Below are 65485 nucleotides of genomic sequence, written 5' to 3'. Positions count from 1 at the left end.
GTAGAAAAGTAATATCTAAAATGTTATCTGTGAACTTGTGCTGCCATCTGTGATGGTTTAGTTAACGTCAAAACTACTTTAAATAAAAACGTTAGTTCTGTTCTGCACTAAATAGCGTTGTTTTATTATACATTCAATATTACTACCACTCAAGTAATATTTAGAGAGTACTCGTAAATATATTTAGCAATAAATGTGGGAATATTCGTAGAAAGTTAACTAATATTATAAAAGCGAGTGCTTTTGTGGATGTAGTGAGAAAATAAAATTACGGAAATAGTTTATAAAAAACCGACCACCAGTTTTTAAACAAATAAAATTAGCTCTTTGTCATTTTTAAATGTATAATGTATATATGAAATTTATATTGCTTTGCTTATAAGAAGTTCAACGTTGTTTCAGAAATTATTGCTGTGTTTTTTGGGCATAAACTTCTATGCAATATGATTTCACCTTTTACAGTTGTGTGAAAGAAATGTCACACGTAAAGTGTCAGGGTGATATTTAAAAAAATTAAACCGGAGTGTACCATATTCAACTGTAAGCTAAGTAGCGTTATAATGTGGAAAAAAGGAACCATGTATAGCAGTGCGAGGATATTCTTCAGTCCTCTTTTATTTAGTGACTCTCAATTATTAAATCTTGGTGGGAAAATAAAAAAAAAAATCAGTTTGTTGGTAAACACACAAAATTCATTTTTACTAGAATTACAACTAAATTACTGTTCAGTTAATAAAGACACTTTTTCCAAAATGCCTCGAAAACATATAAACTTTCCTTTTATGAATCTTAAATAAAATGTAGATTATAAAGGGGAATCAGTAATAAGTAATTAGCTATAATTATATTGAAACCCATCACTAAACTTCTTGACGTAAAGGAAAGGGATGAAGCGTCCTCGCAGTGAAACACAACTGAAATTTGCTTCAAACAAAAGTGTTTGAAGGAAATTTCAATTATTTTCTGCTTTAAGTGATAGATATCAACAGATAATACAGGATATTTTAAATATTAATTAATCAGCACGTTAGCAAAGCAAAAATTTTTACATAGAAATTAAAAGAAGCAAATTGATATTACTTTCCACAACTGTAACGGCAAACAAGAAAAAATAAGGACTCCTTCGCACTTACAATCTGCTTTCACCTCTTCTTACACTTTGATGCTTTGGTACCCAGTTTCATTTTTCATGCAGTTTGAAGAATAACAATAACACAGATTAGTATCGAAACATTCGTTAAAAGGTATATCAGATTTCGGAATGCAGATTGCTTAAAGTAAGTACTACATGATGTCCTCTGTGATACAAAGGAGCTCTCTAACAGCAAAGCAATTGAAATGCGTAAATTCTTACAATTGAATCTTAATCTGAGAACTTATAGGGCAATACAAGAGAAATAATTAAATAGATCAGTAACTTTTCAAACGCCAGTCCCCAAAATAGGAATCGATAGATACCTTAGAAATGTAGAAACGAGTATTTAGGCTTTATAAATCTATTAATTTTATTAAGTGACAGTGTCAGTTTTTGTTAGTTTTGTGAGTTCAATTTTTTATTCGTGTTAATGTTTTTGATAATATCATATATGTTTTTTTATTAAAAATGAGATATCTTTTTTATATAATTCAATATTTTTAGATCTTCATTTCAATTGAAAAATAATTTATTTATCCTTTTGATTTCAAAGTTTTACTGTATGGTTATGTAATATTGATAAAAATCTGTGTGTAATGATTGATATAATTAATTACATAATTTACGGTAGGAACAAAATGGCGAGAACAAATTAATCACCTTAGAATCCGCGGCAAAACAATTTGCGTTGAGAAGTGTCTACTTCTCTCGTTCTGCAACTAACATACCTATGGGAGTTATTAAAATTTGCACTAGGCTTACACTATAAATATAAAAGTGACTTTGTTTGTTCGTAAAAATTTTATAGTTTAGTTACCAAAAGAATATCTAATGTCACAATATGACTGACTACAAGAATAAAAAGAAAAATGTAGAATTTTTGTTACCAACAAAAGAAACAAACGTAATCGCGGGTACGCGTAAGATCTGATACTATAATATGCAACAGAAGTAATGTATGGCCCTGTTTCTCCACATATTTATACTATGATTAAATAATAAAACAAATCACTGCTTTACCTAATCACCAAGGTGAACATTTATTATAGTTCGTAAACTTTTTAGAATCCAAATAATTAAAATAAATAAACTAAATAATTTGTACACTCAGAACCAAGAGCAGAGTAACGGTAAACCCATTTGCAAAGTTATATACTTTTCATTCACATATCCTTCAGGAAGGAAATTATATCTGTCCTCCTATTTTTGCTAATCAAAATCATCAAAACAACTTCTAATTTATTATGTTTGCAATTTTATAATTATGGCAGTTTTATAAAATCTTATAATTTTAAAATTTTAGCAAATACCGTATATTAAACAATTCTTCCTTTATACCTAATGGCAAAGTATACATTGTACATGCTAACGTTGGAATTGAAATTTAATTTTCAAATTTTCGTCATAATATTTTCGTGTAAATATAAAAAAATTAAAAAAAGGAATTATAATAAAAACACAAAAAAATTACCACAATTTTTATTTTATTTATCTAACATTATCATAATATTATGCAGTGACAATATAACTTATTAACAAAAATATTAAAAAGAACACGTTTTTCAAATTAATTATGAGTTTTCATAGGATTATTATAATATTTATTATCATTCATTTATCGAAGTAAAATATATTAATATTTTGTCGATACTGTTAAAATGTTTAAGTTATTTCTAGATACAATTATTTTACTTTCCCTACTTCATTGAAGCGAATCGAGTTATTAAAGCATAAATAACGATTGATGCGCTACAATTTAACAAGGGTTTTAATTACTTATTTACATTTCTCGGTTCGCTGGAGGTACCGAACTGGAAAAAATGGTTAATCCTTATGTTTTGGGAAGCATTAACTCAGAATCACATTTAGCGCCTCGCAACGAAATATATCACGTTCATTTATCGCTTATAAAACTTTTTTTCTTATAAAATTAAAATATAACAAAAAAGGAATACGAATGGGAATTAAATTTATATATACCTTTGAATATTACTTGACGATTTCGGTGGAAAGAAATGATTTAACATCTTTTATATCTTCTTATCAGCGACGTTAAATAATTTACCTTTAAAAAATATAAAAAAACATTTTACGTGATAAACTCTGATGGAACCAAAAATAATGTCCTGTATTCGTTCCACTATCAGATTGCAATTCTGAAAATACTTCGTTTGGATGAAAAGGAAATTTCTATGAATTCTGTTTCGATATTATAAGAACTCTGACTGATAAGCAGTTAAACCGTTACGCGTCCAAGGAATATTTAAATTATAGATGTTTCGTAGTTTGACTTTTTCAAATGATACAGTTTTTTGTATAATTTTCAGTACAAGTGTAATTTTTTTAACTATTGGAATCTTTTGCAAATGAATAATAACCCAATTAGCACAAAAAATACGCCATCAATCTTCTTTCTCGTGTAATTTAATATTGCTTTTTTCATATCAATATCGCAATAATTTATCCGTTAAGAATACTTGTACAATGAATAAATTAAGATAAGCGTGTGTCTATTTATAGTGTTGAAAACGATAAAATAAATTTTACTTTGTATTTAAGTTTAAAATTTATTTATTACAATAATATTAATACATATTTGTTTAAACATGAATCTTTATTTGTATATTTCCTTAAACCTATTTCTATGTTTTATCAACAATAAGGAAAACATATTTATAATTAAATTATAATATTTTTTTCCAACACAATATTCAATTTTACTAATAAATAAATATCGCAATTGTCACGAGGCACTTTTGTCCAAATGAAATCAATGTTTCATGCTTATCGGCTACATCTCTTAGTACTATATTTATTATATGTACATGAAAATTATACCATTTAAAATATAAAAAAAAAAAAAACATTAACTACAGTTTATACAAATATTGTAATGAAAGTAAAAAAAAAATACAAGCAAAATATTTTTCTTTTAATTATAAAAAAAAAACCTAAAGAACATTAAAACAGAATGTTTTCTTTATTTATAAGTCAATATCAATCTATGAAATCGACTGATGTTAAGACAAATTTACATAAGATTACGACAAGGGGATACAGACAAACAACGCGGGGAGAAACGATCTAGTTGTAGATATTTTAATTAAAAACACAGCCTCATATTACTTACAAAAACATTGAATGCTCACATTTTATAACTAACGACATTTGACATGAATTAATATTACGTTTTAACATGCGATGGACGTGTTTATTATATATAACAATGGGGTTATTATTTGAGTATTTTATAATTATTATGACCGAAACATTATAGGTAACTTATTTTAAATACAAGGGAAAATTCTAATCAGTATTTTTGCAACATTTCACGTAGAATGTAATCGTTCGTAGCCCAATAAAAAGAAAACGTTTAAGACCTTTAGGAAAGAATATTTTTACATTATCAAAAGAAAGGATGAATTATAACTGGAGAGTATTTCTGCTTGACCCGATGAAAGAATAAAACCTCTGTTGTGAAGGGCTTCTTAAAGTTTAAGAGCACTGAAGGGTTGCTTAGAAGCCTCGAGTCTTAGCAGCTTTTACAGGTCGAATAGGGTTACTCATTTAAATAGATTTAAATATAGTACCATTATATTTCACGTATATGAATACAAGGTATATACCGAAACATAATGTAACAGGAATCATTATATACATGTAATTTTTTTTTTCCTAAAATTAAATTATATTGCAAGCAATTTCATTTATAATTGTGACAGATATAGAATACTTACAAGAATTTTATTACAACACTGTTTGTTAACCTTAACGATACATTACAATATATTTAAAAATACAGTTAAAACGCCAGCTAAATTTAATAGGAATATAAAGTTACTTGACACTAACTATTAATTTAACTTTAATTATATATGTACATAGTAAATTAATTTACAATTCATTAATCAGTCTATTTTAATAATCATTATAGTTGCTACATAATCGAATTATAAAATCAGTTAAGCTCTTTTTCTAATCCAATTGAAACAAAGAAAGATTTAAAGGTCACTATTAAATGAATGAGTAAGTTACATATTTAGGCCCAATTATTTCATTTAAGCTTAAAAAATTATATGTTTGTAATATTTTGTATTTAACATATTAATCACTTGTTATATTTAAAACTGTATATGTTACACGATAGGTAGTTCAACAATTTACTTATAAAATGAACTACGGAAACTCAAAAAGTATTGTCCTTAACTTACTAGAACAATAGTTAAAACCCTGCCTCACTACATTTAAAACATATAACATGGTAGTCAAAATTCAGCTATCTTATTGAAGTCTCTGTGAAGTTATTTAATAAGAATTGCAAGATTACTTGAAGCAGTAGAACCAGAATAGTAGGTATACAAGTTTCTGTTGCAGCACCTGTAAAGAAACCTTAATCATAATCTGCTTAGCTTGTGCCGACGAAGTTATGCAACACTGTTATTAATGTTGTTATTTTTTATTGGTAGTTTAAGGTGGTTATTTATATTATTTTCATAATTTCTCTTACATAGATGGAAATACATTTCCATACATATACACATATATACACAACATAAAAGTAGTGAAATTTTCTAGGTTTGGTAAAGACAGAAATAAGCTACTCGCTTCGCTCCGCCAAATTCACCATACTGTGCTAACATACTATACATTAAATGTAAACAATATTTTTACCTGTAAAACTCCTGCCCAAAGCGGAAGCTGGGTTCGCGCTTCGCTCTCGTAAAACTATTGTGTGGCTGGTTGCTTTCCACACGTCGAATATAGATGCTTCACAGCTGTAACAATTACAAACATTGTTTTAAAAGGCACATTTACCACTCGTGTGAAGAACTGTTATGTATTTTCTGTTAAGGTTAATCTCTTAACAAAATATTCAAGCCGTTTCTTTACTGCATATTTGCTAGTATTTATTTTCGGTAAGTTTTAGAGAATTCAAATTTTTGAAATACAATTAATATATATATATATATAACATTAAAAAAAATGAATGTAAAAGACTTAAACCCTAAATATGTATTTTTTTAACGAAATAATTAAAGTTAAGAACATAAGATTATACAGTACCAAGCTTTTATCTTATATGACTAAAGTTCATGTATTATAATCTGTACAGTTTAAAGTTCTCAGTCATTAATTATTAATGTGTGCATATTGTAAGTATTAACTTAATGTACATTTTGGATTTAGAAAGTTAAAGAAGTAATTTGAACTTAGTATTTAGGAGTTTTTGTGTACCAGTAGCTGCAACTAAATTATTTTTTTAGAAGTTTACGTATTTTATATACAAACTTAAAACTATTTTTGAAATAAAAGACTATGTTATTAATAAATTTATATGTATTTTTACGAAAACAATTCTACCGAACCCACCCCATAAAAGCTTGAATATAATATTATGTATGAGACATATCCTTTTATAGCTCCCTAGTAAGAGATTCAGACGTGAGTAAAATCCCTTTCTATAACAATAGTAGAAGCCTAAAACAAATCCTTTAAAAGGTTTAATGTTATAAGCCTAAAATGTGAACACTATTAGCTACTTAATACATTAGTCTTAATACATCAAACAAATCTTCTTATCTAATCATATAATATTTTTTTTTCAAAATACATTTAAATGAAACTATGATTTCCGAAATACTGTGTAATTTATTATATTATTTTATGTGACTTTCTGCTTACTTAATAGGACTCAGTATCACGGGCAGAGGTGATGAAAGTGTCTGTCAGTTAATCTTGTTATTTGTCATCTACCACTAAAAATGTATTTGTTTTCTTGCGTACTGCTCTGGGTGGACGCAAAATGCGCTAACTTTATTTAATCAGATTTTAATGGTTTTGATAAGGGTATCTCAATTGTTGGAAAATTGCCATCTTCTGTACTGAAATTAGGATGTGTTTAATTTTAAAAGGCTCACGGAATATTTTTGAATATACCTGTCTTTACGAGCAAGGATCTGTGGATTATCAAACCGGATGTAATGGCTAGGCTTGTCCACTGAGTGTTCACACACTGCTGTCTTTGACGCACGCCTACTTTTAATATCCGAGATATAATATAAAACATATCTGAGTTAAAATATAAAATCCCACGTCTATGACCACGCTGCTAGATACGTTTTTATACTTATGTTATAGTTTATGAAGATATTTGTATGGATGTTTGTTGCAAAAACTATTAAGAAGGTTTTGATTAAAATTAATCTTATTGTAACTAAGACAACAGAAAAAGACAAGCTACAATTAGTCACGCGATACAGACAATAGATGGCGCTGGCGGTTGGTTTAACATATCTATTGTTTTATCACCATTTGTGTATTTTTCTCTACATTTCTCTACATCGATGTTTATGCAGACGAAGTCACAGTCAATAATTAGTTAGTAAAATAAATTGGAATAGTGTATATTGTTTTTTTTTTGGAAAATATTATTAGGGAATTAAAAGTGAACCGCAAAACTTCGCCACTGTCCTAAGAAAATTTAAAACATGTGTTATGTTGCAGAACAAGTTGTTTGAAAAAATAATGGGAATAAATTATAAATGACATTAAATAATTTAAGTTAAATGTAACTTATGCAATGTTGAACGAGCGGTACGTTTACAAACTTGATAAATATCCGATGTGACAAACAGGAGGTTTGCTTAACACTTGTGACTTGTTTAATATAAATGAGCAGGTCGCATGTTTGGAAAACATATAATTTTATTTTTATTATAAAATGGAATTAACTTAAAGGATTAAAATTAATTAACCAGACGCAAACAAGCAACATTAAACATAAATAATAAACATATATTTAACAAATTGCTTACAAAAATTTTCCCTCCCTTTTCATTCACAGAGAATTCATTATAAAACAAAAACCGGCGATATTTATTTACGATTTCACAATGCTAATTAATGTGACTTCCAAATACAGTTATGTTTAACCGAACTGACAAATTAATACATTTTTTATGTTCATAAAGCAACTAGATTGACGTACAAAGTAGTACGTAAATAATATTCAATAAAATGTGTACATTTTATTCATATGTATTAAATTATGCAAAAAAATTGGTGTGACATCATTAAATGTATATGTAATGTAATATTTTTTTAATAAATTAACTGTTGATATTTTAAAAGGAACTTGTTTTTTTGTAAGTTTAACTTTTGTTAACTTTAACTTTAACTTTTGTTAACTTTAACTTTAACTTTTGTTAACTTTAACTTTAACTTTTGTTAACTTTAACTTTAACTTTTGTTAACTTTAACTTTAACTTTTGTTAACTTTAACTTTAACTTTTGTTAACTTTAACTTTAACTTTTGTTAACTTTAACTTTAACTTTTGTTAACTTTAACTTTAACTTTTGTTAACTTTAACTTTAACTTTTGTTAACTTTAACTTTAACTTTTGTTAACTTTAACTTTAACTTTTGTTTTTTGTTTAACTTTAACTTTTGTTTTGTAAACTTTGTTGTTTTTGGTTGATTTTTTTTTTCTTTTATTTTATATTATTTGTTTTTATCTTTCTTATTAACTTTGAAATTATGTATATGAGTTTTGATATAAAAGGACAAGGAGTCGGGATCAGATGAGAATTCAACAAAAACAACACTTTCCCCCAGAATATCTTGGAATCAATAAAGAAAATTAAAAAACAATATAAAAAAAATCATTACTGAAATGTTACATGAGTAAAACACGTATTTTAATGTATAACACAACCAAAATTACTAATTCCTGTTCTTGCAATATCTATTGCTGATGTCTGACACATTAGGTTAGGTAAAAATTAAATATACAAAGTTTTAAATGAATACTCGCGAAACTCTTAGATCTCATTATACAATGTTTTGTTTATTTCATAAATTCTAATATTACCTTTTTATCTCTTTATAATTTTAAATTATATCGATACATTAAACGAAAATCAGGCAGTTGATTTTTGAACTAATTTTTTAAGATAAAATATCTGAATGATTACAGGTATAGTTATTTATTGAGACGAAACTTCCATGGATTTACCGTGCGAGTACCGGGTTCATTGCGTTGTAGGGAGAGGAGCTTTAAAAGTGCCTGGGACTTGTATCCCAGGTGTAGGTTTGAAGGGCTATCTATCTAACGCGCGTTAAACGTTCACCTCCACCGTCCCAGCTCCTCTCGTTACCTAACCAAATTTGAAAAGAACGTACTAGGGCTGCCTTTGAAGTACTTTCCAAGAATGAATTGATATTAGTTCTGGACAAGCCCAAGTCTTTTAGTAGGGTGTAGAGAGATTTAGCTTTTATACCTCCAGCTCCCACTTCTACCGCGTACAAATTTACGACGAACTTATTCCTAGTTCCTTATTCCTAATAATTAGAACGAACGAACTTAGGAATACCTAAGTTCGTTACTGTGATCGTAATACTTTTAATTTAATTCTAAAAGTGAATAAAACTGATAATAAACTTTTAATAAATGTTTTCAAGCACAGAATGTCAATAAAAATCTTCTATTGGACTTAAAAGGCTTACCGTATCATAAGTGTAGGCACGGGTGACAGTGCTGCTGCCTCCAATTCCAAAGTGGACAGACTTGATGCATATCCATTGCTAAAATTCAGCACATGGTTTGCCGTAAAACTTGGAACCTGGAATAATTCTATTTATTACCTCATAGCTTATTAATTAATTTTACTTTTGACATAACATGTAGACCGTATAAACATCATAAAGTATAATGAAACAGTTTTAACTGTGAGTCGTACGTTTTAATTGCTTTATATAATATATACGTAAATCAAATTAGAAATTGAAAATTTAATTGAAAATCTCACCCAGAACACATGACCAAAATGTTCATAGTTACGGTATCGGGCAACTGTTCCTGCTTAAACCTAATCTCCCATATATTACTGCGGGGCTAATATGTTTGGCTCTTTCAGATTTCGTTACCAGATAAGACCGAAGTTATTGAACGAAAAGTAAATAAATTTATGTTTAAAGCTTAAATTCCTTTTTCGGTTACTGATAATGATTTGCGAAATGCTTTGTACTACAAATTTTTATACTTATTACTTTTTATTTACTTTCATTGCCACGTTCTGGGTTGTTTTAATTAAATTCCGTATAATTCAAGATAAAGACTTATTAACGAATTCCTATGATAATACGAGTGACAGTAGTAGTCTAATTTTTTGAAAATTTCAAATAGCACTTGAAGATTAAATGGTTCATGCTACATGTCTACGCCACAGAACTTACCATTTGTTCATTGACGTACCACGTGATATTAGCTGCTGGTAGTGAAGGTGGCGAGGTACAGTTTGCTCTTATGTGATCTCCACCGATGTATGTCATTCTATCAGATGTAACATTGGGGCTTAAAAGCGGCGGTTCTGCAAAAAGTGTCGTCTATAGTATAATCTTTATTAAATAATTAAGAATATTAGTTTACCGTATAGGAGTCGTAGAAATAATTGTTTATTTAACTGAACACTAACAGTTTAAAACCAACCATCAAAAAGAATATGATCTGTATAAGGTTTAGAAAAGGAAATACAATAACAAGTTAAAGAATAAATTTTAATGCAGGCAATTGCATTTTTGGTTCTCAACAGGACTTAAGTCGGCCGACAATTGTTATTAAGAGTTAAATTGTTATGGTTCATTATAATAAGTTTAATTGCGTTTTAATATAAACAAGAGTGAAAATACACGCTGCTCTTTTTAATTAATTCCACAAAGTTCATCCGATTCACTTTGTATTTAAATTAAATATACATACACGTGTAATGATATTAAAAATCAAATGTAGAGGTTTAACAGACATTTCAATTAAATTAATTTAAAGATACTACGGGGTTAATTTAAATCCTTATTAATGAAAATATTATTTATGTAACGATTATTGAAATTCTCATTACGTATTTTATTACGATAGCCTGTTAACGATGGTATGGAATAATGACGTAGTAATAATGATTTATTTTATGCGTATTTAGGTAATGGGGATGTTTATCAACCTTAACAGCAATATTATGTATCACTTTGTTTTAATGGTATATGTATATGGGAAATAATTTATCATTTCTTATAATAAAATAGCGTTCTTTCAGAGCGAAACGTAATTCTTTTTGTTCATTTTAAAATCAGTGACAACGTGTTATAGGGAAAAGAAAAACCAATCTTTAATCGAGCTACATTACAAACAAATATTAAAAAAATTATTTAACCTTCTTGGCTTCAATTTTTTTCTATGGACAAACAAAAGGTGACATTTTTATTTCTCGAAATGAAATGAATTTTCATCCAGTCCAGTGTGAATCAGAGGTAAGTAACCTTAGACCTTTTTCCAAATCGTAAATACACAAACAATATAAGCTTAACATTTTTATATTACTAGAATAAAATTCTGAAATTCCTTTTCCTTTTAAAAGTAATATATGAGTAAAAAAATAAACTAAACATTTTTCTTAATATATTTTTGATATTTAAAATAATAACAAAGAGTACATCTGTGGCTTAGGGATTGGATGAAATTAATATCAGTGTTTCAAAGCATTTAAGAGAGGTATAGTTTGATAATATTTTTCATATATGATTCAGTATTAAAAAGTAAATATAATATATGTATATATAATTATATATATCGGCGCTATCAGCATTAACGATGAATGCAACATAACAATAACGCGAGTCATCAATTATAATAAAATATTATTGGTATTATTGTCTGAAGTAAAACGAAATTAAAGACTGTTTAAAAGGAGAATAGAACTATGTTTGAAGTTTTGTATAAATACGACCTCTGGAGGCACGACAGGACAGTTCAGTGAGTGCGGACCGTTGAAGAATATAGAAGCTTCAAGAAATACAAGGACATTCATAAGAATTGAAGTTTCATTTTAAAGTAACATGGATCGTGCTGAAAGAAGTGACATTGCAAGTGGCGTCAGTGAGGCTGGCGTGTCTCTTTGCAAAAACAACGAATTTGTAATAAATCAGATATATATATTTCAAAGACGTTTTATTCTACTATTAGAAAATATGTGCAAAAAAGGTCGTCATTATAACTACCGAGAATTTAAATACTTCTTAATTGAATATAAAATTGAATACTATTATGTGATACTGAGATCGGATTGAATCCGATTTTGAATTGAATTCCAGTTTGTTTTTATCAATTTAATTTACAAAAATCCATTTGCGTTGTGAGTATGCAATATTTCAGAAATCCTAACAAAGGTTCCTTTATGATAGAATTTTTTGAGAAATAGGTGGTTCAAGTGAAATGATAAAGCTAACGGATAATACACGGGAATATATATATGAGTTTTAATTCATGAGTGCTGTAAAAGACCATGAAAACTGTCGTAATACTATTTACGTAAGGCATTAAAGTGGCAGACTGGTTTCCAGATTCGAGATGCCTGACACGTGGTTGAGTTATACTGTCCAAGAGCACTAAACGATTACTTGTGATAAAAAGTTTAAATAAACCTTTACAAACAAAGTAATACTGCTCTCGATGACATTATTTTGTTGACAAGAATTTTTACATATTTGGTTCAAACAAAGATGGTAAATAGGTGATGACAACATCTAATTTCTGACTGGTATCATATGTAGTGAATTACTACATACTTTATACATTTTGTAGGCCTTTTCGATAACGAAGAATATAAACACTTTCGTTACACATAAGCATCATTAAGCCAACGGTAAGGATGATGGGGAAACAACAATATAAGCTGGCAATGTCTCATTTTATTTCTCGTCATGCTTTTGCAATTTTTTACCTAACTAGGACATCACAGTATAACCGTTGTAGCCAAGTATGGCTTAATAAGAAAAACAGTTTGGATTTTATTTATATTCTGGTATGGGTCAATAAACAGTAACTGTTTAACCGACTTTAAAAAAGGAGGAGGTTATCAATTCGTCTGTATTTTTTTTATCAGTTCTAGATGGTAATTATAAGGCGCTTCTAAATATTAAATAAATTTTATATAAGCCTAGATTTGTTGAAGATTTTAATAACATTTCTAATAGAAATAAATGACAAATATATAATAATAACAAAAAAAAAACTCTATAAAGCACTCAATGATTGTAAATTTATTAATGTTTGTAATATCGTTATATATTAAGACGCATTTATTTGCAAATGTTTTAATCTAATCTGTCTCAGAATCTAAATCACGAATGGGGCATTAGTTGGAATAGAAATAGATTTCATATAGAGCTGCAGTAATTTAATCCTGGTGGAGCTTATTGAATTGCTTGCATCCGTTCTAGATTCTATTAATTTAAACATTTTCCGCTGGTTTACAAAATTGTACTTGGTAACATATAACAATACTAGTTTATACCCGTGACTTCATTTGTGTGGATGTCAGCAATTGGCTCAGAATGAAATACCTAGTGCGTTAAAACAATGGATGTGGTAACCCACCGGCAGGGACATCTATATAATGTGTGTTGCGTGAGTTCTGGCAAAATACAATTGCTATACCGTGTACTCGCGGCAATAACGTGGAATTATGAGATACATTATTGTGAAGTGCAATCGAAATCTGTTAAGTAGTTTTAGAGTGAAAGTGAAACAAGCAACCATTCATACGAACCATTGATGTTTATAGTATAAGTAGGATTTAATGTTAACTAAGAAGTGACATCATCATCATCAGCCTGTCGAAGCCCACTGCTGAGCAAAGGCCTCTTCTCACATGGAGAAGGTTAGAGCATTAATCGCCACGCTTGCTCAAGACGGGTTGGCGATTTCAATCTTATAATTAGAAATTATAAGACCAGGTTTCCTCACGATGTTTTCCTTCACCGTTTGTCAGTGGTGTCTAAATACTCTTAGAAAGTACATATGATTCGGAAAAGATCACATTGGTACTTGCCAGGTTTCGAACCCGCGCCCTCACGTGTGAAAGGCGGGCCTTTTAACCTCCAGGCCACCACGACTTTAGAGTGCCAATCATACATAAAATTTCAATATAGATTTGTATTTATTCAAATTCGCTATGACCATTTCTCACTTACATATATTTAAAAATCTATAACTAATTAATCAAATCCAAGGCGTGTCAGTGTGTGTGTAAAATAATCTAAAAGCATGTTTAAAAAAGTTTGAATTTTTGTGAGTTTATAACATCTCAAAAATATTGCACCAATAAAGCTCAGGTTCAGTGATTACAATACAGTACGGTTAATAATATTCTTACCAACTACAACCATTTTAGCTGACTTTATGTCTGTATGAAACAAGGGTGCATCAGCTGATACTTCACATTGGTATTCTCCTGTCAACGTTCTGTCTACTTCTGTAAGTACAACACGATTTTGATCTGACGCTGCTACCTATGGAAAGAAAGAATAAATATTTAATTTCACGACATATATATGATTGCGTAATAATTATAAATTGATTGGATTCAATAAGATAAATTTTATAGATCTCTATGGACACGATAAAGTTTTTGTATAATAAATTGCCATATCGATGACTTTAGACCTGTGTGTACATTATAAAAAATTTTCAAAGATTGTTTGTAACCAATGAAAAACCGTTACCCCGCTGTGTTGGGATAAACTCTGAATCGGTTTTATGTCTCACAAAATGCTTTTGTTCTTCCATGCTATTAACATCACTTACCATTTTTAGCAGATATGTTAAAAAGAAATCATCTTAAGTATATGTAACTATTTATAAAGTATTAAACCAATATTATGTTATTTTCCATTTCGAACCCAATTGGTCTTAATATCATTTCAAATAAATTGAACTACGTTCAGTATACTTACGTCGACTTTAATCTCTGCCACTGGAAAAACCTTGGTAGCGGGCGACTCCTTTGGTACATATCGGTAGAACTCAATCATATTTCTATACCAGCGTATCGAATATAGCTGGGCTCCTTCCAATTCGTATGTACACATTAGTTCCGCGTCTAGACCTGTGAGAACGGCTTTGGGGACGTGGATTTGAAGAGATTTGAGTGTATTCACGATACCTGTAAACAAGTACTCAAACTATTAATAACGTCGTATGTAACAGTCCCCTTGTGGGTTAGTTTATTTGCAGAGAAACTCATTTATTGGTTTGCTATTGAAATTGAGCTCTGTGCTGTAATACAAATAACAGTATTTGAAGTTATTTCATGGTTCAAAGTGAAAATAAAATACAAGGAAATGAAAATTATGATTGGTAACTATTGAAATACTTAAAGCATTATTTTATAATCTAACAATTTATTACGACCTAATTTTTAAATCTGTGATAAAATTTAAGCCTTTAAATATCAACATATAATTTTTATGTTGTATTTCGTTTTATATAGTTAAAAACCATTATAAACCCCTTTTAGAAATAAAGTTAAATTAAAGCACATTTCTGTCACTTCTCTATTTTAATCTCTCGTTAAAATTACTAAACGAATTTTGTTGCATTTTACGGTTGAGGAAACTTGGAGATTAGTATCTATATAAGCAGGTTCTATATTTTTTTTATGTTGTCTCCTACTGACTGTGTGGTTATATTTCAAATTATAAGGATTATCAACAAACTCTGTCTGATGAAATCGTTAAAAACAAATAATATTATTACAACAAAAAAACATCCCCAAATTATTTCTGAGAAAGACTGAATGAAATATATTATTTTACTTATAAGTCTTATTATCTTCTAAGTCCAGTTTTAAAAATAAAGTGAAAAAATAAAACATTTAAATAATTCATGACCTAATCATGTTACCCTCAAGTATTCTGTTTTATATTTAACTCCCCAAGGTTTTCCGGTAATAAAAAAATGAGAGGAAAAAAGAAATATAGTGAACATGCAGGTAAAAAACAAAGACATCATTTGCGCAATCCACAACTTATAATACAAAATAGGACATACCAAAATCCACTTTATTGTGTATAGCTAAACATCAAATTTCTATAACGAGTCTGTAGCTTGTTACCGCTGTAAAGTTCTTGTGTCATAAGATTTTACGATAGCCACAGTATATTTCTACCTTTCTCTAAGGTGAAGAAAGTAAATATCCAGTTTACGGCAGCTCGTTAGAAGTTCGGCCATAACGTTAAACGACAGGCGCTGTTATCGCTGCTCTTTGCTCAAATCTCGAAAATGCTTTGACAGATTTATGATTGCCTAGTACAATAGAAAACCTGGTTGAAGCCTTAAAAACTAATCTGTATAATATCACTATCCCCTATTTTTGTTATAAAAATATCAGATCGCTTCTATACATTCAATAATTTTACTTCTTTAATTTCCATAACAGTCTGTATCTTAAATTAAGACTGTTCTTGTGTCTGGTCATTTAGATAAAATTGAAACCAAAATGTTTATAAACGTTGTAATGTATTGAAAGGACTCACTTTATTGGTTGTGATATTAATTAAAAAGAATTGCTTTCAGAATTTCATGCTCAAATCATACAGTACAGGCCTACTCTGGAGATATCTTTTGAGATTTTAACAATTGCTTCCTCTAAAATCTTCGAAAATACACACGCATCATTGAACCCGCTAGATATAGCTTTGTTTCACGATCAGTGATACGAACTGCACAATGCTGAAACTATTCTCGAAAACTTGCAGCGCTGGGACTTTATTTTCTTCTTTATTTTAAGTTAAAATCATTCCTTTTTTGGCTTAAAAATTTAAAATCTTCAAATAATATCAAAATAATTCTTTGGTCTTAAAGTTTAAAACACAGTATTAATCTAATTCTAATATTTAAATCTAATTATTTTAAAAAGAAGGGAGTAAAATTATTATAAAATACGGTGTCATGCCTGAGCTAAGATTTTTAAATTATACGATGTGGAAAAGACTAGAAATGAGAAAGAAAAAAAAAATCTCTACTGATAAATCTAAATTAACTTCAGTCAGGAACAGTCCTTTTTCTAACTCAGGTTGTGAGTTAAAATATAACCCATTTTATCTTTTTAAAACGTTCCCGTTGGCATATTAATTATTCTCGGAGAATTAGGGTTTACGTGATAAAATGTATGCTTGCGGAAAGATCTGAAAATCGAGATAGAATATAAAACTTAAAATATTCAATTTATCATTTTCAAGAATTATTTCATTCCGTAATATAAATTTTATCAAATTACGTAATTTAATTCCAAAAAGTCGCTGTTTGTTATTTGGTACTGTAATTTTTATAATTGTATAAGCCTAATTGCTATAATTGCTTCATATTAATAAGTAAAATGACGACACTAATGTCAACCTAACAATTTTTTACAAACAATGTAAATGTTTAAATTCATATCGATCTGTAATTTTCGCATTTATTCAGCTGTATTGCGCCAGACAACGGCAAACAAAGAGATAAAAGCTTTTTAAATCTCCAAATTTATGGTTTGTTTGTTCAAACGGAATACTATTTGGAATATCCTAGAGTTTGCGGCCCGATATTATTTAATACGGCCGAGTGAAGCATGTTTTATGCAAACTCACGCGCGTGATTGCCGACCGAAAGTTGAATAAAAGTCTATGTACATAGTTTCTATGTCAATTTTCATATTACAAATAAACTCGACTTAATCAAAGCATGTTGTTATCAAAATTTCGCTTATAAAGTTAACAATTTGTAAACGTCCCTTGCATAATGTTTGAAGTTTCTATATCTTGTGATGACAGATTTTAAAGAATATGTTGCGCACTTGTCGTTTTGAATGTGACGGGACAATTATAGTTCTAGGATGTTGCTTATAATGAATACGTATTGGAACCCACACATTGAATTAAAAAACAAATAGAAAACATATATACAAATTCATCAACATGAGTGGGATTCGAATCTGCAACCTCCGTAATATCGCGTTGTATTTGCTTAGAATTTAATATATAGTGTCCTGACTCGAGTTAAAGAAATAACTATGCCATTTATTTTTTAACCAAATTATTGAGACGTAATTTGAATATTAATATCTTATGAAAATCTGAATAAATCTTTTCTAACTTTGAAGCATAGAAGAAACATTGTAAAAATGTCACCAACGATATAAATATTGAGCGATATTACGAAGGTTACTGGTTTTATGAATTTCGATTAAGTTTTAAATCATTGCTTTAATGTTAAAAGAAAACATGATTGTAGAAACATTTTAGAATATAGTTGCTTCTTATAAGAAAGGTTTCAATATTTCACCTCAGATCGCCTTTATCGGGTGTCACTTTGAAAAAGTATTCTGTTTTGGCAAACGAACTATTCAACATCAGTCCGTTGAACACGTTCCAGGTTTTAGTGATAGTTGTATATCACGATTTTTTGATACCGTTGTTGCCAAAACAATGTTTTTATTTACAGAATTTATTTTTATTTAAATAGTTGTATGATTTTATTCATTTCCGACATTTTTTTAATCTCTATTTAAAAGTTGACCTTTGTATACAGTTATACGAGTGATGAAAATAAATAAAATCAACTATAATATTTATATCCGGGTATAAAAAAAAACAGTTAAACAAAATAATTATGTCAATATTTTTAAATACACCTTACAATTAAATAAAACTCAATGTACTATTTAGTTGGAGGCATACCTTTAGCTATGTTATGTTATACTATTGGAACAAATTTATATAATTATAATATATTTTAAGATTCATTTGGACGTAATGCATACAAATTTTGTACGACAAATTATTTACATAAAAACATGTTCTGGCATTTTAAATATCATACATTAAACAAATGGACGGCTTTTGCATTTAACAGAATTATCCCTTCATATAGTCACACATTAATCTAAAATTATAGTTTTCGATAACAACATAATATATAAAATTATAAATAAAATTTATTAAAAAGATTGTTATTTCCAAGTCGTGTTGTCATTTCGCATTTTACCGAACGCACATGGTCCAACGATCGCCCAGTAAAGTATAGTCGATTTATTTCTGCCCGCGAATTAACACATTGGTCATGCGCCGATGGACTGATTGAGTGTTGATTGGCTTTCATTTTAAAAATTCATATTTAAAATGCGAGTGTCATTTCATGCGGGCATTATCTCCGTTATTTCACGTTTCACAAACAATATTTTAAAGCTGAATTTCTTCTTTTTTTTCCCCCATGATTGTAGAGTGTTTTTGAAAAAACTCTCCGATTTGCTAAGTCAGGGCTTCAGCTTCCGTACTAAATTTTATCTAAATCCTTTAAGCTCAAATATACGCGTTCGTATGAATTTACACATTTTTTCACAATGTTGCCGTTCGTTTTTATATGTATCCAGGTAATTTTAAATCAAATGTATTTTTTCAACTTAAATCATCACAGTTTCCGCGAATATTTTAACATTAATTATTATTAACTGTTTGTTTCGAAAATACAAAATTACATACAATTATCTTGAGGTGAAGGTGAGGAGGAAATTTTGGATAAAGTTTCAACAATAACAAAATGGCTATTTCATTAAACATGCAAGTGCAGATATAATAATTATAATCATTTAATTAATTGAATTATTATGAAACAGCTCATGTGTTTTGCTTTATACGGAGTTAATGCTCCACTGAGTCGCTCGTATTGAACGCTACTATAAAGGTCAGTACAGACAAGGTTAAGAAACAATTCTTGTTTATATATTTTCATTATGATAATAAACAAATTCAGTACAAATTTTAAGCCCACTCCGTATATTCTTATATTCATTTATTCTAATATTATAAGTTAAACTACTTCACATATCATTACTTAATGCAAATAAGAATGAAACAATCTTGAGTATCATAATTATGTTATTTTTTATAAGCTTATAAGGAAATATGAAACTCATATATAAGTTAGAGAAAGTGAAAATGTGGTAGATAATAATGAATTAATTCACTAAATTAGAAATTTTTAAGCAATATCTTAAAGTAAAGTAATGCATTGTAAAGAGAAAATTTAAATTACATCTTGCTTTCCCATTACATTAAACAAGTTAGAATATAGCAATATTCTATTACGTATTTATTAAAAATCATTGGTGTTTTAAAAGATTAACCTCTTAAAATAAACATAATGGAAAGTGTAGTTATCGGAATTAAATTTTTTCCAATTAAGTTACCAATCAATTATCCTTACAACATTATCTGTTAGCAATAAGTAAAATTTAATAAAATTAAGTTAAAGTAAGCAAAATTCTATTATTTTTTTCAATTATAGATTTTAAAATACTTTAAAAAAAAAATAGATTTGTTATTCGTGTTAGTTTTTGTATAACGCAAATCTGGACCATTCAAATAAGTTGTTAGTTTTTCAAGCTCGTTGCAAAACGAGGTTTGTGACTTGAAATTTTTCAATTTAAATATTCAACGGATATTTTATTTCGATGACGTTTGATTGAATTTTTTAAACTTTCATTATTTTTAAATTCTTCTCAAAGTTTATTTCTATAATGCTTGTATACTCTCCAATATATAAATACTTACATATTTAATAATTTTAACATAATTTATTTATCTGTAATATATACATATTCAAATTGTACACATATTAAATTAACCACTTTCATGTAAAAGACTAAATTACTAATTTTTTGTTATAAAAGTACACCATGTATTTAAATACTTCTTTGATAAGAAAACTTAACCGGTTTTGAAATAAATTTAATAAAACAAAGTAAAATTATCGTCTAAATAATCTTTATCATTTTATGTTTCTTAATTTAACACACCAAAGTGTAAATCTGGCCTAAATATTTTGATAATGATAACCAGCAATTTAACTTTAACAAAATATGCTAAGTCCCGAACATAATCCACTCTGACTCATAATAACATTTTAACGTAAATAAATTGTAATAACTTGAAACAAGGACATTTCAGCGAATTCTAAAGAGCATTAAAAACTGATCCCCGAGAGCGGCGAAAGTTCGGGGAGCCCATTAATCATTGCGGACTGACATAGTCTTCATAAAACAAATTGCTATATCTGTTACTATGTACATCTTTTAAATAATAGTATTATTTAAAGCATTGATACAAATTAGAACATGTCCCTTAGTGTGATTTTCATAAAGAAGCAGTCGATGACATTTAAAATGGAACGACAGAATTTATCTTTGCTTCACATAGCGATGGAAAATTGTATTAGGTATGGACGATTACTTAAATATAGAAAATAATTATTAAATTCAATTTCAAATTAAAAACTTCAGTGTTACGAAATAAATACTGAAAATATACAGTTCTGTAACATACTTTAAGCAAAAAATTAAGCTAGCAGCAAAATAAAATGATGTCTGTTTTGAAATTTAAAACAACTGTTTTACTTTACACAAATGAATAATGCAAGGGTTGTGGATCTCAAAAATGTTAATATATTAAGCTATGCTTGAGAACACTTTACTTAAGATATAATATTTCACTTAATGAATAGTTATCACGCTAAGTCACTTAGAAGACTAATTGTAAAAACGATCACGTTAAAATGCAATGAAATAAAAATAAATTTATAAAATGATGAATTATATATATATACATATGTATATATATTTTAATCTATTATTTATTATTCTTGCATAATATAATAAGTATATTTATTTATGACAAGCCATTATTTCAATATACATATATATTTATAAATTTAAAGAAATACAAACGATTAAAATTATAAGTGAAAAACATAAGCTGATTGAGTGTAGTTTTACCTATCGGAATATTGCTTAGTAACGAAACCTTTTATAATTTGTTAGACGTTTTAAACAATACATAAATTTTAACTCGAAATATGTATATTCATACATTAAAAATATATTTTTCACCATGAGATTTAAGTAGAATTAAGGGAAAAATTATTTTAATATTTAAAATTTGGTGCTTTTTGTAGGTTTTTGCCCGTATTTATATTTGATCGTATGGTACAACCATATTTTTCTTTCGTAAGACGTTTGTGAGTCTGTTTTATGGTTTCCAAAACCTATCAAACTGTGTTTAAGATGTTGCTAAACTCAACGAGTGCTTTTACCCTATATCTATAATAATAGGATTTTAACAAAAGATTTTCTTTTAAAAAATAATAAGATCGTTTTTTTTATTTACTTCCTGTAGAGAAAACCCAAATGTAAATGCGGTAAATTAGGCCAGAATGTATTATCAAATGCTAGTAGTTCAGTTTAAAAACAAACCATTTCAGTTAGAATTCCTATCAGATACATCATGTTTCATTTATGTCGAGAGTCCTTGTATTCTAATATGTACAATTTGAACATTTAAATGGTGAATATTATAAAATATCCCAATGCGAAACATATAGTGAAAATTGTAAATGGAGCAGAGAATAAAAACGTTTTAAAGTTACAATATCAGTAACAAAAAATATATACCAAAAATTACCACTAAATAAACTTTTCTATTGTTACAATTGGCTAAAAAAACAAATATAAAACCCAGTTTTTGGAGCTTGTTACGTACAAATGTACCCATTATTTATAGTGATCCTACATAAGCGGTGTCATAGGGGAAAGCCGTAATAAACTACACCAAAGGAAGTTACTGATTAGCAGGGAAAAGAATTTTGCCTTGTTTTGCGTAAGTTATTTTGCTCGAGTTTGTAACGCCACCCACTCCAACCCACCATTAACATTAGCAATAATTTTCAAGGTAAAATATTTGAAATATTTTAATTACAGGTAACTGAGTTGTTAAAACCATGACCTATTTAAATTTTAAATAAAGACCAGTTTTAAAAGCTCTCTCGGGGTATAATAAGCAGGTATTATGATATAAAAATAATAAATAATGATACATAACACAATAACAGTAAATATACATAAATTTGACAAAGCTATGTGATCTTTGAATTTAATAGGAAATCAAATTTATCTACCTTCCACTCTGGTAACTCTAACTCAACAAATGATCCGAACCATTAACTTTCAAGTAAAACGACATTCGAAAATTTCGAGGTCTAATCATTTGTTTACGATACAAATTCAAATATGCATTTAGTGTAATATATCCAATAGTAAGAACAAGTGAAGCATATCCATAAATTTTCATATATCAGCAGTCTTAGTCTTTTAAATCATATTACTATATTATTCGAAGGATTGAAGGATTCGAATAATATAGTAATATGATTACTATATTATTCGAATATTCGATATTATTCGAAGGATTTAAAATTGACAGCAGATGTTCCACAACAAAATAAGATAAGTAGGTTTATTGCATACAATTTTAACGTGGTTTGGAGCCTCAAATATAAAATCACATTAACCTCCTCAAATGAACGGATCACTAAACTTTTGTTCTATTGTGCTTCAAACTGTCACCCAGAACAATAGTTAATCACTTAAGTTTCTGATACAGTACAAGTTCCTATAGAAACTCCAAAATCTTAGCACCTGTATTTCAATACTTGTGCTCGAAAATAAAAGACTTTATTACGCTGGTATCTAAATCTTACACCTGTTATCTCTCTTTATATGGGAAGTATGTTAAACAAAAAAAAAAAACAGAAGTAAAAAATAAATATCAATTGTTTCAATCTCGTAACATTTTCTGAAAATTAAATTTCCGAAATAAAAAAGTAACCAACAAAGGAACATGTAAGTTTGCGAATTTTCGCTCGAGGCAATGGTTTTTATTATTCAAAAGCTTTGCTCGTGACGTTTTGATGAATGTTGTAAAGAAGTTCAAATTTTATTTCTCTCTAAAGCGAATGGAAGTTATAAAATTTACGACTTCACCGTAGGGCTACTAAATTTCATAATACAGCCGGCTTTCGTTTGTACTGTGATTATTGATGTAATTACATTCAAATCTTTCATTTTTATGTCAGTCTAATTGAGATAACTGTATTTTACTTTGTATGAAAATTCTTAAACAAATCAGTCATGTTTTATTTTTATTATAAATACATTATAGAATATATTGCTACTGTTAAAATGTATTGAATACTCAATAACGTTTTTGGTGTGTATTTTACAAATATTGAAAGTCGCTTACAACACAAATAAATTTAAATACAAGTACCTTAGAATTAACGGACACATTGTCTCTCACCATCCCAGGCATTAGAGGTTTTACTCGTACCCTTTGTTCCCTTAATTGCTACTGTTAAGGACCTCATTAACGCCGCATGAACCTTGAATAGACTTTCTGGCTTTAGTCTACACTTTATTTTGATGGTGTCATTATATCGGTAAAGTGATTATTTTTTTAATAATGTATATTGTCACATTAATATTATAAATATATTTAGACATACTCTGATTAATCTAAATGTCTCTTTTATGCACAATCTGATTAAAGAAGTATCCTAACGTTTTCAGGTTAATTTGTATTACTTATCGTTCCCTTAGGTTCGATTGTAAGAGATTGTTTTCCTGGAGAGAATTTAAATTAGGCACGAAGATTCATATCAAGAATGTTCATTAACTTTCAGTCTGTCTAGTAACAGGGATTTATAGTTTACAGTGTCTGTTTGCCAGAAAAACATATGTTACATTTCAAATAATTTATTTCTTCATATATATCTAAATTGAAGTTAAAATTGACCGTTAGAATTTATTTGAAATAACTTTATATGTACATAATTATCTTTCAAAATCATCAACGTGTTTAAAAGGTGCAAAAATTTTTGATAATTTAATATTTTATTATCTTTAAAATCCAGAGGTACTCAAGTTTTAAGAAATAACAGTGAAATTATTGTTGTGAATGACACAATGAATTCAGTATATAATATTTCAGTATAACTAATTGGATGAAAATCATTTATATTTTATTCGTTTATTTTTTCTCTGAATCCAAATATTCTAATTACAATATTAACATTAATTGCGTTAAAGAGTCGATTAAAATAATAATCTCAAGATGTATCATCACTTTCCGTAAGAAAAATTTGTTGTTTTTATTTTAGTTTTAAAAATCAATCAAAACCCTCTGTTTAATTTTTTTTATTTCAATGCAAGAACTTACTAAGGGTACTCGAAAACTAAATAGGAATGACAAAATAATCATCATGTCTTAATTGAAGTTAATAACCTCCTTAGTCGACAAAAAAATATCTAATCGATAATAAAAAAACAATCCAACTTTATCATACTATCGTATGCATCATGCTACAATTTAACAGAAGTTAATAGCATCAGTATCCGACGATTGTGTTGATAAATAAAATCCTTAGATTTGTAATATAAATCGACTGCAATTCCTTTTAATTAAATAAATTCAGATGTTAAAAAGGAATTTTCGCGTTAAACGTGTCGAATTCAAATCAGCCAATTCAGCTGAGGTGGTACAGTTGTCCCACAAAAGTGAATTTGAGCTACGGGCCCATTTAAATAGTGATGAATATGCAAAGTGACATTCTGTACAGGCTATCTGGTTAACAGATGCAAAAAATGTTGCAGCTCTTTAGACAATCAACAAAACAAATATATTGAACTTTTATGCAGATTAATAACTTTTCTTTCTCTATTTACTAGTACTACTTTACCTCATCTCAATTCCGATCACATTATTCGTATATCCTATGCACATATATTACAAATTTCGTGTAGAGATACTATTTTCCAACAACAGCGATCTTTGGCGTATGGTTTCTGCAAATAAAATAAATTGCTTTTCCTCTCTTGTCTGCAAGTATTTTTTTTTGCAATCGTAATGTAATGAAATATTTACTTTAACTTCGTTTATTTTTTTTCATTGACAATTAATTTCATTTAACATTTTCTATAAAAAAATAATTCTCAATGCATTAATTATTAGAACCATGGCTAGCGCTCAAGATATTTAAGATTTATAAAACGAAAATATAATGTTCGATATTCTACGACCTCGTCTATAAAATTTTAATTGAAATAAGAACTATATACTTCACAAAAACAGTATAAATCTCTCCAAACAAGATACGGCTTAAAATTCTTTTGCTAATTCTCTTTCTTTCCTCAACGATACTAAAGGAATCTTGTAACTGTATGGAGTTTTATATAAAAGGCCCCAGTAAACAGTCTGTTCAACTTCACGTGTAAGCTTTCACTAAAGTAGGTTAAAAGCGTTGCATAGAGGTGATACGATATAGTTAATGCCTTTAGATCTCGGGTTTTGTAAACAGAATTTGTTATGTTTACAAAATAATGTTCAATTATATATAACAGATAATACATCTCTCTGTGTGGGTGATTAATCAATTGGTAATGATAGGGACAAGTCAAAAGGTTAATATGCCCGAATCATATATATTCCCAAACAAAGACTTAATAACTGACCTGTCATTGGGTAGTCTAAATATTTATATACGAAAAGGGTCAACCATTTGTAAAAATAAATTGAAAGCAACATAAAATGGGATTGTATTCAAATATATTGCCATTGTAAATACAATAAAGTTAATGCAATAAAATAATAAATTGGGTCTTACACTGGTAACATGAAATACGTGAAATCCCACATGTCTATTCATTACGAAAATTTCACTAAACAAAAGTAAGTGCGAAATGATGCCGTTATTGTTTATCCAGGATTACGGGACCCATAAAATACGCTAAACCTCTGTCAAGACTCCATAAACAACGCTCATTCTTAGGTATTACGAGTACTTGAATTTAAGTAAATTCAGCCAAATACCGTTCTAGGTAATATCCCCAAGAACATTTTTACAACATTACAACATAAAAAAACAAAGGACAAGAAACTATTATGCTAACTAGATGAGAAGACCAAAACATCATAACAGTCCCAAAATGTATCTTTCATTTTTGTGGCAAATATCTAGTTGTACGAAAAATTGTGAATGTTTTAGCTTAGGGTGGTTTGATCTTTGTGCATCAGGTAAATATTTCAATAAAGAAATATATTATATAAAAACATGGATATTCTTTAATACTAATGTAAAATATGATAATATTTGAATAATGCATTTCGCATAATGTGCCTCGAATGCTTATCTCGAATTATCTGCTTAAAACACTATGCATTAGGATGTGTTTTAAGTATAAAGTGTAAACCTAAAATGTAAATTACTACTTACGTATGCTACCTTTATAAATATTATGTATTTAGAATACGAATAAAACTTATTTTATTTACAGTATTTTTAAAGGCTTACTTTATTATAAGTTAAGTAATATGAGGGAACATAAATCTGAACATTTAAAAAGATGACGTGTAATAACAATAAAAGCACAGTAATAAAAGCTACAGATAAAAAACTGCTGAAGTAAATTGTAATACAGAATTATATCTTGAGATTTATGAAAAAATTCTCTCGTTATTTTACGAGTTTTTATCACTGGAGTCAAAATTTTATTATAGGTTTAGTTTTATAAACATGCATATGTACATAAATTTTACATTGTAAATACGTAACTTTTTGAATATCTATATTATTATAATCATATTTCTTAAAATGAACTCTTATGGAATGAGTTATTATTTTTAATGACTTCCTCGTCTTTTTTTAAGTATCATTTTATACAAGGTCAATGAGGCTGAATCACTCACTCCTTTGTTTTCTACTTTATTCTTTCCCATTTTTTTTACCACGAGAAAAGGACATTTCATTATATGTTTCCTAATTCCATTAAGATGTTGTATGTTTTAATGTAAAATTTATATAAAAATTAAGATATGAAAAATGTGTACTTCATTAAGTCACTTAAAAACGTACGATAGCCAAATTGCCAGAACCGTTGACAGTCATGATGTTTATTTAATATGATTATTTGACTTTAACTCTGAAGTATTTAATAACAGCATGCAAAAGTGATTAAAGCAATACATTTGTGGCAAAACTGATTTGAATGATATATGATATTGTTAGCGTACAATTTATATAAAAAATATTAGTTGTGAAAAACTTTATAACTATGTTATTATTCCCCAAACATACGCTACTATCACATGAGTTAATGTCCTTTAGTAAATTGCAAGAGTTTGCTAAAGTGTGCCAATTCGTGGCCAAGGCTGAGCAAACTTCCCTCATATTTAATTTGGCAGGAGCATGCCCGCTGGGATTATTGTTATATATTTACCTATTGTTCTGATTTCTTATCTATCAGATAAAAGTAATATATTACATTTATTATGATTAACTATGGTTGAATATTTTCATGTACTTCTTTATCCTATCGTAATGTTAACATAGTTAATACATAAATCATAGAAGGTTTCTCATTTTGTTTTTAAAGATAAATTTTTGACATTGAATTACTACAGAAAACATATTTTTTTGTCTTAATTGTCTATTGCTGAATAACGTATAAAACTTCTGAAATAATTCTATACACATACATGAGCGGAAACGTAGATTAATAGCATTTTTACGAGACATGAACATTATACAAGCTATATTTGGCTGAGTTTCAAGTGGGTAGTTTAAGTTTTTTTTTCTTCAATTTGCTGCCATGAATTTGATCCCAGTGGTATCTTGCGAGCAATCTGTACTAATAGGCGAAGTTAGTACGGTTACTTCAAACAAGATTTCCTGGCTTAAAGAGGATTGGTTAGATGCTGGCTTCCTAGAGAGGAGGGTGTCAAACTTTTTTGTTAATAGGCCAACAGATTAATAATCTTACTACATGGAATGTAATTTTTTAGGTACTCGAGTAATTGATATTTTTTAAAATATAAAATGATTAATTTTTATAACAAAAATGAATCAATGTAAACGGTTCATGCTATTAAACGTTATATGTAAATTTCTACGACTTTTTTAAGTTCAAAAACTCAATAAAATTTATAGATGAATTTGAACCCACATTAGAAAAACAATACAAAATTCCAGAGGATATTAATTGTGCGGCTGCTTTCAGACCAGATATATTTATGTATTCGCGATTTTAAAGCACGTTGTGATAAAAGAGCTAACGGTTCCTTGGGAAACCAACATTCCCAAAGACCATGGTCAATAAATATTACGAACTCACATCAATGTCAATAAATATTACGAACTCACAAACGAACTCACTCTTAATAGGTTCGTCGTGGATTTGTACGCGGTAGAAGTGGGAGCGAGAGGTATAACGGCAAAATCTCTCTACAACATACTAAACGACTTGGACCTGTCCAAAACTAATATCAATTCATTCTTGGAACGTACTTCGAAGGCAGCCTAGAAGGTTCTTTTCAAATTTGTTTGGTAGCGAGAGGAGATTGGACGGTGGAGGTGAGCGTTTAACACACCTCAGATAGGGGCCCCTTAAATTTACACCTGGTTCGCAGGTCCCAGGCACTGTCGAAGCTCCTCTCCCTGTAACGCAATGGACCCGGCACCCGCACGGTGAATCCATTGAATGCTAAGAGGTTTCGTCTCATATTTACCTGAGTTATTTATCCTTAATTTTAATTTACTCGTAATATAATCCTCTTCATATTTATTTAGTTTTCTCCTAGTAACAACAATTAATTGAAATGAGCTATCTAATTAAATTCTAAAGTTAAACTAAACGTTTATTGTTTTTAACCTAGGTTTAATGGTAATATTGATGTTATTTATGTCCTATGAGTATCTTAGATCAATAACATATCCCACGCTTAATGATATTAAGACTTTCACTAGCATTCATTTAAATAATACTAATATTATCGGTCATTGAAATGACATTTTCATCTCGTTTGCCCGTGATCATGGTTGCTGTAAAAGTAGCAAAATACAAAATTATTTTTCTATTTATTATATAAACACACAGAGTTCAATGTGACATTTAACTCAGGACATTTTTGCTACCTATTCTATTAACATATGCCCATAATAACAATATAAGTTCTGACTGGTCTAGTTTTTAAATACAATGTTTTCACAAATTATGAGGATAATTTTTCATTATTCTATATAGGTTGAATTCATTTTTTTTAAGGTAAGCAAGTATATTGAAGAATACTTCTCCGGGTATTTAAAACTTTTCAGCCTCCGTCTAGATTTTTGATGATACTTAAGCACATTGCAGTGCACTCAACATAATTGTCCGTCACTTTTTTGTATTTGTTATTTAAATTTCAGTGAAGCAATTTACATTAAATCAAAATTTTATTTTTATTTGTATAAGAAATATTCCTTATTTTTATTGCAAAATGAGCAATATATTACGCGTTATCAATCAACAGAAATATTAAATAAGTGTGCTTTTTTCATGAATAAAATATTCTTTTGAGAAAAGGGTGCACGAATATCTTTATTATTTTTGTATTATACGTAGTTGAAGTTGTTGATTTTGGAACAAGTATGAATTAAAAAGGTTCTGTTTTCAAATTAAGTACTATTATAATAAGTTGTTCATTATCGTGCACGGATTACTCGTAAAAACAGGCATATTATTGAATTATTGAATAATGCACTTTGATTAACTCATTAAAATTTTACGTTGAAAATTTTTACCCAATTTATAATAAACATGAATAACACAGGAAATATTTTTTTAATTTTTGAAAACTTAACTGGAAATTCATTCTTAATTAGCTCGATTTATTGATTTAAATTTATAAAAGATTTACAATAATAACTGCACTGGGGTCAAAACCAACGGTCTTTTAAATCTGTTTTCAAATAATTTCTAAAGAAGGCAGTTAATTATTAAAACACATTAACATTTCCTCCCGTTAGTGGCGCATCAAAGGCGCGCAAAAGTGCATTTCATTTCTGCTGCAACCAATAAAGTGAAGCCTTTTCGAATGGAGGTATTACTGTAATGGATTTCTAGCGAGATTTAAAAAAACAGATATTACAGTTACAATGTGCTGTATACAATTTTCTATATATATCTATTGAAAATGCAAAAGGTATTTTATATGAAAATTAATATTTTGTATTCTAAACAATTTTAATTATATAAATGTGTAACATATGCGTTTGAGTTTGTATATATGTTTGTATTTAATCCTAAAATCTTTGAATGCTCAGTAGAAAAGAGTATAATATGCATGAGTTCACATACACTTTGAAGTTCAATTGAAGAAGCACGTGTACTTTGAAATCGAATTTCGACATGAGTCTGAAATGAAAATATATTTTACAATTTATTTATCGTCACTGGGTTTCACGCAAAACAGTTTTACTAGTAGCAGCTTTTTATGTCATCTATTTTAAAAATGTTAATGTGCAAAAAGTAACAATAGTTAACAGAAATTTAAAGGAAAAAATACTTCTACCAAGGAATATTTATCCTAATCTTAAGTTACTTTTAATGTACAAAAAAGAAAAGATACAAAACTAAAGTTTTAAGATATATTGTTTACTGTTTTATGTTTTTTCATAAATTATATCTTAAAGGTAGATTTATCTGTATTAAGTGAATCACGGGTTATATCTTGGGGTCAAGTAAACTATAGCAAGCCGTTCCAAAACATATATTTTGAAAATCATATACCGTAATTTTATTAATATATAAAATATAATATGAGCGTTATTAAGATTTCATGATGTCATCAACATAAACTATGCCGTTTGGGACAAAGGGAGGTTAAAGTGGCGAAATCGCTGCATCAATTATAGGACGCGATTTAGGCAGAAACAGAATGCGTTAAAATGCAAATCAGGCTCTAGAACTATTGTATGCGACGAGCGAATAACTCATAATACTATCGTATTAAGGCTAAGACCTTTTAATACGCTTAGCGTTTTGGTTATATTTGAGTTAACTTAAAAAATAACTCTTTTTAAATGAAGTAATTTTTTATTGTATATATAAATAATGTATAAAAAGAATTGCTTTTTCTACTATAGTTATAGCTGTCCAAATATTCGTTCATACGTTTTTCTCATATGAAAGTTTCAATATCGAATTTTTTCAAAAAAAAATAACTGCTCGTTTTTGCGTTAAAGTACTCTTAACATCAGCCAGCCAGTCAAAGATATAATATATGCATATAGCATTACATTTGCTATCATTGTTACAAACCATCGAATGAAACAGGATGAATTTTCATATATTTAATTAAAAAAATGAAAATATGACGTAAGTTTGAATGGGTATCTTGACATAATGAAAAATTTCACGGTCGCCAAGTTTCGAAAGCCACTTATATAATCCGCCCAGACATCACCAAACGCCATCCATTATTCCTCATATCCTCACCATATTTTCCGCATATAAATTAACTCATAACTCAACAGTATTCAGGTCAAGTCTAAAGCATTTGTGTACGAGGCGAATACCCGAATTATTTCACACAGCGCATTACCTATTTAGTTTTATACTAAAAGTTAATGACACAAAGCTATTTTAATTGATCCATTAGATAAATCTGACTAGGATTTAATATACTTATTATAATACAGAAGTGGCTGAATCAAGCAACGTCAAATGTGTAAAATATTTATATAATATTCTCATAAAATGGGTCAGGAAATACCACAGACTACAAACACATAATTACAAAATTGAGCCAAAGTAGCCGTCCTCACTTTAGAACGAGTTACGAGGCTCTAGCGGACGATTAATTTTGTTTCACGTTCTGTTTTAGATATTAATATTGTAGATTGTGACATTTTATTACGCCTCGGCTTTATTCTTAAAAATGAACCTAGTTACTTTAAATTTATTTTATACAGATACATATCCTCTTCCATTATATTTCATCAAATTTGAATGATATAATGATGTTTGTTTTTTAAATCACAAATGATACTTATCATTATCACATCAAATCTGGAAAATTGGAATCGTTTTTTGCGTGAAATACAACTTCCAACATATGTGTGAGAGCTTAGTTCCATATAAACTTTTTTTAAGTAAGTAGAGGGACACGTACACATAGCTACATTAAATAAATGTAACTTAAAAAATATGTTAAGAATAAATTTAAGTAAAATGAAATACGAACCGAATAAGTTTACATTATAACGAAGTCTTGGGCAGTACTTAGTTCTATTGCAACTGTTTATTATGTTTTAAGCCCAGAAAATTATATATTTCACAAAGAAATATTAACTAAAGACCAGATGCAGAGATCAGAAAGTGGAAAAAAATAGTTATATAAAAAATATACACAACTCCTTTTTAATTGTTGGGCGTATGGAGTAAAAAAATATATACGAGTAATAAACTGATACCTATATAAATAAAAAAATACTTCTAAAACCTTCAGGATAGAACTGAATAAATTTAAGCGGAAGAGTCTATTTGAGATAGCCTTTTAAACGTCGGTACGGCCTGGAGTCCATTATTACCGCAGCTCTCAAGTGGGGTTCAGACCTCATTATTTTTTGCAGAGCATTTGCAACACAGCGGTTTCGTTGTAAGCGAGTGGGCTTTCTTTTTGTCGCCGAGCTTCAATGGTGGTAAGATGAAAATAATGCAAAATTGTGTTCACCTTCGAATAATACAACCTCAAAGCGATTATTTTTCTAAGGATCTTTGAGATGTGATTTGAATTTAAAAGCGTTGTTAAGACGTCGCCTTAATTGTATTTTAGATATTGAAATTCGAACTGTTATAGTTTATTTTCTATAACTAGTCTGTGCTCATGGCAAAGCGCACGTCAAATTTATATCGAGACTCATATTTTCAAAGTATACCTAAAACAATTAATTTATAAACAAACACAAGTATATTTCATTGACTTAGTTTCTCCATTTTGTAAAAACTACACAAAAATACGATTTTGTAAATTCATAACTTAAACGCTTCTAGAACTGGAAAAAATATTGGTACACGATATTTTCGTCGAAACGTAAGTTTCAATTCTGATTTTGTTAATAAATTTTTAATTCTTAATTAATTCTTAATTATTTAATCAAATTTTTATTTAAGTAAAAATTAAATTTTGTTTTAATTTTTAATACTAACTTTAAGTAATTATAGAAATATTAAGTCAAATTGCATTAATACTCAATATTGCTACAACAATTAAGGATTAACACAATTTAATATAGCATTACAAATTTTACTTTGGTGTTTAGGGGCATAATGATTTTATTATCTAAGAATGTATAAAATTATAAAGAAGATAATACAAAATGTACGCAATTAAGTCTCCAAATATCAAAATTTATTATAAGATCATTTTTCCAAGTAAAAATGCCAGCACAATAGAAGAGGGATGCTCCGTTTAGTCTGGAGATAGCTCTATAAATTTTAATTTTCTTTAAACTGCCCGGATATTGTATCTCACAGTTTTTATAGAGGCTAAGCGGGGATTCCAATCAACCCACTATCTTATACAGACTAACAAAAGAATAAAAATCAGTGCAGATGAGAAAACGATCTCGATGGATGATGCAATTCTTGTTTAAAAGAAACGCCTCAGGGTGAATGAAATAATGTAGCAGAAGAACTTAAGAACAAAAGAATCTATTCAGTGAACGTTTAGTAATAATGATGGCTACAAGGACCACAATTTATGAAACCGTTCAAAGCTGTATCGAAGTTTGTCGTGATACGTGACGTTGGCTTATCGTTTTAAAGATGACTTAAATTCCATTCTAGAAAGGATAGCGTGCGGATTTTTCTACTACTTTTTACTTTAGCAAATAGATTACCATTGATAATATTAAAAAGGAAAGAAAATTTCTTTTTAAATATTTATGTGATTTACTTTTAATTTTTGGTTTCCTTGGTACAATAACTTAACAGTCTGCGTATAAATAAAAGTTTTGGGAATCACACATCATCATCCATTAGGAAGCAAAAACGGTACACATATCATAATAAAATATTTATATCTGAATTAACATTTTACAAATCTCATTTTTTTTCTTTACTTCTTTGCTTGAAGAAAAATGAAAAGAAACAACTGCATAAGTACTTGTAATATTTTTTGGAAATTTTTGTCACTGTTAATTTCAATTATTGTGATGTAATAACAACTCTATGACCTAATGTTGCTTTTAAAATATTTAATCTAAAATATATTTATTTGAAACTATAAAAAAATAGCGAATTTGTAGTTAAACACTTTGCAATTATAATATCTCAGGAAGTTGAAGCGGAATTTAGGATTTTGCTCATAAGGTTTTGTAACCATTTTTCAGATATATTTAGTGACTGGACTCATTTTAAACATTATTTTATTTCATAAATTTAAGTAAATATGTCTTAAAGAGCATTATATAAAAACAAAAGAACAAAAATGCTATTATGGAAATGATTGTTTTTAGTGAAAATAATAAAATAAATTAAATTTTCGAAAAAAAAGGTCTCAAAGCTGTTGACGACTTCCTGTAACAAGTTTAATTAAAGTTTTAACTGCTTAAGTAACGAGTAGTTTAATTCATTGCAAAGAATTTTAATCCTTAATACTCAGTCGGGCTATTTTTATGGCTTACTTAACCTAACTAAAGAGCATCTAAAAGAACCTTAACACCCATAAATATTTTATAAAAAGTTTTCAGTTAAACTTTTTAACATCAATATATGAGAAAGTGTAAGTAAGACGTAAATAATTATATTTTCTTAATAAATGAAAGTTATTAATCGAGGTCCAAAATATCGTCTGGCTGAAGAATGTATTACGACACAATATTTTACAAACGAGAAACCTTATGAAATTCATACTCCCAACATGTTACCGAAAATTCCCCACAAATATCACCGATATCTAAAAAGTGTGTCATTTTTTAGGGTCTAGATTAGGGACGAAATGTAGTAGGGTCGTGCCGTAGAATTAATGAGGCGATTTATCTGCGGGTATTGTAGCATCAATGTATTCAAATTGGATAACATTCAATTTAGTCACCTTTTATACTTTTAAAGACTGTAGAGTTACATTTATTATGAAAACACATAAACGATTTTCTAGGATATTAATTTTTTGTCTTCAATGAGAATGATGAAATAAAAGATGTCATTAAAATTATTTGCATCAGTTGATAGTCAAGAAAGTTACTTAAATTCAAAGAACTTCAATTAACATATCAGTGAACAAATAATTTAAGTCACTGAACAGCCTTCCCTTTACTAGTGTAGGAGTTGATATTATTAAAACCGGTACCAGCAATCTTGGAGATGACAAAGTGAGCAATAATAATACTATGAAATGTTACGATTACCTTTAGATCGTAAACTACAACTAGCTGTTACCAGTCCATTCTATTAACTAATGCCTTAACTTATGTAGGACGGCTCTTTGGAGAATGTTAGCCTTGTTCGATCGGACCATAACTTTAACTATTTGTTTGTTACAAGATGGAAATATATGGTTTATTGTTTTGTTATGTGTTTTCATAACGGTTTTGTTATAACTGACCTGATATATATCAACGGATTAATAGCTTTAAGAATTTTTTTTATCATTTATCTTCATTGTTTGCCAATGTAGTATACAATAATAAAACTTATAAAAAGTAAGATGTATATGTTATCTATATAACGGTAGTAAAATATATAACATAATAAGTGTATGACTGCGTTGTAACAAGTGACCGAAATGCCCAGTGAAAAACTTTTGACAAAATGTAATAGCATATTTCTTTTGAAACATAAATCGTTGGTCTGTTAGATTAGCTTAGCGGTAACATTTGCGGTGCCATTATTCTTTTGAGTTGACTACGGTCCACAGTCGACGATAAATAATATACGTTTTATGGCGGTTTTATTATTATTGGATTGCGTTGAGGACTCCCTTTTGATGTCAGATATTTTTCTTTTTCATAAAAGCGATTTAATGGAAAAGTTGTTTCTGAATGAGGAATGTTTTAGATTTCAAATATTGCTTGTTTTTAATAAATATTTACTGAACTTAGAATGGTTGAATTATTCATCAGTCTGTCAATGACTGGATTTAATTATGAAAATTATTTATTCATAATTTATTCTTCATATAAATTATATCGGTCATCAATAATAAAACCTGGCAATAAAAATTGAATAACATATAAGTCTTTCAGGAATATTTTGCCCTCAGACAAACTTTACCCACGTTAGGTTTACCTGTTTGTGTACCTTTAGGAGTACAAATAATACATTCTTGGTAAACTTTTCCACTCACAAGCGAACTTATTTTCTGACTAACCGTCTTTGTATAACACTTTATGTATTCGCAAATAAAGTTCAAGCTGGCTTTTAATGTATGAGGCACTACACAACTTTCCGATATTGGAAATTTTATGTATGATTTTATAAAATTTTGTTCTGCTATTAAAATATTTATCCCTTTACATGTTTGGAGAACAAACAAGTAGGCACATTAGAAGTTTACTGATAAAATAAATGATAGATTTTATCCTTGATACGTGGAAACATGTACTCAAAAAAATCTAATAGCTTTTATCAGTAAATTAAGATTGACAAATGAAAAGGGGCGAAGAAAGATTGATCGAAGAAAATGTTCAACTGAAACGTTTTCAAGTCAAGAAACACGCAAATGCTTTAACAACATACGGTTTTGATATCCAAAAACAACGAATATTAATTAGATATTAAACTTATTTGAATCAAAAATTCCTTTCGTCCTCTTACTTGGATATAAATTTTTATAAAAAATTAACAAAGTGATGATTAGTTTAGAGCAAATTAGTTAACGGATCATTACTTTGAGTTTTTCATGGTAATCTATCATTCATTCTGAAGTGCTAAGAAAACCAATTCGTTTTTAACTCAGCTGAGATAAGTTTAACAATATCGACAAAGCCGTGAGTGTCGACGTCAGAATCTGATTGATTGACGAATATAGCGCCTTTAGCGAAAATGTATAGTAGAAGTCATAATTTATGAGTGTTATAAAAATGGTTGCTTTTCACCATCCATCACGTTGCATGTGATTACTCGATGTCGAAGGGTGTTGTATTTTAGTATCTCAGTTTCGCCTCAAACTAGTGTAATCCCATATCAATACCCAATCCCATATTCTACGTTACAGTGATTTTATTGAGTTAAAAATGTGTAAAAATACATATTGAATTGGTTTCTTAGGTGACTGAGAACGAAAATTGATAACTCTCAATGTTATTTTCAATAAAAATTGTCACGGAAATAAAACAATATTATTGTAAAATGAGATAATTCTTCTCAGATCTTTTATAATTCCTATAAAATTATAAATAATAATAAAAAATAAACATTGATTAGGTAAATACATTAATAATTAAGTAGCCAAACATGAAGACGATATAAAACTATATAATAGGTAAAAACAATTTGAAGGTAGGTGTAAATTTTTATGTTTGTTTTCGAAAGAACAAATACAGAAATTCCATTAGTACATTAACCGCATGCACCTTATAAATTTAACTACTCGTAATAAAACACGATATGGTATTTCAAAATAAAGGCTTCATTTTAAGATAAAATTATTCTGACCGCCATAATTCATTTAAGAATAAGTCCATCCCATAAAACCCACGTCTCTCACGGCTGAGTAGGAATAAGTAAGTGAATTTGAGTTAAGTTTATATGGATAAATGGTATGGCTAAGATATATGTAAGAATATGATGGCTATTGAATTTGATGATGTAATCAGAAAAATCTTTTTAAGACCCACAGAAAGTTAATATATAAATTTGGGTTCACAGATAAATTTATAGTTTATATTATAATCGATAAAAAAATATATATTTTTATAACGTGCTTTATATATTTTTCTGGATATTATCCATATTATAGTATAGGTAAAAAATAAATATTAATTTTGATCCTTACAGTAATAATATTAACGTTTATAATTTTATATAGATAATAAATTCAGTCTTATCAATCACAATATATATATGTATATATATATATATATAACTATATCTAGTCATAACATATTTTGAGCAGCTTTTATTGCTTTTTGAAAGTACAATTGTTCAAATTATTCTTTATGCACTCCAACATATATAAATATGTTAAATGTAACAAAAATAAACTTGGTTAGTGTATAGTAAACCCTAACCTCGGAACGTTACTAATATCTTATGACGTAAAAAGTTTAGTTTTACGTTATAGTTTATTGGTATTTTTTTTTCAGCAATGTTTAAAATTAAATATGCTACAGTTTACATATATTAAACAACAAAAAAATGTTTAGATGCTCGACTCTACCTTAAATTATATAATAGAACACTTTTGCTTTAAAGTTCATGCCATGTTAATGTTAACCCTTAATTATAATAAACAAGATTTCTTAAAACTCCTCCTTAAAAAAATAATAAAAATAAAGATTAAATACTTATAGAAAAACAATTCTAAGATAATAAATGTATGGAAGTCTCAATTACATTAAGCAGGTAAATAAATGAGAACGATATAACAAGCCCATTCACAATTTATTGGACTCCAAGGAATTTAGTGCCTTATTAATATAACAAAATGGAATTGAATCAATTTTACATATTAATGGCGTTTTGTTTAACTAATCGATGTTTTTCTTTATAAATATTATAATACACGCACTTGTATACAGTTCAGCATATTTTTTGCAATTCTTTCAAGAGCGTTCTTGAAATAACTGAATATTTTTGATGATTTTTTTTTATAATAATAAAAACGTAATAAAAAAGAAACAAAATATTATGTTCATTAACATTTTATTACATGTCGTATGAATAAAAATATTCTGTAGCTACATACACAATGTTTCTACTTAGAGTCGATTGTCGTAAAATACAGGCACAGCCTTCAAAACGTTTTGCCTGTCTTATTAACTAGAAAGCTTGCTCGTAAATGCCGAAAATGTTCTGGCAACGATAAAATTCATATTCCCTTGATAAGCGTTTTTGTAATTCAAAGATTTCCCAAAGTTTTTCCCGTATGGGAAAATCGCGTAATACCATTAGACCATTTTATAAATAAGGAAACAAACCACAAACGCCTTCTTAGTTATACGAATCAGCAATAATATTTGTTTATTTATGGACCGACTTTCCTCATACTAGTTTGATGGATACGTAACATGACGTAATAATGTTTGGTATAGAAATATTGATAACATTTCAATGTAATCAATCATAACGTGTAAGTAAAATGATACATAATTTAAGTAAATTTAACGATGTAATTATGACACTAAGTTTATTTTCTGAGTTATAAAATTTTAATTATGGTCTTAGTTAGCAAGATTTTCTTAGTCTATGATCTAGTCGTGGGATACTTGCATTTCATTTATTTTTTAAGATAACCTATCCCACTATAATTTACGTTTTACTTAGGGACCAGATCCTTGCAGTATATTAAACGACTTTTTAGCTTTAAGATATTAAACATAATATATACTCTTTATAAAGACCAGGAAAAGCATATAGAATGACGAAAACACTATTCTAGTAAGCCACCTTTACACAGAAAAACGTATATTCTGTAAATGATCTCCATTTAAGGCCCAATGTACATAAAAAGACGGAAACACAAACAAGGCGGAATTCCTAAGGTAATGAGGTCTTGCGGTGCGCTAACAATGTTGGCCTTTGACTCCTGAAACTTTTCGGGTAAAAATATTTGGAAGATTCTAGATTCTTAACAATAGAATGCGTACTAAATATGTGAAGCATAAAAAATATATTTCCAGGCATGTCGTTATAAGAATATAAAAATATTAGGTAACATAAATGATTTATTATTGCGAAAAAAATGTTTTTTATTTTTATTAAAAACGTTTAGTTATTTTATCGAGTACTATGAAATCGGATGTTTTAAATAGTGTATAAATTATTTTAATTTTATTATAGATTGAAATAAATTAAGATAAAATAAAGAAACAATTTTTTATAAAGCTAATATGTAGTTTTTAATGTCGTACCTTCCGATCTCAATATTTGCAACAAGGCTCGCTCAAATTTACCTTTATTGTTTAAATCCTGGTCATTGATCTTTTTAACATGATACCTTTTTTCTATCCCATAAATTTTTATATTTTAATTTTATTTATGTGAAAATCTAACAATAGCCACAAAAAACTTATTGTCCGATCGTGAAAAATATTACTAATAGTTAAAATTTCACTGATTTCCAACAGCAGATTTAAGTAACTCAATTTTGTTCTACAATATCGCAAAATCTCCATTTAAAGCTTGTATTTTACCTTCACAGACCTTATAAGGTTTTTTTTCTTGTCAGCATAGTATTAAAAGCAACGGAAAGTAGGGCGATTAAGTCACGCATCATAGGGGCTTTGCACAGAATATACACATGCACACATGAATATAAAATAAAGAGGGGATGACTTCTTTTACAGAACCCACAATGGCCAATTTTCAGTCCTTTTGAATGATCTCAGACCTATCTACAATATGCATCTTTATACTCTAAAACGAGTTTAAGATTTATCCCGTGTCAATTTGAAATAATACTGTATGTGTGTATGTGTGGATATATATGTAATATACATTATACATATGTGTATGTAATGATGTTAGTCTGAATGTTTGTGTTCGAGTATCGTATGTATCGTATGAAGAAATGTGTTGAAATTTAATTTTGTATTGTAACCTTATTTTTGGTACTTATTACTCTTCCACACAAATACAGTTAACAGTTATTAAAAGTATTCTAATCTCTATGATAATTAAAAAGACAATTATTTCGAACATTGGGAGTGACGTGAAATAAGAAATAATATTGACATGTGAAATGAATTTTAAAATAAGAATCTTGTTTACTCACCGATAAATTGAAGAGCGATGCATGAGATGCAAATAACAACAACTTGCATGACCAGTGGCATTTTGTATGTCTTTATCACTCCTCCAAAATTTACACCATATTAAGGACATTCCATCTTTGACACTAATTACACTTCGTAAGCACTTGAGTTCTAATTTTCATACAAATACTCTCGATTGCATTTTGGTAAGTCAGCACAAATCCTGAAACAATAAAATATGGCTTAATATATATATATATTTTTTATACTATTTACTTTAATAAAAATACCTAAGGTCTTACTAGACTCGGTTGCATGCAATCTAAGCTACATCAATTTCAAACAAATATCCGTTTATTTATATTCGGTGTTTTATATTCCTAACCTTTCAATGAAAAAACTCAAAGACTTTTAATCCAATTTGCTTTATACAATGTCATTTTGGATGATATCCAAAATCTTGAGCTCAACAAAATATTTGTTTTGATGTACGGCCACAGTGCTATCTCCGCAATCGTGGGAAATGGCCTCTATAAAAATAAACAAGAAATATATTTTCCTTTAAATTCCTTTAAAACATTATAAAGATATAAAGAAATATAAAGATAAGATTGAATAGATATGAACTTTTATCCTGTGAAAGAATAAAATTTCGATTAGAGTATCTAGTTGTTTTTAAGGAAAAAATATGATCATAAATTTTAGGCTAAAAATAAGTTAAATAAATGTAATTTACATCAAAAATAGTATCTATACTTCACTTAGACAATGAAAGCCATCAAGTACAATATCACTTCAACTCATAAACTTTCACGGAAAATTTTAGTATTAGTCACACAGTCTTCTGGAATAGCTACCCCCAATGTGTTGTCAGCCGATACTTCGGGTTCCGGAATGTTGTTAGTTGTAGTTTTCATGAGATTAAAATCTCATGAAAACTAACAAGAGTAATTTTATACAGCTTTTAATTCTCATTCTAAACGCGCCTCACTAACACTAGCGGTTTGCACTGTTTTTTCCTGTCAGCCAACCATCTCCTAGAGAATAATTCCATGTCCTACTAACGTGGCGTATATTACATTTATGAGCCTAACGTTTATGAGTCTAACGATAACATAATGGTGACCAGGGGAGAACTCGCTTATATGAAAATCTCAATGAGGCTGCTCTGTGACTCTTCAATATTCTTTAACGCAATTGGTTTTTAGAAGATTTTAATGTCAATCACAATGACTTAATTCAATCTGACTGACCACGCTTTAGGAGAAGCTTGGAATTTCGCATTGACGCTAATTTTATCTCGGCTAAAAATTAAAGCTATGAGGATGGGGAATGTAGACAGGCGATTGTTACTAATAAACCCAGAGAAGTACAGCAAGAAAGTCTCATTCCCATTGTGAACTTCTGAACACTTTTATTCAGAAAAGCGAATTTGGTGGTACATATCATAAGCTTTTTATTAGATACACCATATTTTTGCATCAGGTTTAGGTACTTCTCATCTTTGGATCAGTCACCACCTTTCTCACCGTACAGAAATTCTTCTATGACAGAGGTCTGAATTAGTAATAAGCAAGTAGTGAGATCTCTGCTTAGTCTCGACGTGTAATGAGAAAGCTTTTTTGACGTGTTAAAAACTTATTAGTTACAACTTGTTGGTTGCAACTAATCTAGTCAGCCATGAGCATAGAAGTAAGGTGGGCAATCTCCGAGTATTTTAGAATACACTTTGGACACTGTGCATTAATTGTACACCTTTATTCCTGCCAATATTTTATCCGATGTCTTAAAGGCTCGAATGGATAAGTTTATATTGAAATAATATTTTAATCACTTACAGCTACATTTCCACCTACCAAAATGATATCGCACAATCCGCATACGTATATTAAATAAGTAATCAGACAAAAGAAATTAAAGTTCCCGGTAACAATTTGTACGTTAATGACTATTATTCAAACTTCATATATTTTCAAACACAATGTTACTTCAAATTTATTTGTTTTGTGCATGAAGCAGGTGTCCGGATCCAAATCGGTTGGCAGTGTTTCACTAAACTCGTTACCAACTTTTACTTTGGGATTAAGTCAGTTACAAACCTAAAGATTTTTATTAAAAGTTTCGTCCAAACCAGCTTTAACTTTGTGAAAGTACGTTTGATTCGAGAGTAGATTTGCAAAGCAGTATTTAAAGTAAGTGGAAAGCTTTGGAAATTTTCGACCTAGCTATAGTTTGTTTTTACAATGATAAATTTTATCTACATAGGCCTTTAAATTCTTGTGCTTTCAAAACTAAATTAGACTTCTATTAAGAACTTGAACTACGCTGTAAGGAACTTTTGACAATATTACCTAAAGTTAGAAATATAATTTAAAGTTTATTATAAGATATGGATTTGAATAATAGATATCGTTGACTTTCCAGATTTGATAAATCATAATAGAAAGCTCTTATTAACATATACACTGAAATATAAGTATTATGATCATGGTCAATTTTATTTGCTATAAAAAAGTCAGTCGAGTCAAAAGTTCTAATTGATATTTTGGAGAAATTCACAAAAATATTAATGTCACCATTCTTAATCTTCTTAACGAAGAAAAGAATAAAGAATGATGTGTTAATACAATGAACACGTGATAAATGTAAAAACGTTTAAGTTCTAGAATAAAAAAGCATAATTATTTTTAAATTTTGTTTACATATAATAACCACGTAAAAGTAAAATAACGTGATCCTATATTTTATTGAAATAAGTAAAACAAGTACCGGCCTGATGGATTTACATTAACTCTGTAGTGCTTTTAGGGATTTAATAATTTATTAAAGGTATACACTTTTTATTACTAGACATTTTCCAAATATAATAAATGTGGGATATGACTTTTTAGAAAACGCAAAATTGCAAAAAAAATAATAATAAAGTTCTATTTTTTTATATGTGTACATGAGTATATAAAACCAAGCCATGGTTTTTTGAAGCGCTGTTGATGGTCGGCCTCAATACTAGTAGTGTCTGATGTCTGTAAAACTCAAAGAAAAGACAAAATGATCCATTTGCATTCAAAGTTCGATAGGTCAACTAGAAATAGTCGTATCGAGACCAAAAGAAGAAACAAAATTGAACCTATATGAACAGCATATTTTATCCATAAGATGCGAAGGTAAGTTGGACCAATTTCCTTAAAGTCTGTTAATCGAAAATTTAATATATAAATCTTCTATGATATTAAATAATTATCAGTTTGTTTATTGAATTATTTATAGATTCTTTCTCGGAATTTCAATTTTAAAACTTCAAATTGTTTTTTGATGACCGTCTTTATCACGGATACTGAAATTTACATAATCGTTGAAATTTTATAATTTTATATGTGTCCTTTAATTTTTTCCACTACTAAAAAAACTTTGAAACCAGATATCATCGAAATCTGTTCAGACACTTCTTTAATGACATTGCAAGAAACACAAACAAACATTTACATTCAAAAATTGTATATCACTTATAACGAAATATTCTATTTTAATATTAAAGAAGTTGAAATGTGAAATTCTATCTCCTGTGTAATAATTACTGCATTGAAGTTGAAATTTGGCGTATAAACAGTTAAAAGCTGAGCGAGTAATGAGTACCGAATAATGGAACGAGCGCTAATGTTTCAAATGAATCGATTGTTTGCGGGATAAACTTGGATTTTGTACGATAGTCTGCTGAATTTTATTTCAATATAATGAAAGGTTATTTGTATATGATTTATCTAATCATACTAGATAAAAGTGATTAAATAAAGTATATAAAGGAAATATAAAAGAAATAAAATTAAATAATAGATTTTATAAATGGAAAAACATTTATTTTTGCGTCGTTTCAACAACTTTGTCGTAAACGTCATCAAGGGTAGACTGCTTAAAAGTGTGTAAAATCGAAAATGGAAAATAAAACCCAAAAAACATAGTTTGTGTTAAACGTGCCCTCCAAAAGCCTTAGATATCATTATCTTTTCATAAAAGTCTTCATTAAACACAGCCTTTTTTAGTATTGTTTAACAAATATGTATCATAATAAATTCTCTACTATATAATATACCACGATATGTCATTAAAAGTTATATATCATACTCACATTAAGGAACGTCAAGGGATCTTCATTATTAACCATTATTTATAAAAAATAAATTTTTTGTTGTGTAATATAGGATAAAACTTTCCTACAACGACTAACCAATCACAAAATACATTTGAATAATACGTTAATTAGCTGCAAATGAAAAATAAATGAAACGGAGATAATGTTTCGCTAACAATGGGTTTGTACGAGAACCAATCAGGACCACGTCAGCTACGTTTGATCACATCGGCTTTACAAATTTTATGCACAGATTTCATTTGTTTATACGCATAAAATTATTTTATAAGTGCCTCTCATATATGATATTATTTTACAGTCAGAATAAGGATTTAAAAAAAATAATATATCAATTTCTTTATGAAGCAATTGAAATCATAATGCGAAATATAAAAATAATTTAAAAAGAAAAAGTCATGGAACAAACCACTGTCACTCATTCTTTAAGTGTTCAAACTCGATTTAGCAATGCAAAAACCTCATTATGAAGTTTCCCTACTTCAACGTAGAGTCAGTTACAGAAAGTAAAGGTTTTTATTTAAACTTCCAACGTCCTATTCTGTCATAATTTTTGTAAATTCTTTTTAAAAAAATCATCCAAATGTTAGTTGGATAAAAGTTATTTTAAGCATTATTTAAATAAAATGCTTTTATTAAACGTATAAAAAGGTTATAAAATCATTTTCTAAAAAGTTTTGTGATTCATTTATATTAAAATAGAAAATACAAGGAAGCCGTAATTTATAAACAAAGACACTTAAAATATTTTAATTATATTTTTTTCTTTGTATGTAATAAATATTAATATGAAGGTAAGGTGACTGTAATATTTTATTAACTTTTAAAGACATTATTTCCAATTTAGCTGGTGATAAAAAAGGTCACAATAATTGTTTATTTAGGACTTCACAATATATTTTTAATGTTATTCATTTATTAAACAAAATAAAAGTGTTTATGTTTTCACTAAAATGTTTTCTAAATCCCAAAAATATTAAGTTGAATATATTATTTTCGCAGATTTTGGGATTAATAGCTTCCTTACAGTTTCGCTGTTTTGTATGTAGTTATACAATCAGCTTATATTATTTTCCAGAATAAAACTTTAATAATTTAAGCTGGTTTAAGTGGCTAAAAACGTCAATTAATATATCCGTATTATTTTGCGTTCACTTTCACTTTTCAAAGTAATTCCGCAATCTTGTGTAACTGAAGAAAACTAAAAAAAGAAACATCGTGCGTTCATTAAGAATGATAGATGGAAATCCTACGGATGTTTATGGTTCAGAATCACTAGATTTATCAGACATAAAATTATCATTTCGTATTAATCTGTCCATATTACTGAAACATTCACTTCAGCTTTCCAATTCGAGGCCAATATGTCCGATATTCAAATCAGATCACGATTGTCGATATCCGTGTTGCCTTTGTTTTAACCATTTATGGTACTTTAAATATCTTTTGGCTCTGACTGCTCTGTTTAATAGTAATTTCATTTCAAATCACGTGCAATATGCATCACTCATGTCTATGTCGATTTGTGAAAGCTAATGCTATTTTCATTTGAATAGTTATTTTGTGATTTGTCGAATTTGTTCAACGGAATGCTATTACAGAGCCGCAGATTTAAAATGTTCAACTATCATTATTTTCACAAATACACTTTAGTATTGTATAGTGTTAATTTTGCTATGTTTATGTAGATTATAAAGATCTTAAATTTATGCTATTGAAATAAAAGTAGCCACGTAAAACTTAAAAACCTACCTCTATTCAGATATAATATCACAACATAATTAATAACAATAGGAAGAGCTATAGATAGCTATATTTTCAGAATTATCTGAAAGTTATAAAAAAAGTAAATGATAATATTGAAATTTTATATTCCATATTAAAGACGTTTCTAAAATTGTTTATAACATTTTGTAACGAAAATGAAAATTTATCCGAGTTAATACTACGCTATTTATAAAAGTTAACTAAGAAACTCGATGCTTAGGTTTTTATGAGGGTTAGCTATAATAAGAATAAAAATTTACCATATCTTTTATATAATTATATTGATCATCAATCTGTTTGTATGTGTGTTATTAACGGCTAATCTCTGAAACTTTTGGATCGACTTCGACTAGACTTGCACTTGATTTTTAATCTAGAAAGGAATTAGTACTGAAGCTGGTTTGATTTGATTTTTTATTTATTTTGTAATTATCTAAAATAAAATAATATCTGAGTATGCATATCTATTATATTAATTTTATTTGATCGTTTTTTTTTTACTGTTTTTTTACGAAGCCAATGAAATAGAATTTAACTAAATAAATAAATCTATTATTAAATTTGTAAAAAGAAGAAGGCGAGGTTTCAGATATTTGACTGAAAAATTGGTATGTTTTAATATACAAATTGTCATTAGGCACGAGTGTGTTTTATTTTATTTAAATTGGTTATTCATAAATATTAAAAATATTATTAAATGTTTTATAGTAACGTTTTTCATAAATTAATAAAATAAATAATTATAACAAAAAAAAATTCTTGAGATATCCGATACATACAATTTTATCGAAGTTTAATCTAATTAAAGAATATCAAAATAAACGATGAGCGTTATGTAAATTTATTTTAAGGGTATATTTGTTTTTACATTTTCGTCTATCTTGGCCAAATTAAATAAACCTATAATTTTCTGATATATATATATAAAAAAAATGCATATATATGTATAAAAAAAATTTCACCCCTTGTACATATATTTCCTGCCTTTTGCAAAACTTAACGCTATATTTAAATATCAGGCATATAACGAACTTATTTCACTTAAACTTTTTGATGAGATCTCGTACCTGCCTTCAAACTTCTCTTCATTATTTTGGAAACCCAAGGTTGAGCGCCTTTGGAAAAAACTATTATTTATAAGTTTCAATACGGAAATTATTATGATTTTCTGTCATTCCTTTAAATAAAAATACAAAAAAGTAAAGCTTATTTAATAAAATCCCAATATACTTTGGACCAAATAAATTTAAATATATAATTATAATCATGTGTTTAAAAAATCTGGCATGATAGCCTTATTGGTAAGGGTTCTAGCTGTAACATATTGCCTGGTCGGGTTGCATGGATTTCTAGTATAGTAGTTGTTAATGGTCCCTCGTTTTAGCCAAAGGCAGTAAACGCTGGAGTTCCTCAGAGGTCTGTTCTCTCCGTAATTCAATTTTTGCTTTACCTTAATGATTATCTTTTACAGACTGTTTTTGGTTACACAGATAACAGCATAGTTGTGAAGTGGTATGAAGCCAGCCCTAGAGTGAGTCGGAATCAATTAGAGTTGGAAAAATAGGCCATGGAAGAGCCTCTTTTCACACTTAGACAGTCTCCAAATGGCGATGGCATATTTGTGAAATTTAACGCCACCAAAATGCAAGCGTATCCTTTCAACTCCAAGAGGAGTCCGTTCACCTTGACTCCAACTTTTGGCAACGTGTCTTTGGAATACTCGGACCGTCTTCAGATATTGGGTATTGAGGTATCCTCGAACCTTAAGTTTAGGCGGTTTATTGTTTATACAAATCACAGGTCTGGTCGTGTCTGGAATACTGCTGTAACATCTGGGCAGGCGCTGCCAAATGTCAACTCATTTGCTTTTACTCAGTGGCAAGACGTGCAAAAAGGCTTATTGGTTATCATAACTTGGTTACATCCAATCTCGTTAGCCTAGAGCAGAGGCAAAAAGTAGCCAGCGTCTCGGTATTGTACAGGATACACTCTGGACAGTGTGCATGTGAATTACACGATTTATTTCCCGCATCCCCTTTCTATCATCGGATAACTAGACGCACGGTGAGCCTCCATTCTTTCGTTGCAGATCTTCCTCGCATCTGGATGAAGCTATACGCTTCCTCCTTCCTCAGGCGCACAGCAATGGATGGGAACAGTTAGCCTGCATCTGTGTTTCTTAACGTTATAATTTGCGTGTCTTCAAGAAAAGGGTGAATAAGCTGATTCTGAGCTAGTGCGTTCACCACCAACGACTTCATTACCACTTTCGTACGGGTGAAATGACAGTCAAGTATAAGTCGAAAAAAATCACTTTTTTGAAAAAAATCACACAAAAAGGCTTTGCATGGTTTAAATAATACCTAAATTTACACTTTTTTTGATCCTTACTAATCGACGTTATGAAGTATTTACTTTTAAACAGAAGATAGATGTGACAAAAGTGATACCCGTAGGTGATGATTCATTTCATTAGTTGTTATATTATTCAATAAACATGCGGGTACGACTTTCATAACAATTTTTAAATCTTTTAGTTAGCATTTTGTCAGTTCATGGTCACGGTTGCTGTAATAATGTAAAAAATAAAACCATTTGGGTATCCAAAAAAATATAGTTTTTTTATTTAATTATATTAGACTGGCGATTGGATTAAGTGATTATATGCTGTATATGAATATCAAATTAATAAAAAAAAAAAAAAAACGAATGCACACTAAATTATGATTCTAGAATTTTCTATACAACATGTAGGTTAATAATAATTTTTACAACATCTGAAAAATATATTTACAAGAAATCATGTTTTAACTTGTTATTATAGAATTCTTTACTTTTCTATCGGAGTTCTTAAAAAAGTTTTTGGTCATAAATATGAATAGTATAAAAAGTAGAATTAAATCTTCATAACAAACATTACTTCTTTTCCTCGTCAGATGAATAAAAATGGGGAAGTTTTTATCTACCGACCGCTAGTTGCTACTTTTTGTACGAAACACACTTTTAAAGCGAGATTTGTTATTTCAACATTTATCATTTAAATCTGTGAACTTTAACATTTAATAACTACATAGTATTAATATAACAAGAAACTTAAGTCAAAAATATTAACAAGAAATGTATGTCAAGAAAATATAATTACTATGTCTATACTTATTCCATGAGTATCTGTGTGTGATTATAATCACTAAGTATTATATATCTTCAATTTAAATAGAACACTTAGAAATAATAAAATAAAAGTATTTGTAATTTTCAAACAAAATGTGATAAATAAAATTTGGTTCCCGAATTGTGTTACTACTGCAGCATTTGTGAAGATAAGCTGAAATGCAAACTCTATTGTCTAAATAATTGGTATTCGTTTTCAATTAATTTAAACATATATATTTGTAATATTGGACAAGTGATTGGTTAAAATAAAGTAGTGGTAATCATAATATTTCTAATCGTTGGAAGTAGATCATTATTGATATAACTACAATAATCATTTCAACCATCAATCAGTATTTATTACACGTGGTTGATAAAATTACATGTAGAAAACGTGGGTGCTATTGACTTGAATATCTGTACTCGAATTTCCCAATTGATTTATTGCTATTCAATAAACCTTTGTGATATACGCTATACAAATGAGATTTGCCGTATAATGGATTATAATTTGATTGAAATATATGAAGATAGACCAAATAAATCTGAAATGTTATAAAGCTGTCTTTTCCTTAAATAATATTGTTCTGCATCGTATATTACAATGCAATAACTAATCTTCTCGGTACAACGGTTTCAATCAAAGTTAGATATACAGTAGGCCTATATATTTCGTTACACGATTGAGATATTAATCAATTTGAAAGTTATATTTTTAGCAGGAAATATATTTATTATTTAAATACATATTTAAAACCATAGAAGGCAAAATATAAAAAAGTAATAAAATCAAAAGCAAAACCATTTCTTTCGTTCATTGTATCTTGTCTTTTGATATAACTTTGATATCACCTCTTGAAACTATTATTTTAATAGAGACGAAACCTCTTAGCATTCAATGGATTCACCATGCGGGTGCTGGGTCCATCGCGTTGCAGGGAGAGGAGCTTCAACAGTGCCTGGGACTTGCGACCCAGGTGTAGGTTTAAGGGACCCCTATTTAATGCGCGTTAAACGCTCACCTCCACTGTCCAAGCTCCTCTCTCTACCTAAACAAATTTGATATTTTTTTTACTGATATGAAATTAATCAACAATGTGATCCAATGGAAATATATTAGTAATAACTGCAACTGCTTTCAGTCTATCATTGAAACTTAAAAAACATTGTTTTTAGTTTCATTACCAAGTTTAAATTACAAAAATGTCTTTATATACTATAAGGAATCAAGAACTGTTAGTATTGTGAGAAAATAAAATTAAATAATTCATTTTTTTTCCGATACAATGAGTACAATATCATACAAATACATATACACCACATATGTCACAGATTTATGTAAGAACAAAAACTTTTGCTTGGCGTGATGAGACAAATAAATAGATTTCAAATTCTATCAAAAACTACATTTTTACAATGTATAAATACAGTTATACAAATAAAAGCTTTGAATGAAAGACTAAATTAAATTACAGTCTGGATTCAGATGAAAAGGCAGTATAATTACGTTACGCTGTCATGATTACAAATAGGATGCCAACTGTTGTATTCCAAGTGTCTGCTTTATTTTCTTACATAAATGATTTATATAATAGAATCTTTAATAAGCTTCTCTTTCTTCATATTTTAATCGCAATGATATTGTTTTTTTTCCTTTTAATAAATCCGCTAGGTGTAATATTTTCATTGAATATTGTTTGTAAGGAATTTTCTTTATTTACACATTTTGGTTTCTCGTGGTTTACTTTGTTTTTGTTAAGATTTTTTGCATTATCTGGTCACAAAGTTAAATATAAAACTGTGAAAGATGTTGTAGTCACCCTTGGCGCACTGATTTTTCAAGTTTAAACTTCTTCAGGAATAGTAGCAATTTTTGTTTTGTACGTAATGTTACGTAATGAAATTCGTAAACTCCAAAATATTTCTTTATTACTGGGATGACAGACGGAGAACCCTGATAAATTTTGGGCAAAGTCATGAATATGGCGTATAGGATAAGTGTTAGGGATTCTCCACAGGGTTAGCGAATCTCCACAGGGACACCATGTTGTATCTTATCCTACGCTAGATGAAGAGGAAAAGTCCAAGGATTATCAGAGGGTCTTGCTGTTTTTCATTTTAACAATGTATCAAATTATTGTTATGCTAACTTGTCAGGTACGAGACTTGTTGGCGCGCAGAACACTAGTTGATCTGCAGTTGTCTTGATGTGGAAGACTGTATTTTTTTATGGTGTCTTATACGTTCTAGATCGTAACATGTTGTGTATGTGTATAATTTAGTATTTATAATTTTTTCATATGTATAAGTTATCGTATTCTCCACAAGTGTATGTCAATCAGGTTGAATATAATTTTTACATTTTTAAATAAAAAAAATATTTCATATATCCATTCTTTTGCACACAATGATTTTTAAATTTACGTAGAAAAACGAAAAGAAGACAGAAATGTTTTTTTGGAACTCAGCACCGTTGCTGTACTATTTATTTATGTTAAACCCAACAGACACATCCACCTTGTATATTGGATCTCCACGAAAAATGTTACCTGTTACTATTTATTAAGGATATTTGGAGGTAAATAAGGTAAAACACAAAGAAGCAGGTTTCTATATGTGTACTAAAGCTTTCCAACAGTAGGAGCTCCGACATCTCTTCCTAGTTAAATTTATAGTCAAATGATGAGTTCGACATATCTACATTCTTTACCACCTTGACTACTCAAACTCAATTTAATATCATTCTTCCAGGATATAAAGTAATATATATATTAAAAATTTATGAATTTTTGACCCACTTTAGCAAAATCTTATTTATATGGGAATTTCGACGATAATCAGGTAAAACTTAATTTAAAATGCTTAAATTGAGTTTCTTTGTAAAGATAATTCAGTTATATATTTTTTTCAACACTTTCATAATTATCATTTTAGTTTCGTAGTATTTTAGTCATCAATAAATCAAAAGGACAAATAAAATTCTTTACTTTTAATAATAAGGAGTTTTCAATTCATTTTTACATACTATAAAATTATAAACTTTTTCTTAAGAGAGGTTTAAAATGCAAATATTTTGTAGGTTTATATTAAAGGCGAAGTTATTGGAAAAATACAAGAATTCAGAATTTTGTAGCAACTAAGTAACTAATTACTAGTTAATCGATTAAATCCTTTTGAATAGCAATTTATTAAACACTACAAAATTTGAGAAATTGTTTTAATATAATTTAAAAAAATCTATAATATACAAAAGTCTATCTCATTGTCCTTTTCTTCTTCCTCTTCCTTTCTCTTACAAACCTTTCAAGGCAACCTAAGTAAGGAAACTTTTGCCTTGGTTATAGATAATAGTTATGATGGTATTGTAATAAACATACATATTTATAAATAAACACAGAAGTCTTATATTGAAATATAGACATAAAACAATTTAGAAATACATATTTATTTTAAATTATTTTTTTATTTTATTTTCTATATTTATAAAATATAGTAAAAAAACATAAAAAAAGAATTTACAATTAATATCTAGAATAAACAAACAAACACATACATATATTTGTATTTCATACAGTGTCCATTGAACTTTCTGAATAGTATGTCTGTCTGTCCATAACAATTGATATTACATTAAAAAAAAATTAAGTAATTTTTTTTCGATGACTACATCTACTGTTTTCGGCGTACTAAGTGAAAAAACACAATATAGAGGTGAGATAACGTGAAGATCCCAGTGACTTTGAATTATAGTCATACTTCTTTAAGGAAAAAATATAAACCATAAGGCAAAATTTTGAAATCTCTGAAACTTATTTAATAGACCCCCAGTAAAATTTGAAAAACTTGTTGGCGATAATCTTACTCGGAGAGAAGAAGAAAACTTGCTAGCATAGTTTTTTCTAGAAGTAACTATAAAATATCTCAAAGATCTCAGAAAATCCACAACATTAAAATTTAGAATTTCAGTTAATTAAAAAGGTAGTTCATTCTAAAGTAAAATATCAGTGACGAAAACTTAATTTATCTATAAAGATGAGGAGAAATTATAAAGGAAAAGTTATGTTTATGGTGAAGAACTGCAAGAATTACGAAAAAATGCAAATAAATCTTTTAAGTAATTGGCCTTTCCTCGTCTATGATTCCAATAAAACAGTTTTGTCTCAGTTAGATGCAAGCATCATAAAGGTTTTGACGTTGTGGCTCGGGCTCACTATACCGAATGACTCGTCAACTTTATTCAGGGATCGCAATAGTTTCGGGATAAACCTAAAAAGGCCATTGGAGTTCTATAAACACCTAAGAGTTGTCAAGGTACAAATCGTGGGGAAATCCTATGATGACGTCATTACATCACTCCCTAGACAAAAATGCTCCAAAACCAGAGTGGAGACTCCGATTCCATAAACAGTATACGATACAAGCACAAAGTAACAGAGTAGGGTTACGATCAAGTAAGAAAGCCAAAAATACGGACCAATTAAAGTCTTTTATTCCTCAAAGCCAGACTGCTAAATATAAGATCGATGCAATAAGTTTAGAAATGCAGAATGAGTAGTTACACATAGGAGATTTTTGCATTCCATTAGCACTTAAATGGCGTACCTAAATGCATGATTGCTTGCCAGCACTGCTAAAGTTTTATCTCAATAAGTTCCAGATGACTCTTCCCGATCAGAGAAATTTAGTAAGATGGGGTAAAGGTACAGAAAAAAAACTTGCTATATCTGAGGCAGTTGAAACTTTTAAGCATTTGATGGTAGGATGTATTGTACTCCAGAATAGCGGTCAATACTCGTGTCGCCTCGATAGAGTTCTTGAAATCATACGCGCAGCAGTTAGTATTTCAGTAGCTAGAGGGCAAAAAGAGATAACAACAAACCAGCGATCAATAGGTTTAGTGAGAGAAGGCACTAGGGCTATAAAGTCGAACGTCCATATGTCTTATGGATACGTATGAGAAACAATATATAATCCCAGAGGATATTTGTACGTCTGCATTCAGACCAAACATATTTCTGTTTTCGCGAATTTTTCAGCACCTTGTGTTTAAAGAACTTACGGTTCCTTGGAAAACGAACATCCCCAAAGAACATGATATCAATATCAATTAGTATTACAAGCTAACAAACAAACTCACTAATAGGTTCGTGGTAAATTTGTATGTGGTAGAAGTGGAAACGATAGGTATAACAGGTAAAACCCTCTGCAAACTGCTTAAAGATTTGTGCCTGTTCAGAACTAACATCAATTCATTCTTAGAATAATTATTGAAGCCAGCCCTAGTAGGTTCGTTTTAAATTTGGTTAGGTAGAGAGAGGAGCTTGGACAGTGGAGTTGTGGTACTTTAATTTTACGGAAAAAATAGATACATATATGACCACATTTTTGTAAGAAAAATAATTCAAAGGTTTGAGTACCAAAATCTTAGAATCTTTGCATTATGGGATCAGTACCTAAGAAAAAATCCTTTAAGCAACCCTACTATTTATCATTTGTTTCAATTATCTCCATACTCCGTAAGATTATGGAACGTATTTTGGACTGTCACGTCGTGAAACATATAGAATATAAGTTTCTTACAGGACTAGCGAAAATCGGTTGACTGGAAGTTAAAGTTTACATAACACGTGGCTACTCTTTCAAGTAATTGGTTTCCAACTCCTAGTATGGTAGTTGTTTACGCCAGGACAGTTTTTTGAGTCTACAAATACAAATCCAGTTGTGTTCGGAATACTAATACCACTTACCACTTCTAGGTAATATCAGCCAATTGTCACCTTGCAGTTTTAACCTCAGTGAACATAATTGCTTAAAACCCATGACATCAGCCTTAGGCATAAATATGAAATAGTCAACCTCCATGCATTTAATCAATACAATTTAGTAAGTGTAAACAACAAATTGCAACGCATTTTTATTCCTGTATCCTTTTCAACGGGAAACAAGCAAACACATGTTAGGCTACCTTTTCGTTGCAAATTTTTCTCGAGTCCGGACTAAGTATTATGCTTTCTTGTTTTATGAATATAGCTATCATAGCATTGAAACAACGTCTACCTGGTTGTGTCTGTGTTACCAGACACATACAATTTTCATCAAATAATGAATAAAATTTTATTAATTTAGTGCAATTTTCATTTAGGGCTAGGGCTAAATTACAACTTACCAAGTTCAAATGTAAAAAAATAGTTCCTATATAGCGTTATGCTATTAATTATTAAGTTATTACATATACATTACAATTTTGCGTTCCGGGTTGAATCTAAACATTCTTATTTGTACAAATAAATGTAGATTTTTATACAAGATATTCGTAAAGCAATTCAAATATTTGGGTCAGTTAATAGTGAAACCGAAGTGTGAAATAAAATATTTTAAATTATGTACACTCTCAATAACTTATACCGTCAACGTAATATGTACAATATCGTCATATATATATATATATATGCGTGTGTGTATATAATTTATAAGAGTATGATATCATATATTTTCTTGTCGGGTTGTAAAATATCATGTGGTGTATTTGTATAATTATGATTATCTGAAATCAACTTTTTATGATATGGAATTTGGGACAGATGGTAAAAATGTAACTGAATAATAAAAACGGACCTTTTTTACTTAAGAAATAACAAATATGTATTTTAATGTAATGAAAAAGACCTAGAAAATGAGAATAGGAAAATTTATAAAACATTCAGAAGAGTTCAGAGGCAAAATTGTAAATTTAAAACGTGACCAAAATCGCCTTTTCACTTGAAACTAATTTTCTCATAAATTAAGTTGTCGCTGCTATTTTGTTTGAAAATTCTTAAATTAAACTTGAATCTTTGACTTTCTATTAGGTAGATGCTATGAATAAATCGATGTTCCTTTGATAAAGTTCATTATTTAATCATAATGTTTTCAATGTGATATTAAAGAATATCAATGAGGCGAAACTTTTATTTTAAGTTTGTTTTGAATAAGGTTTGCATTGAAGGCATAAACTATTTAACCTTGTTTTATTTCTTTAAGATACCTATCCTGCTTACTTAAGGAAACTTATGAACCTTTTATTATTCATGATATGAAGTAAATTTTTTTTTAATAAAATCAACACAATTTCTTTCCTTCAGATTCCAGACATATTTGTATGTAGTAGTTTAGTAGTATTTCCTTATTAAATTTGATCAAAGGTTTGAATATGTAATGTCGTAAATTCTGATAGTGTTAGTTTTAAGTATGAATAAAAGTATACAAAAAATTCGATAACAGAAGCAAACCTTACAAAATAGACTAAGTATTTGTATATGTATTGTTTGCACATCATTTTTAATTTTATGTAATAAACCCATACAGTTTACCCTTTTTATTAATTAGTTTAACACTTATTTTTTTATTTTAGTTTTGACTCCAAAACACTTACCTGCTTTATGTATTTTAATTATTTTTTTTCGTAACTGGTAAATTAACTGATAAGCTCCGATATACTAAACATATAAATTTCTAACATATTTTCTTTTCAGTAAGATGACATATAAGATAATTTTTGAACATTTTCATTACCACTTAATTAATTCATTTTATCAAATTAGTGTAAAATATTCGTCTACAATTAACGTTATCCTATTACAAAAATCTATGTTAATATAATACTTGTTACTTTAGATACCTGGCTTTATAAAAATGTGATATATGTATGTAGTATGTTATTAAAACTGTTTACATTCTGTGAAAGAAATATTATGTAATAATTTACCATACATACCTATATAGCATCCCAGGAATGTTAACTTGGTCTTAATATTTTTGGAATATAAAAGTAAGAAAATACGAAAAGAAATTCTATGTCCAGCAATAATGTTTTTCCAGAATTTTTCAGAATTCTCGTAAAATATTTAAGATACTCTTCTTGTTTCAAAGAAGACAATTTATACATATAGTTTCTGGATATTTTAGAGGAATATTACTATATTTTTCCATGAAAATAAGGAAATTTAAGTGATACAATAAATATAAACTATAACATTGAAAAGGACAATTAAACTTACGTCAACCGATATCAAAAGAATAAAATCCCTCTTTTACAGAATTTATTACTGTAGTTGCAGAGAAGTCAGCATAATAAAACAATATTTAAGGTTTTAGGTTTTAGGTTTTGTTAAAATAAGTTTAGATTTCTAAAATTAAGTTTAAATAGTAGACATTGATCTGCTTGTAAATATTTAAATATGATTTGGACAAAAAAAAATGTCTTTCATATGCTTTAATTTTAATAACATATCCGGGCATGAAACAAAATCTATTAGAAACAATAGTGATCTAACCTATCATAATCTCTGCTTGGTGGAAAATTCAATTCACGTCCAGCCTTTAAGTGTTTTACTTCATGTGGTATTATCGATCCTAAGTAAATATTGGACGGTCAGTTTCAACGCGCTTTGAAATGGATTCATATAGTATTCATTGAAAGCCTCTGTACTTATTTTGTTTGAGACCGTCCAACCGCTATATCCTTAGTTCGTTTAGGCATTAATAAACATTTATGTTGTTTGTGACCTTATTTGTTGCAACAATAATTCAGGCTTTGTTTTGGGAACGCTGTCTAATTATATCTAGTCTGATGTACATTAGGATGGTATTCGAAGATCGTAACTTACGAGCGTTATTTGGGTTTGAAGTATAATTTATTGTCTTCAATTCCATCTGTAAGGAGGAAAGGTTAAGCAATAAATTGGACGCAGCTGTGTTTTGGACATAAGCACGGAATTAGGTAACAAAGGAGCCGATTTGCGAACGTTTCTCAACGATTTGTTATGGCTACAAAAATTCGGAAATTGGACGCTGTTTACCATTGAATCTCTTTCTGCTCTTGATTTATACGAATTGTGCCCATTGCTGGTTTCTTGCTTAATGATATCAGCATATTTTATATTTCATTATGTGAATTCTAACTATCAAATTATTATTTCAAAATGTATTTACAAATCAAAAGAATGCAGTAACAACTTTATAGATGAATTGGGAAAGAGGAATTAAGACTTTATAAGAATATAGTTTACCGAGGGAAAATTAGCGAACTTTCAAATGCTCTGTGTTTGCGTTTACAACAGAAATCTTGTTTGATTGAGATAGATTACATTGTAATCAGAAAACAGTAAAACAAACGATTGTTATCAAAATTCTCACTATCGCCCCTCGAAATTTTAGGAAAACCTTATGGCAACTTATATTAGTCATTTTCTAACTTATTCGACCATTTGGATTCATGACAGTAGTTACACTTTAGAAATATGCTGTGGACTGTGTAATTGTTGTTTGGGGAAACATTTCACACTGAAACAACACGTAAAAGTTTTTTGCATCAATTTGTAACAAAATATATAATGTAATATAATATATACTCAATATTCCTAGCATTAGTGTGATTTTCAATTTTAATGAAGTAGATGTAAGATAAGCTTAACTTCAATAAAAATCTGCAAAAATCAATGGATACCAAATGCAACAACAATTTATAAAAGTTATTAAAAATTATTAATTGAATATCAAATTGAACACCGTTTTTAACTGAAAATATTCCATCAACCCACAAGTTATCCTCCTTCTAGTACTCTTCTCATTTTTCTATTTGAATAACAGTCAGTCATTTTTACACTATTACTAAGCTTAATTAAGATGTATTTTTTATTTAAATAAAAATCCTGACAAGACGGTAGCAAGGATCTTGCCTGATAAATATTAACATCATATTTGTTCCATTTTGGGCAGTTAATTCGACTCCACCAACATCCTTACGTTATCTGGTACACTTGGTTTATATATAAAACAAAAATTGTTTAACAATTATTTCATCCTCGCTATTGATATTATTTTGTTTGGTACATACCTGGAAAAGATTTTATCATGTAAATGATTTCATAAATCATAATAGTTTAATAAGTTTTATTGCGCTTTCAATTGACAATTTGTGCATATATTATTTTTTTTATAAAATGATAATTAATTATTTTGCTAACCTTTCAAAAACCAGAAATGTGAGTTAGATTCAAATTTAAGATTTCGGACACAGTCTTCCAGTCGTTTACCCAATTAAACTATTTTCGCTGTACTCAAGTCAGCGAGTTAACATTAATGGCTTAGAATGAAAAGCAAAACCTTTTGAGACGTTTCTCATAATGTAAAGACACAGCTAAGTGAAACGTATGTAAATTCACTTGAAATAAATAACACAAAACATGAAATTCAACTTTAACTTATTACCATAAAATAGTTTAATTATTACAATGCCTGTGCTTTCCATAATATGTAATGAACTTAATTAATAGCAAAGTCAACAATTTTGTTTTATATAACGCAGAGAAAGAATCAAAAACATTTCGTGCTCACGTAAGCTTCACAATTGACCCATTTTTTCTTAACACGGTACCTAATGAAGTTTACTTTGTGAGTGCCGTAGATTTGCTGTGCTCTCACTGAATACGTTTAAAAGGATTATTCAAAGTTTATTTGTTAAATTTAAAGTTCTATGATTCATGCTCTGTATAAGAGGCGAGTAAACATAGGGTTGTTTCAAATATATTAATATCACTTTAAACGAGTGTTGGTACATTTATATTAAAAATATCTAAATAAACTTCGTGGAACTCACTATCATTTTTGATATTCGAATTGGTCGCTCAAGACCGAATCTTATTAGGAATCCTAAATAAACACAATACAAAACCCACGCAATCATATTCTTCCCCATTGTTTCTTTTAATTTATCGGCTCAAGCTGAAATTAGATTTCCTTAGGGATGTCTCGATTTATGCAACGTGAAGATGAGTTTGAATCTGTAATTCATAATTGGCTAGAAACTGAAATTATCTAATTAAATAAACGTTATAAATGCCATTTTTTTCATATTGTTCATGTTTCATATTCCAATTGTTGAATGGTTTTAAAGCTATATTTACAAACATATTTATATATTGTACTGGAAATATAATACCTTTATTTAAATCTCAACAATAAAACGTAACATGACAAACAAATATGGCGGTCTAGAATATTAGTCTCAAAGGAATGTCTCAAAGAAACAGATTCTAGGTCACAGGATTTCTACTCCGTATGTAATAAGAACTCAGTACTCCCGAGCGATTGTTTCTAATAAAAGAATCAAAAAGATTTGATTCGTAGAGATAAACATCAATAAGAAAAGTATTTATGTCATTCTATTTAAAATATGTTTAAGTTTGTAACATACAAAATGATTAAATATTTCTTGAATTGTCTTTTTTGTATATATTCGTAAGCTTTTCAAAATCAAAAATGAGGTATGTTTGAATAGAATACTTTGAAACAAAATATACACATAATTTAGATGGAGACGAAACAAAGAACAATACCTAGTTTTTTTTTTTGTATTCCACAAGCTTAATCATTTTAACTTTATATTTCCTGAACTCTTTAGCAGGTTTTAGAAAATTACATACCTGTGTATATAATAATAATTTTATTTATGCTACTTATGTGATACTTTACAATTTGACGTCGATATCCAGTTAAATATTTGGAAGCGAATGTTGGGTTAGGGAAGTGGACTGTGAAAGTAGATTGAATGAAATGAAAACTCGCTCTTTACTTAATACATAAAAATTGAGCGAGCAAAATTTTATGAAAAGACAAGTCGAGAGTTGCACTAAGACACCGTTATCGTAACAGAAGTCTCTTGAGAGCACAAATTCTTAGCAAATGTAATGGATTATCTGAAGAAGTAGGAATGAAAATGAGGCGAATATTATACCACGAGGCAGTCTGCCTAAGCTGCTGTTTTGTTATGTATAAGTGTATATTATACAAATAAAACGATAACTCCAAGAAATACAAAAATAAGAGGACTATTAGACACTTGATGTTTAGGTTATTCAAATTTTTTGGACTATTGTTTCTTCATAAAATTCTTATTATTTTTTAATCTTTACAAATATAATATAACTGCATAAATTAAAATTATATTGTATTGTATTTATTTTGTTATTCCATTCATACAATGCAAAATTTTCACACAAATACATCAACGTTCTTGTCTTCAAGGTAAATATTTGTAAAGAAAAAGAAGATTTGTATAACATTACTAACACTCAATCAAAACATTATTTCCCCCGATACAGCCATGAAGGCCAACCTCGATAAATAAATCTCTCCTTAATAAAGGAATCATGATTTCCATCTACTGTTATGACATCGTCAATACAACATTCTACGTAATGCGTCGAAATGGCTTGTTTGCTGCCAGTTTTATGGATATACAAATTAATGAACTGTAATAGTAGACTTAATAATTCCTATGGATGCAAATTTATCTTATGATTTTTTCTAACTCAGCTATTGAGAGTATTTTAGATCAGTATATAAGAATTACTTATAAGTATTTGGCAGGTAAATATGTTTTTCTTAAATTAGGCATTTTGTATAAATAATATGTTATTATTAGTGTCATTGTTGTTATTCATATAAAACTATATATTTCGACGTAAACGACATACGTTACAAAAGTAATTTATGGAATTTGTTTATCTTTAACTCTTTTGTGTTAGAAACTTCCCTTGTTTTCATTTAATTATTCAATAGTTATTAAATTAACATTTTTTTTAATCATACGCTTAAATGTATTCAAGTAGTAACTTGGAACTTAAATTTCTGAACGTTATTACGCAAAAGTTGTACATAATAGTGCTTTTTTTTATTGATGGTCATTATATATAATTATTTTGATACTGAATTCTTTCCATGGATGTTTATAGATCGTTGAAATTTTTGATGATTCATAACATTTGTCAAATTTTTTAATTAGCATTGTTTATATTTTATTCGATTTCAAAAGGTTAAATATTCAAGGGACTTTATTTTACAATATTTTGAACTTTAATATGTTCGTCTCTCTGATAACAGAGACCAGTAATTATGCAAGTGCTATAAATATAACAGATAATAAGTTTCTGAAATAAATTAATAGTCTCTTGAATTACATTTATGATTCAGCATGAGATAAATATTTAAGTATATTTCGAGCTTTAATGCGTCGTACTGGAATTGAACTTTAAAATAAATATTCTTGACAAAATTTTAAATTTCGAACCTTATTCGCAACAAATTAAAAGCGATGAACGATTACAATCAATTGTTATTACAAATATATGAGATATTATTTTATATTGTAGATCTTTTAATGTATGTACTCATTTGAAAATGTTATCTTAAAAACATGATATTAAATAAAAACCTTTCAAAAAAATCAGAAAAAAAAATATCAGAAGATTAGACGGAAGGTTTTTATTTAATATTCATTTCAAAACAGATTTTTGGTTTTTATAAAATATAATATGTTATTGCTTGACAGTTTTTGCACCTAACGGTAAAAGGAGGTGAAGCAAATTGGATTATGAACTTTAATATATCCAAGATTTGATAGCAAATTTTTCCTACTTAAATAAATAATTGTAAATCATTAGATAAATAATATCAAGTGTTTGTGAGACGAAAAATATCATACACCTATTAACGTACAAACTTAGGTATAATTAGTTTAAATAAACAAAGCGAGGAATCATAAGTTTATAAATAATAATACGATAACTGTAAATATTTAACGTTGTTTTATCTTGCATTATATAAGACAAATGTTTTATCTCGAAGCGTATAAAATATTGCAACTCATTTGCAGTTTTATTTATAAAAACACTGTTTACAGATAAAATTGTTATGTGGGTTAAATCGTCCTGTCCATAGTTTTAATTTATTTTTAATTTTGGTCTGATGTTTTAAGCTTTTTATGCAACCTGGGTAGAAGTTAATAGCTGTTTAACCCAAACGAAATAATAGGTTTCTTAAACAAAATCACATTTCCTCAAAAAATAGAGGACACAAATGGAACCGCAAAATTAATTAGCCGACCCTACAAGGGGCATCCGAATAAACCGTAGCTTTTTCCCTAAGGGTTCTTTCGTTAACAATTCGGTATTCGATGCTGAAACAATATTAGCATATTAATGAATGAACGTGCCGTTCGAGGCGAAACTAACGCCAGTAATTACTTTTGTCCTGACTGCGAGTTTTTAAAGTTCAATATTATTATTTTGCTGCATTTTTGGTAAAGTTAACGCATGATTGCCCTTAGTTTTTCTAACAAAAAAAATCCTAAATATTACGGTTTCTTTGTTTTTAAGGATAATATTTAAAAACACACTCAGTTGCTAGTAAAAAGAGAATTAGTTTTATAGAGTTTCTCAACGTTGATAACATTTATCTAAAGACAGCATATCACGATTTATTCAGAAGCCTTACAAGCGAAACGTGCCAAGGAACTTAATACCCCCATTTTATAAAATGACAACTACTAAGATAGCAGAATGAACTGAATATTTAAACATACATCCTTCTGAACGAATTACGTTATTGTTATTTTTTTTTTGTGTTAATAACTTACTGCAAATGAGATACCACGTTGTATATTAATCGGGATACAATTATAACTTATTATAAGAATTTTCAATACCCACTATTGTCTACATATCGATGGTGATCGTTGACTTTCAATATTTCGTTTATATGTTGAATGTACAGATTTGGTGACAAAGCAATGCCAGGAAAGTGAAGTATAGGGTTGAAACACAAACCTTTAACAAGAAACTAAATACCCATTCTAAAAGCTGTTTACTTATACATTGCATCAATCAAAAATCACTGGCAATTTGATCATCACGAAAACTATTTTTTTCTTTAGTAATAAGTAGGTTTTCTTTTAGATGGAAGTTCAAGGATTACACTAGGATACCGCTGGATTTGAAAATCACTAGTCCGATAGAGTAATCACTGAGATCTGTAG

General features: G+C 28.6%; 1 protein-coding gene across 1 annotated transcript; it reads right to left on the bottom strand.

Annotated features, from left to right (window-relative positions):
* Window positions 1-4859: 4859 nt before the first annotated feature.
* On the bottom strand, window positions 4860-41783 carry LOC133320417 (uncharacterized). The gene is made up of 7 exons (XM_061528846.1): window positions 41588-41783; window positions 14921-15129; window positions 14341-14476; window positions 10370-10503; window positions 9641-9756; window positions 5807-5910; window positions 4860-5512 (listed from the first exon to the last, which is right to left on the bottom strand). The coding sequence occupies exons 1-7, from the start codon at window positions 41646-41648 to the stop codon at window positions 5412-5414; spliced, it is 861 nt and encodes a 286-aa protein (XP_061384830.1). The 5' UTR covers window positions 41649-41783; the 3' UTR covers window positions 4860-5411.
* Between the last annotated feature and the right edge of the window lie 23702 nt (window positions 41784-65485).

This window comes from Danaus plexippus, assembly GCF_018135715.1.
Source record: "Danaus plexippus chromosome 22 unlocalized genomic scaffold, MEX_DaPlex mxdp_33, whole genome shotgun sequence".
In the NCBI taxonomy this organism is placed as follows: domain Eukaryota; kingdom Metazoa; phylum Arthropoda; class Insecta; order Lepidoptera; family Nymphalidae; genus Danaus; species Danaus plexippus.
This window is presented reverse-complemented; position numbering and strand designations above follow the sequence as displayed.

Excerpts from the sequence above, each read along its gene's own strand:
- LOC133320417 (XM_061528846.1), bottom strand. The coding sequence starts at position 41,648 with ATGCCACTGGTCATGCAAGTTGTTGTTATTTGCATCTCATGCATCGCT. Across the intron at positions 9,757-10,369 it reads GGTACGTCAATGAACAAATG|GTTCCAAGTTTTACGGCAAA; the intron begins GTAAGTTCTGTG and ends GAATTATTCCAG. Across the intron at positions 5,513-5,806 it reads TTTGGGCAGGAGTTTTACAG|GTGCTGCAACAGAAACTTGT; the intron begins GTAAAAATATTG and ends GTTTCTTTACAG.